General features: G+C 34.2%; 7 protein-coding genes across 9 annotated transcripts in view; 3 read left to right on the forward strand and 4 right to left on the reverse strand.

Annotated features, from left to right (window-relative positions):
- Positions 1-1,165: 1,165 nt before the first annotated feature.
- LOC130814493 (putative methyltransferase At1g22800, mitochondrial) lies at positions 1,166-9,846 on the forward strand. The gene is made up of 11 exons (XM_057680577.1): positions 1,166-1,529; positions 1,779-1,859; positions 3,374-3,452; positions 5,801-5,942; positions 6,140-6,209; positions 6,329-6,393; positions 6,481-6,559; positions 7,305-7,392; positions 7,599-7,663; positions 7,742-7,831; positions 9,046-9,846. Exons 1-11 carry the CDS (start codon positions 1,374-1,376, stop codon positions 9,160-9,162), a joined length of 1,032 nt encoding a protein of 343 aa, XP_057536560.1. The 5' UTR covers positions 1,166-1,373; the 3' UTR covers positions 9,163-9,846.
- A 706-nt stretch (positions 9,847-10,552) lies between these two features.
- On the forward strand, positions 10,553-14,665 carry LOC130814495 (urease accessory protein G). Its single transcript, XM_057680580.1, has 7 exons — positions 10,553-10,788; positions 10,913-11,104; positions 11,885-11,945; positions 12,411-12,612; positions 13,613-13,734; positions 13,823-13,927; positions 14,395-14,665. The coding sequence occupies exons 1-7, from the start codon at positions 10,697-10,699 to the stop codon at positions 14,476-14,478; spliced, it is 858 nt and encodes a 285-aa protein (XP_057536563.1). The 5' UTR covers positions 10,553-10,696; the 3' UTR covers positions 14,479-14,665.
- Positions 14,666-14,808: 143 nt separating this feature from the next.
- On the reverse strand, positions 14,809-18,235 carry LOC130814494 (malate dehydrogenase, chloroplastic-like). The gene is made up of 2 exons (XM_057680578.1): positions 18,097-18,235; positions 14,809-16,949 (listed from the first exon to the last, which is right to left on the reverse strand). Exon 2 carries the CDS (start codon positions 16,911-16,913, stop codon positions 15,669-15,671), a length of 1,245 nt encoding a protein of 414 aa, XP_057536561.1. The 5' UTR covers positions 16,914-16,949; positions 18,097-18,235; the 3' UTR covers positions 14,809-15,668.
- Positions 18,236-21,043: 2,808 nt separating this feature from the next.
- On the forward strand, positions 21,044-48,070 carry LOC130814496 (exocyst complex component SEC6). Its single transcript, XM_057680581.1, has 25 exons — positions 21,044-21,532; positions 24,702-24,740; positions 24,868-24,956; positions 26,052-26,142; positions 27,123-27,212; positions 27,297-27,376; positions 28,981-29,073; positions 29,900-29,926; positions 30,166-30,273; positions 31,776-31,902; positions 32,586-32,630; positions 34,055-34,110; positions 37,146-37,254; positions 41,485-41,625; positions 41,743-41,922; positions 43,119-43,202; positions 43,300-43,386; positions 43,715-43,759; positions 44,686-44,764; positions 45,359-45,428; positions 46,117-46,204; positions 46,296-46,385; positions 46,528-46,644; positions 46,937-46,999; positions 47,724-48,070. Exons 1-25 carry the CDS (start codon positions 21,404-21,406, stop codon positions 47,859-47,861), a joined length of 2,265 nt encoding a protein of 754 aa, XP_057536564.1. The 5' UTR covers positions 21,044-21,403; the 3' UTR covers positions 47,862-48,070.
- A 136-nt stretch (positions 48,071-48,206) lies between these two features.
- Positions 48,207-56,709, reverse strand: LOC130814497 (vacuolar protein-sorting-associated protein 37 homolog 1-like). 3 transcript variants are annotated; one of them, XM_057680583.1, is made up of 8 exons: positions 56,438-56,709; positions 54,133-54,351; positions 53,042-53,129; positions 51,054-51,093; positions 50,927-50,973; positions 50,646-50,766; positions 49,698-49,893; positions 48,207-48,900 (listed from the first exon to the last, which is right to left on the reverse strand). In XM_057680583.1, the coding sequence occupies exons 1-7, from the start codon at positions 56,449-56,451 to the stop codon at positions 49,727-49,729; spliced, it is 696 nt and encodes a 231-aa protein (XP_057536566.1). In that variant the 5' UTR covers positions 56,452-56,709; the 3' UTR covers positions 48,207-48,900; positions 49,698-49,726. The 3 variants fall into 3 exon arrangements, with proteins under 3 accessions (XP_057536566.1, XP_057536567.1, XP_057536565.1); XM_057680584.1 differs by having other exon boundaries at positions 48,207-48,912; XM_057680582.1 differs by lacking the exon at positions 48,207-48,900 and having other exon boundaries at positions 49,529-49,893.
- A 4,865-nt stretch (positions 56,710-61,574) lies between these two features.
- On the reverse strand, positions 61,575-68,825 carry LOC130814498 (DNA replication licensing factor MCM3 homolog 2). Its single transcript, XM_057680585.1, has 17 exons — positions 68,666-68,825; positions 68,467-68,582; positions 68,149-68,357; positions 66,939-67,069; positions 66,613-66,851; positions 66,277-66,513; positions 66,042-66,196; positions 65,754-65,962; positions 65,516-65,681; positions 65,229-65,428; positions 65,042-65,101; positions 64,863-64,955; positions 63,856-64,064; positions 62,749-62,820; positions 62,521-62,662; positions 62,304-62,392; positions 61,575-61,971 (listed from the first exon to the last, which is right to left on the reverse strand). Exons 1-16 carry the CDS (start codon positions 68,729-68,731, stop codon positions 62,336-62,338), a joined length of 2,361 nt encoding a protein of 786 aa, XP_057536568.1. The 5' UTR covers positions 68,732-68,825; the 3' UTR covers positions 61,575-61,971; positions 62,304-62,335.
- Positions 68,826-69,935: 1,110 nt separating this feature from the next.
- LOC130814499 (3-oxoacyl-[acyl-carrier-protein] synthase I, chloroplastic-like) overlaps positions 69,936-70,737 on the reverse strand; it is a 6,506-nt gene continuing 5,704 nt past the window's right edge. The window contains exon 7 of the mRNA XM_057680586.1: positions 69,936-70,328. Coding sequence (XP_057536569.1) covers positions 70,261-70,328 — 68 coding nt within the window. The 3' untranslated portion in view covers positions 69,936-70,260. The remainder of the gene's footprint in view (positions 70,329-70,737) is intronic.

Genomic DNA, 70,737 nt, shown 5'->3' on the forward strand with positions numbered 1-70,737 from the left:
GTTATACGCCTGTTTAAGCGACTCACTATTTCAAATGCCATCAGTATTGACCTTTTCCCCCGAAACCTAAACCCTAACTCTACCATCTTTGAATTTGGGGGAAAAAGTATGATTCGGATGAAAAATGATAGAGTTAGGGTTTATGTTTTGGGGAAAAAGGTTGGAACTAATAGCATTTGAAATGGTGAGTCGCATATATAGGCATACAACAACCTTAAAGCTTCAAAATTAACGTTTGTTAATGTTTTATGTGCAAAAAGATTACTGTAGAACTATTTGGTAAACCTAAGAGTTACTGCGTGAATTTTTTAAAAGTTTTAGTTACCATATGAAAAATATAAAGATGTTAGTGTTCATGGGAAAATGTAAAAAGAGAAGATGGACAAATAATGCATTTGGCCCTTTTACTTTGTAATATTTTTAATTTGACTAATATATTTATCACTTTCTTAAATTCTTATTCATATGACCACACATCTCTATCTTATCAATACAATTTAATTATCCTCACTAATTTCTTTGATATTATAATAATTGTATGATAATTACTATTTTATGGGGACAAACAGACTATTAATTTTCATATAAATGCAACAACTCATTCCAACCAAATATAGTAACTTAAATTTGGACATTAACGTAGCAAAAAAAATCATTTTTTAAAATAGTTATTTGTTTTTACTCATAAATTTCATTTAAATAATTTTTGAATTACACACTTAAAGCTTAGACTTTTCGTGAACTACAATCTTAATATATTTTCTATGAATTACAGCCACCAAAATATTAATGTACAACATTTAGGCCATTTCATTGAACTCTGATCCTTTTAATCTAAAATTCCGACCACTAACCTGAAAGCTGTATATATTAATATTTTAATAATTGTAATTCGAAAAAGTATCATTTTGATGAAAAACTAACATGAGCGGGATTCCCTTCTCACTTAGTGTCGTTTCTGATATTTTATGGGTTTTAAGGATAAATAAAAGAAATTACCCCTTTTTACATAGGATAGCTTTCGGTTTTTAGGAGGTATTTGGCAAAAAAAAAATTAAATAAGCGGTACGGTGTTCAATATCTTACACGTCAATATTATTGATTTGAGATATTAATCCTTTCTTGACTCTAGATCGTAGATAAATATCTTCTTTGCCGAAGGTTAGAAACGAATCCTAATGACAATTGCTCTAATTTACAGCCGAAGAGCAGAGACTCGGGCACGCGGTGAGCCGGTTATCATACCCTCATTTGAGTTCAATTTCCAACAGCCAAACTATACTTCCTACATTTCATTTCCTAATTTTTTTTTGAATTATCCTACTTTATATTTTATTTATTCCTAAATCAAATTAGCGTATTTTTGAAGAACAATGGGAGCATTAAATCCCGTTTTCCGCAATTATTGTTTATCAAACTGGATTCGAGCAACTTCTAAAGAGATCAGAAGCGCATTCTGCACCGGCAATGTTGACGGATTCACTACTTCTAAAGTCAAAATTTTCGATCGTGATTTCAAACGTATACAGGTTTATTTTCATCAACTTCTCTTTTAATTGATTCTGGGCTGGTTTATACTTCACTTTAATGATGTTAGATTACTCGATTATTATTTGTTTGCCATTTCAAAATACCTTGAATGGAAATGGGATATCTGTATTTTTTTCATAATTTTTAGCTCAAAATTCGTTTGATGAGGTTGTGAACGCATTATCCAAATGTGACATTTCCCATTTTTAGTATTGTTTTGTTGTTACAAATTTTTTCTTGAATTGCAGCGTGATCGAGCAGCATGGTTGGCACGCCCAGATGATTCATTTGTAAATTCTGTGGCTGAGAATCTTTTGGATCGCCTAGAGGTAAGCTTTTGGGGTGTGAAATGATCCCCTCAAACAAGCTTTTAAGTTTCAATTACTTTAAGATTTTGGTATCAATTGAATTACATGTTTATGTTTGAAATTGGTTAATAATTCAAGACACACTCAAATAGATTAGGATCTTGGATTAGTTTACTTTGACAAAGTCAATAAACCCTCAAATATTGAAGCTTATAAGCAAATCAGACAATCATTTTTATGATAGTATAAAAGTCCTCGGCAGGTACAAACGCCATTAAATGAGGGAATTTAAGAGATGCTCTCTGTATGGTCTCATTAGTTGCCTTCATTCACCATTGATTTTATGAGCTAAGGCATACTTGTAACTGAGCATCAAACCAGCTCTTGCATTTTATATTAGGCGTGAAAGTTTATAGGTCTAATTGAATCAAGGGACCGTATTTTACCATTTATTGTGTTGTGAGTTTGTGACAATGTGACAATTTCTCAATATTAATCATCAACGACCAAATACAAGTTAATTTCACCAGTTATAGCTGTTAAGATTGTAAGTGTTAGAATATGTTCGAAATGAGATAAAACTTAAGAACTTGATATTTACTCACACTTGGATTGTTATTGGACAAGGAATATTATGGCTTATGACATATGCATTGAATGTAAGCCGGTTCCTGGGTGGTAGATTTTTTCATGATTAGTTACTCAATTTTGTTAGATTGTAAGTGTTCGAACATTTTGATTAGTTACAATGGCAAATGCCACAAAGATTGATAAAGTATTGGGGATTTTGAAATTGTGTGAATAGGGTTAAAAAGGGGGAAAAATAAAAGATGTGTGGATTTTGAAATTGTGTGAGTTAAAGAACATGGGGAGACAATACACAAAGTAAAAGGGACGGATCAAATAAAAATGTTGCAAACTCATGGGGACAGAGAGAGTAACCAATTTCTTCATTAAGGGGTATTGATCCAACTGCCTTTGATCTTGGTAAAGCACATTTCTCTAATTGATATCTTTCTAAATATTTCTCAATCAGGGCTTTGATTTGCAGCTTGTTGTATTCTTTTATAAGTTAATTTGTACCTAATTTGCCCAATGCTAAATGCCACAAATGCCTCTCATAAAAAAAATGACACTTATGCCTGGAAGACTTATATATATTTCTCCTTTAAAAGTTCAAGAATTTTATGCTAGTATGGTAGTACCTAAACCAACTTTATCTATCATGTAAAGGAAACAGATCCTTGTTAAACTATCAGAGCTTAATTACTCTGGAGAATATGTTTGTTATGCAATTAGTTGCTTTAGTAAAGAGATTTTCCATGTTTAATTACTAGCTGATTGGAGTTATGGAACAAATAGTTTGACTAAGACTCTACAGTCTACACCTTCCTGATACCATTTAACTAGTGCTTGGGCTTCTGTTGCACTGTCTTTTACAAAATTCCCATGAGGGTGATGATACAGTGCATCTCAAATTTAATTTGTGAAGTTTTAGCGTGTAGAATCTTATACTTTCTTGTTTTACCTTGTAGGATTGTAAAAAAACATTTCCTACCGCATTATGTTTGGGAGGCTCCCTAAAGGCAATAAGGCGTTTGTTGCATGGGCGGGGTAAGTTTATTGTTTATATTCCTGGTTTGACATGATTCTCTAGACAGAACTACTGGAATTTTACCATTAGAGAAAGGGAATACTGAATATGTTGGGAAGAATGAATGTGCTTGATGTCTTATTTAAAAAGGGATTGGTGATTTTAGAATCAAATATTTTTGAAGCTAGAAGGGTTTCTGATCTCCCTTATGGACAGAAATTTGTCTGAAAAATTATACAGCTAGAACCAATGGTATCCACTTTCTCTTTCCAGAATCAGAAAAATGCTCTAGGAAATCCTTGATTAGTTCTAGGTGCTAAAGCCACGAATATCTCCCGATTCAATATTTTTTAGGCCTTGGGTGTAAGATTAAATAAAGGCTACAGCCTACAAGTTTATGTGGTCTCGTTGTTATGGTCACTGGTCAGTGATTAAGTAGTTACAACATGAAAGGAACTTGTTTACTTAGGGTCTAATTGACTTGACTCTGCTTCAGTTTGGTTAGTATTTTGTTGTTTTTGAAGTAAATTTAACAATTTGGGATGAAAGTTGTGCATATCCGTGAGGACAGTGGATCAGAGCCAATCCGTGATTGGTCTAGGATCTAATGATTTATTTGTAATTCTTGGAGTTTAATTGTCGGCGTGAACCGTGAAGGTGAAACAAATATGAGATGAACTTGGTGCCAGATATGCTGGTGTTCTTAATTGCGATTGGACTGATCAACTGGACTGGATATGAGTTTGTTTGAAATAATATATGCTACTGGGGTTATTTAAGGATGTAAATGCTTGATCAGTGGCAGATGTATATAGGGGCCTATGGGAACACGTTCCCCTAGGCATTTTTTTAAAAAAAAATTCAAAGTAGACTTTTCTATTGGTAAGAGTATAAGTGTAAAATTAAAAGTGAATTCTTTTAATGATAAATTCTCCCTCATTTTAGGTAATTTTGTCTTATTTGTTTATTTTGTCCCATTTTTTTATTAGGTGAGTTGATTTTTTTTGTTCCATTTTCTTTTATGATATTTTGTATTTAAAATTTTAGAAAGTCTTGTATCAGACCGTCTCACCGTGAGACTGAGGCGTGCCCATACAAGCAGCCTATTAGTAAAAAAACATATAAAAAAAACAATGAAAACTGAATTCCCACTTATACGATAAGCATTTTTTTTAAATACTTTAGGCTGACCCAATTGAGGTCGTCTCACGGTAAGACAATCTTATAAAGAACGTGCACTATAATAGATCAATCCACTATCTATTTACAGCATATACATTATTTTTAGAGTATATTTAACTTTTTCTCTAGCTACATTATTTTTAAATAAAGTGGAATGAATTTAATAAATAAGTTCATTGTTATTAGTTCAGGTAATGCAAATGATTAAGATAGATGTTAATTACTAGCATTCTTTTATTCGAAAATGGTACTTAATTGCGAGAAACTTTTTCAAGAATACACAATTTTGATAAATTTATTGTGATTCTACTTGTCATTTTTTCAAATTTTAAAAAATTAGTTGTTAATTTTACAAATAAAACTCTGCCGAAATTTCGTCCATTAGTTGGTGCCCTCTTGGACTCCAAACCCTGGATCCACCACTGTAGCTTGATTGACTTCAATCTTAGGGGAAAACAAATAAATAGGCATATGGAAGACAATTTGGTTGGACAAAACAGAAACTCAGTGATTACTGCCCATGAAATTAGTTTTCCAAGTAATAAACAACATTATTACATTTGAAAGAGTTTTGTAATGTAATAAAATAGATACATTGCAAAACATTTCATAATATATAGTGGCTCCCATGTATGAAGAATTAGGAAAGGGTTGTGTGTGCACATCTGACAGCGCCTAAGTCTTATTAATGTCAAAGTCATTACCATAATCTCGTAATTCAGTACAGTAGTTAAATAACGGTTACTTCCCAAGGAATATAGAATTTTACTACTCCCTCCCTTCCTCTCTAAGTTATTTTCTACTTTCAAATTTGACTAGCTGTTTTTGTGACTTTCAGTCATAGTTCCAAATCAAGACCTCATCATGTTGTATCAGCTAAGTCACAAAGTTTTTCAAAATGCGATATTACCCACATGGTGTAATGATTACCGTGTCTTTAAGTTGGTACAAGGTATATCTCATGGTTTTTGACCATGTAGGCCAGTACGAAAACCACATCACCATCATTACCACAATCACGCAGAATTCTTTTTAACAGATGGAATGGAACTTTAACTTGATTGGTCTTGTGCCCAGTTTAGGATTATTTTTTATGTATATGAACTGATTTTCTTGAATTACTGAGTTCTATTTCAAGATTTTAGATTATCTAGCATATTAACCATAAGATAACTTATTCTTCCAGGTGGCATTGAAAAGCTCATCATGATGGATACTTCTCTTGATATGGTCAGATCATGTAAAGATGCTGAGAAGGATATGCCTGACCAAAATGTTGAAACATCTTTTGTCATAGGTGATGAAGAGTTTCTACCAGTGAAAGAAAGGTGTGTGCACTACTGTCCTTTATGATTGTGATTTCTAAAATGACTCCATTTGTTTGAGGGGTTTAGAAAATGCCATTTGTACATCCTGAGATCCCAACATTTATAAAAGATGTACTAGAATTTTTGCCTGTTACTTTTCTATATGAGAAATTTGAGCGGCTGTTTACCTCATTTCATTTGTTTATTTGATTTTCAAGTTCATTAGATCTGGTCATCAGCTGTTTAGGACTGCACTGGACAAATGATCTTCCTGGAGCCATGATACAGGTATATGCTTTTTTGGCAACTGATTCATGTGTGTACTCCATATCTTGACATATGACTACAGCTTGATATGCGTTTCCTTATCTTTTTTTTTATTCTTATTTTGTTATGGTTCATTGCAGTGCAGGATGGCACTGAAGCCTGATGGACTCTTTTTAGCTGCTATTCTTGGTGGCGAAACATTGAAGTAATTTATTCATCCAACTCTAACTGTCGTAAAAATTCTAGCCCTTTGGGGAGTTGAGGTTTTGATTACCTTTCTATTCTACTTTAGAGAATTGAGGGTAGCTTGTACCTTAGCACAAATGGAACGTGAAGGTGGCATAAGCCCTCGATTATCTCCTCTGGCACAGGTAATTTGTTCTGTCTACTGCTCTGTGTACGTTTAGTTGGTAGTTTTGGTTTACAAGATAGAAGAAAAAAATAATAGTATGATATTTAGTGAATCCTGTACGACTTTGTGTTTAGGCACTTTCTCAAAAGGCCTTGAACTCTACTGTATGATATTTGTTTTTTGGAGAGTTGGAGTATGCAATTAAAAATTTCCAACCGAGAGATTTGCTTTTATGCATACTGTCAGGGCTTTTCCTCTGAGGTGTATCTTGTACTTGCATAGTTGCATCCACATATTAATCAGTGGATTGCTGGCCCTCTCTTGATATTTGTTATCCTTTTATTTGTTTGAAGTTGTATTCATAGTGCAAAAATAAGGTCGTATCGCATTGTATCGGCTGTATCATAAAGGCTTTCAAATTTACTAAACCTATATTTCATGGTTTATGCTTAGGCCGAAATGTGGTGATACAATAACCGCATTTAAGGCCATCTCAAGCGAAATTTCATGGTCTAGGCTGAAATTTGGCGATACAATAATCGTATCATCCCCGTTACCGTTTTACCGTGTACGTTACCACAGCTGCGACCGTTACTGTATTATTTACACCATGGTTGTAATCTTCTCGCTCTTGGTTCTGAAGATTTTCTCCAATATTTTATCTATTGTGGTTTCAGATTCTTTTTTCTAATGGTTATAACCATTTGATACAGCTGTTTTCTTTTTTATCTTTATTTCTGAGTTATTCATCATTTGTCCTTCAGGTCCGAGATGCCGGCAATCTTTTGACAAGGGCAGGCTTCACCCTTCCAGGTGTTGATGTTGATGAATACACTGTTAAGTATGAAAATGGTAAGTGTTTCAAATTAACTTTGGACATTCATTTTGTGATGGTATTAGATGCTTTTTGTCTTTCCAAGCTCTCATGCCTTGAACAAATTAACTGACTTGCTCACCATTTTCAATAGAATGCGATTCTGAGTTAGATCAATAGGACTGAGAAGGAGCACAATTTTCTGCCTAATTCCTTTTATGTGATAAATTGTCTGCTGATTTAGCTTTGCAGTTGATTGAACATCTTCGTGCAATGGGTGAAACTAATGCTCTTGTGCAGAGGAACAATGTGAGAAATTCTTGTTCTGTACTTTACTCTTATGCTTTAGTATTTAAATGAGAAACTGATGATATGCAATGATGACAGATTTTGAAGAAAGAGACGGCACTGGCAACGGCTGCTATCTATCAATCAATGTTTGGAGCAGAAGACGGCACTGTTCCGGCAACATTTCAGGTGAATTGGCTGTGATGCTCATTAAACTCCACCACGCTTGCTGGATATGTATGCATATCTATGTTTATATTCATAAAAATTAACCAAACCTTTTAACAGCCTTACAGCTTGCTTCATTTACAGATAGTTTGACCTTAGGATCTGATTTCATTGTAGGAACCCGTAAATACGTGTTATCTTTCAGCCCTTTGGTATTAGTAATATGTGGTGGCAAACTTACACCATTTATACATTTTTTGTAATCCTGTAAGGAAAATTTCATGCCAATTCCATGGTATTGGAGCTTTATTGCTACACCTGTAGTAGAGAATCCCACAATTTACTTCAGATATTCTAGAAGGAGGACTAAGGCCCAAGTGCGGTAAAAGAAACACATACGGAACTTTGTTTGGTAGTTAAAATAGTGTAAAAATGTGGGAATTGTAGTGGGAAAACAAAAAAGGGATGCCAGTTAGCTGCAAAGAATTATTGTATATAGAGAAGTGAGAATGAGTCATGCGAGAATCATACTACTATGCTTTTGTTTCGGAGAAGCCTGGCTTCTTGAATAGGCTACAAGTGAGAGAAATGCAAAAACTTTTGCCGTAAATTGATATTTGGTTTTTTAATTTGTCCTATTTACTTCATTAATTCCATTCCCACTCATAAACTACTCTTAAATCAATAGAAATTTATGAAGAGAAAGAGAGGTTTGGGGATATCAAAGCATTAAGATGGATATTGGTGTAGCATTCCTTCAAATTTGCATAGAATTCATTATCATTACCTCCCCTTTATCATCACTACGAACATGCTCAGGCTTTTCCTTGTTTACCCTACATTCAATGACGTATGCTTGGAGATCAAATATGTCTTATGAATCAAAGCTCTTGTGAACCCTCTGATTGTTAATGTATTCAATTGCATAGTCTTGTGGGAAAATGGGTATCTAATGTTTTCTTTTGAGAGCCTGGAGTACAGAAACCCAATTGGTGACCTTATTTTTGATGATGACAACAATACCTTTACCTAATGTGTTGTATGCCTTGATAGTCGATAGTTACGGATGAGTATTATAAAAGGGGTCAAAAACTGGCCAATATTATTGCTAAAGGTTTTTTACATGATAGTTTACTCATAAACTTGTGTATCTGATCAAACCTTGTGCGTACACAATACATGTAAAAGTAAATAAATATAAATATATAATACGCATCGTCGATAAAACAATGCAGGTGATATTTATGACCGGATGGAAAGAGCACCCATCTCAACAGAAGGCTAAACGGAGGGGATCTGCTACTGTATCTTTTCAAGACATTCACAATCAATTTGGCAGTCAACATCAGTAGTTATTTCGGCCCACATACATCTGCAACTGTTGCGCAACCAGTGGCAGAAGATTACTAGGGCAGGACCGTGGGGGGGGGGGGGTGTCATCATCCCCGAATTTTTTTTTTTTATAATAATAGTTGATTTAGTGATAAAGCTAATATTTTTATTACGAAGGTTCAAACTTTTTCCCTCTTGAATTTTATTTCCGAGTTTCACTAATGTGCATAGGAGATATTTCAAGTTTAGTTCTTAGTAATTGATGCCTTTTCATTACATCTTCATAGGATGATGAACCATGTCGTAATAGTGCTTTTTTAAAAAAAAAACAGCGATATATGCATTGTCTGTAACACTTTGTTTGGACAGTGGAAATCGAAGGAAAAAGAAAAGGAGAGTTTAGAAGTGTTGTAAATGTTAGACTCCAAGAGGAAGAAAAGAAGACGAAAAATAAAGAGAAAAACAAAGCATATAAGCAAGTACTCAAAAGAAATTTTGCAAGAATAATCCCTACTTGACTCCCTTCATCAAGGCAAGGCCAAGCCTTGGCACACTAGCTAATTGATTAAATTCATCATAAGTTTGCGTGATTTGACTCTTGCGTCGATAAAGATTCAATATTATTTTCTTTGTTTTATATCATTTAAAAGGAGGTGGATTTAAAATGAAGAAATTGAAAAATGAATGAGGCTATTCAGTGTACTTATTTAATGTTTAATATCTCTTATTATACATAACAAAATATTATAAAAAGTGGATATTAATAATCTTAGTGTTGAAATAAATCAAATAAAATCTCAATTGACTATTTTTAATTTATAAATTAACAAAAAAATACAAAGAATAATAATTAAATAGCATTAAAAAGTAATATGCAAATGGGAGTTATAAAAAGTAAATAGCATTAAAAAAATACGAAATTGTGCGACTGAACCGTGGTCCAACCGCGGTTTTTTCCGCGACTGAGCCCCGGTTGGCTTGAGGTTTTTTGTGCAACTGGGTTTTGTTTTTTTTAAATATTATTATTAATTTTATTTATATTATTATTGTTATTATTATTATTATTCTTGTTGTTATTATTATTATTATTATTATTATTATTATTATTGTGATTGTTATTATTATTATTATTATTATTATTGTGATTGTTATTATTATTATTATTATTATTAAATTTTCATTTTTGTTTAAATTATTATATTTAATTTATTGTTTTAAATATTATTATTATTATTATTATTATTATTATAAATAAGAAATTTTAAGGGGATGGTAAAGTTGTAAATTTTTTAAATTTAGGGGCAAATTCGTAATTTTATTTAAAGGGGTGATGATAAAATGAAAAAGGTGACGAAGTTTAAAAATTGGGTAGGCAAATATCCTATTTTCAGGGAATCGAGGAAGTAAAAAAAAAAAAAGATAAGAAAGCCAAATGAGTGTTGTCTAACTATCTACTATATAGGGAGTAGCTAAAGTCAAGTGTAGTGGATCAGTATAACCCTCGCCTCGCTCGCCTTCCTATCTTTCATTCTTTCAACAAAACGTTATCATAAAATGGATTCCCCGAATCAGCACCCTCATACTCATGATCATCACCATCACCATCACCATCACCATCACCATCATGATCATGATCACACCCATGAGTAATTTTTCTATCTGTTCAACTTAAAGACTGTAAATTTCTGCGTTTTAGTATTGAATTTGCAATTTTCAGTGTTAATTCAAACATAAGTTATTTGATTTTTGTGTTTTTGATTTTGAATTCAGGGTCAAAGAAGCAGCAAATACGTGGGTGGGCGCAGACGGAAAAGTATATCATAGTCATGATGGATTAGCACCACATACTCATGAACCAATTTACTCCCCAGGCTTTTTCAGCAGAAGGGCACGTCCTTTGATTTCTAGGGATTTTAAGGAAAGGGCTTTTACTGTTGGTATTGGGGGTCCTGTTGGTACTGGGTATCTCCTTTACTCTTTTTATTCTTTTCCTTCTGTTTTGCCTCTCACAATTCACAAATTCTTTGGGCTGACCCCATTTTGTTAGGACAATGGGGTATGGGGTGTTTGGCAACAATCGATAGCTTATAGCTGATAGCTAATTATAGGGGTTGATTTGATTAGCTGATTTTATTAACTGCTTTAACCAGCTAATTTTAAATATGCTATACCCAGCTTGTTCAAAAACTATCTAAATAAGCTGACATTGTCCAATAAGTTATGTTGGGATGAAGGCTATGACATTTTTTACTGGAAAAATAAAATGAAAAATTAGTCGGCATAATTTAACCTTTTACTTGATTTTTCAACAATAATTTTAACTTTTGATTAACTATGAATAATTCAACATTCCAACTATAAGGAGTGCTTGCTAAGAACGTAACAAGTTTTGCATAAAAAAGTAAATACAAAATTAAATTATTTTGTAAAAGAATTTGAAAAATTTTAGAAGAATCAAATAAGAAATAAAGTTTACTTTTAAGTTTTAACTTTTAATTTTTAATATTTTTTATTTTTGATTTTATATTATTTTCTTTCGCAATTAACCTGCAAAACTCGGTGATCATTTGGGCAAAAGTGATATTGAGTAAGTGACCCTAAAATTGGGATTATTTATGGTTAATTAAAAGTTGGATTATTGTAGGAAAATCAATAAAATGTTTGATTATTCATAATTTTTCCATAATAAAATTTGTTCTGTTGATCCTGCTTCTGATTATGTATTTGGTTAATGTTATGCAGGAAAACAGCTCTGATGCTGGCTTTGTGCAATGTTTTGAGAGACAAATATAGTCTTGCTGCTGTAAGCACAACTGTTCCTTTGAATCCCTCAATGACAAGAAGATATGTCTATGTTCTGATTTTTGTAAATATACCAAATACCGCTTGCATTCCTAATCATTGTTCTGGTGTTCAATTGAGTTTCCATCAAACATCTCCAATAATATTGCATTGCATATGAATTATTATGTTATAATTTCTAATCAATTTAGCAATTATCATTTTGGAATGGTTGAAACTTGAGAGATTGTTTACCTATTTTGCTCTTTGCCCCTTATTGAATTGGTAGAAGTTTTGCATTGAATTTGGTTCAATTCCAGTCATATTGTAGATTTTTGAATCTGCAGTTCACTCAAAATGATCCGAAAATAGCCCAAAACCGATCATAATTCGCTTTTTTTGATTCACGATTCGCAAGGTGATTAGTGAATTATGTGACAGTGGTCTGTACTACCTTTTAATGAGGAATCATCAATGGTTAATATAGGTGACTAATGACATTTTTACAAAAGAAGATGGGGAATTCTTAATAAAGCATGGTGCACTTCCAGAGGAAAGGATTCGTGCTGTGGAAACAGGCGGCTGTCCGCATGCCGCTATTCGTGAAGATATCAGTATAAATCTTGGTCCTCTTGAAGAGCTTTCAAATTTATTCAAAGCAGACATACTTCTTTGTGAATCAGGAGGAGGTAATTACTTCTCTTCTACACATTGATCATTTGATGTCTCATCTTGTTGATTGTCTGTCTTCACTAACATTGATCGTAGACATGTCACTTTTGTTGCAAAGTGTTGTGTGTAACCCTGAAATCGCATTATGTTGGTATTATCGTATTAGAAAAAAGAAGCATTATTGTGCTTGAATTAGATTTTGGAACATGTGAATAAACTTTCCCATATCACCCTAAAAGTTTAAGGTAGGAGGCAGTAAGACTAATGGGCCTGCCTAACAAACTTGGCAAATTGTTGTGAGAGTCTGAGAGGCAGTCTCTCCGAGTGATGCATTAGATATATGGGCTAAATAGCCCAATTAATAATAATTAAAGAGAAAATAAGAATGTGGACTTCTTGTTTTAAGGTCGACTCTTTGAGAGATGGTCTCTCGCAAGTCACAAGAGTAGATGAACAAACTTTGTTACAAGTTCTGGTTGTTTCTCTTGTGCTATATGTACTTCGCATGTCTGAAGTTTCTTGTATAGCCTTTTAAAACATGCATAGTTGTCCGTGGCTCTCTATATAATAACTCTCACGTTGTAGTTTCAGGCAATTAAGATCCTAAAATAAAAAAAGTTCATTTGTATAAGTTATTTGGTTTCATATCATAATGGATTATATTAAAATGATTCAATTAAATCGTGTGCACTTCTTATTTATCCGAAGTTGCAATTGATGTTTGCTATCAATGGTCCATCGGAAATAATCTCAATGTTATCACTAACAAGGGTAATCTTGTGTACATTTGACCCCCTAAACCCCACTAAGTGGGAGCCATTTTATGCCGTTGGGATAATGAAATGTTGTATAGGATCATTCTACAAAAATCATTACATATCAGGGCATCTTGCTGCTTTTACCGAAGGAACTAAAGGGAAAATTGGTTGGTAATAGTAGGTATGGTGAGGACTGATGAAAGACTTTTAAGTGTTCATAGATACTCGTATAGATTCTGATATAAATGTGTTTTTGCAGATAATTTAGCTGCCAACTTTAGCAGGGAACTTGCAGACTACATCATTTACATAATAGACGTATCCGGTGGAGATAAAATTCCACGCAAAGGAGGGCCAGGCATTACTCAAGCTGACCTTCTTGTATGTGTGGTTTATTTGCCCTAGTTATTCTAGCAATAATTCTTTTCGATTCAACCTTAGCCATGCATTCATGTTCATTCAATTGCAGGTTATAAACAAGACTGACATTGCTGCTGCAGTTGGAGCTGATTTGGGTATCATGGAGCGAGATGCTCTTCGCATGCGGGATGGAGGTCCATTTGTCTTTGCTCAGGTTTTGAACCAAGCCTTTTGGTTTTTTCTTGTTCCCACCTAACCTGTACCTTTATGACCCAAATGACTCGCTTACGCTCATGATGATATCATTTTTCGTCCTGCTTCTGTTGCCTTAAATTATTCGCACGTTTGATGGATCCTTAGTTTTTGGCTTATATTTTAAATGATATCATAGAAATGTGATAATTATTTGAATGAACGGGAGGGAAGATTGGTGTGTTTTACTTCCAAATCGTTCCAGTGTTGAAAGGATATTTTTTGCATAAAATGTGAACGAGTTCCTCCATCCAATTACCTTCCCTCCATTTTCTTCCTTTCCCCTATTGGTATCCAAATTAGGGACATCCAATACCTCCATTTCCCTTCCATGTTTCCTATAATCCTATTAAAACAATGCAAATATAAGCATTGTTATGGCTACGCGATTTAGTTTGAAACTGACAATGATGAAGTGTTGTTCGTCAGGTGAAGCATGGATTAGGCGTAGATGAAATAGTCAACCACATCTTGCACTCATGGGAAGCGGTTACAGGGCTAAAAAAGCGATAGTCCATCTGCTTTGGTTGAATATCTTTCCGTATAATCTAGATTTGAGGGACTCTTTTGTTGATCATGAAGTATATTAGGGCTTCTAAAACTTTTTGTTTTTGTTAATAGCAGCTAGGTCATTGAATAATAGTTATCAGTTATTGGAATCTTCTATATTATATGTTGTTCAAGCAGTTCCAACTTCCTACTTGTATTGCTTTCATTCTTATTTTGTTTTTCTGTATTTGTTCGGGGTGCAGTGATTTGAATGGTGGTAATCGGAAGCTATAGAGATTAGAGTGATTTAAAAGCATCTATAAGGGTTGTGGATATGGAATGAGAAACAACGAAGGAGAGTATATTTTGGATTATGCATAGAAAAAAATATGGTTAAACTTGGCAAATTAGTAGCCGTCTAACACAAACTTCTAACCTCGGTGTTTGTATGCAATCAAGCCCTCATTGGCCGAAGTTTTATTAAGTTGGATACGAAGGGGTAAGCCTTATAAATGAGTGTTTTAAGTTTATTAGCTTAACTTTTCACATAATTGAAAATACCGATCAAGATGTTAAGCATAAAGTTTAATAGAGGTGACTTACATGGAGAGTTACAATCATAATTTTTTGGTACTCCGTCCAATCGATATTGATATGATTGACTTTAAAAAGTTCTCATTTGAATAAATCGGTTATAGCAATCACTATGGGACATAGAGTAAGAAAGTTTTAAAGTCACATATATTGAAGAGAAAATAAAAGAAAATAACTTTGTGTTGGTTTTGTCATACACTCATGTATAAAAGATGGAAGGGTATAAGAATGTTTGGATGACCAATCAGCTATGAAATTAGGACTAAGCAAAATACAAATTATTCAAAACTCTGCCCAAGCCAGGGCTTTATGATTGAGAGAGAACTGCTCTGCTGAGTTTACATACATCAAACATAGCAAACAAAACACAGCAATCAGTGCATGAAGATGGATACTGCAAAATGAACATCAACCACAACATAACACACATTTTCTCGTAACACAGATCACAAGTTTCTCCACCGCCATCTCTAAAATAGCATTAACGCCTCATACTCAAGTTTATCCCCTACGAAAATTAAACTATAGGCTACAAAAATGAGAGCATCGATGAAATCTAACATTTGAACATCACATTGTTCTAAGCATTCTCATATCATTGATCAATTTTAAAAGACAACTTAAGCAGTGACGGGTTGTTTGTTGGCAAAAGCCATACCCTTCTCAATGCTGGCCTTTAGCTCTGGCTTGAGAGCTTCAAGACCATTGGACTCATAGTCGCTCAGGTCTTGCAGATCAGAATTGACAAAAGCTTCAATCCCCTGCTTTCCTAGCTTAACTCTCGATGCAAAAAAGGGAAGCTCAGTTAACTCTGACTGCACAAACGAGCACTCGTAGACATCTGAGTCTCCGTCAAGAGCACGTAGAGAAGACTCGACGAATCTAGCAGCAGCATATGCCATAGACAGTGTGGCAGAACCAGCCCCAGCTTTGGCTTCCACAACCTCTGTCCCAGCATTCTGAATTCTTACGGTTAGTTCTTCTACCTCTTCATCAGAAAAGCTCACGGACGGTCTTGTCTTAGATAACAATGGCAATATGGTTATACCAGCATGTCCACCGATCACCGGGACATCAACATCAATGAGTTTTAAATTCTTCTTTTGAGCAACAAATGTGTTAGCCCTAACAACGTCCAGAGTAGTTACACCAAAGAGTTTCTTAGGATTATAAACACCCTTTTGTTTCAGCACCTCTGCAGCAATAGGCACAGTTGAATTCACTGGATTGCTTATTATGTGAATAAAGGCATCTGGACAGTTGTCAGCAACAGCTTCGACCAAACTTTTCACTATACCAGCATTGATATTAAAGAGATCATCTCGAGTCATCCCTGGTTTTCTGGGAACTCCAGCCGGGATCACAACCACATCTACACCTTTCAGGGCATCTCCCAACTGCTCAGGGCCAGTAAAAGGTAACACCTCTGAGGGTGTATTACAGTGACTAATGTCAGCTGCAACTCCCTTGACATTAGCAATATCATAAAGATGGAGATTAGAAACTAGTGGGGACATCTTGACAAGGAGTGCCAATGGCTGACCGATTCCTCCTGCTGCTCCAAGGACAGCCACTTTGAAAGATGCTTCAACCTTAGGCTGTAGAGAGGTAACAGATTGAGTGTTTTCTCTCACGGCTCTTGTTTTGAAAGAATTACGCAGAGCAGCAACACCATCTTTTCCAAAGAAAGATGAATCTGATTCACAGCTTACAGATGCTGCTGCTTTGAGACCACTAAAATTCCCAAAATCAAAGGTGGATTTCATCTGCAGACCAGATGGCTTCATTTTTTGGACCATTCCTACCTTCACATTATAAGATGCAACTGAAGCAGATGCCATGTTTGTAGCTGCTGCTGTGGCCATTTTGTTATACCGAGTGACAAAGAAAATCAAATCAACCTACAAATATGAAGCAAGAGAGGATCAGCAACTATGATACACAAAGGTCTCTGTTGACAGTCGAACAGGTTTTAAAAGAACCAGCCTCATAAGTAAAAGGTGATGATGTCAAAATCCAAATAACTCGAGAACTATGTTTAATCAAGCAAGGGCATGAAATAAAACAAGTCATTACAACATGTTATTACCCCGATGCCCAATGGCTCCAGCCTACGTCGGGTTGGATGTACACAACCCCTGTTCACCAGGTCACCATCAATTATTTTTGAGACATTTTGCATCAATAAGCTCAATTACATCAAATGTTTAGATAACATATAACCCTGCCATCCCTCGGGCAGCCAATTCTCCACTATAAACTGAATAGTGTAAAACACCTCTCATTGAAAAAATCCAAACATTTGAATACCAAAATTTTGAAGCCCTAATCTCAACTACATTGGGTTAGCTACATGAATCCAAACAAATCAACGTACAAAATCATCGCTAATATAGATTATACTTTGACAAGACAATCAAAGTGAAGAAGCAAGACGAGTGCTAAGATGACATCTAGAACCAGCAACAATACCTCCCTTAATTATTATGTTTACTCATAGAGCTAATAAAATGAAACGTAATTTGACTACTTCAAATTTCAAACACTCCAATACAACATGGTTCAACCTAACTCATAAAAACTAGCAATCCAATTACAGAACCCTGGTTCAAATAAAAGATCGATCATGCTTAAGCTAAATTACTGAAGACACAAATTAGGATCCAAAAATAAACCATCAATCAATGGTAATCAATAAAACTCAAACCAAACCCCGGAAGAACAATTATACATTCACAAGTGATAGATGGTCAGTAGACGAACAAAATACATTACACTACTCAAGATCAAAATCAACATATTAAGATTTAACTCATAGACCATCAAACGATTTTGTTTAAACTTATTTGTAAATTTGTAAACAGCATGTCAGTCAGCAATCAGATCTTCAAACAGTGTAACAAGAAAGTACAAAACATTATGTGTTATAACAAAGTAAGGATTCCAGCAGAAGGATCTAACAACTAAAATGAAGAACATTGAGGAAAAAAAACAATTTGGAAAGGGAGAAGTCGAATACAAAGATGAAAAGGGAAGAGAAAAAAGTACCTGAAGGTGTAGAATGAGAACAAGAGTGACACGAACAGGTGATTGAAAGAGAAAGAAAAAGAAGGGGGTAGAAATAGGAGATTGAAAGCGTGCACAATATCGTCACGACCTACTACTATATTTGTTGCATTTCCTCGAATCTACCGACTCATACAGCGAGCCGGCTCATTTCTTATTCCTATAATCTCAGCCGTCCCTTTTTACTTTTTTTTTTTCTTCTTGTTTGTTAGTGTATGTGTAAACTATAGGAGTACATACATTTGGTATTTGGCTTTTATATTGTGATTGACTTTTGGTTTTTAGTTTTTGGCCTATTGATTAGTTAAATAGTAAAAAAAAGTGTTTGGTAAATAGTTTATAAACTTGCTGAAAAATTGGCTTTGAAGTCAAAATAAAAAAAACATTTCAATTAGCTTTTTTTATTGGCTTTTGGCTTGTTAACCCATTTTTCTCTAATAAATAGTTAACAATCAATACCTAAATTTATCAAATATCTTCATAACAGCTGGCTTTTTTAACTAGCTTAAAAGCTAACAAAAACAACAAATATTTTTCAGCTGGTCAAATAAGCCAATTAAAAAGGCCAATAGTCAACAGCTAACAACCAATTGTCAAATGCGCCCAACTGTGTACTCGTGTGTTCCACTGAGTTTGCATTATATTGGATTACGATGTATGAACTTTTAAATTTAAATAATGCAAAATAAGTGGAATGGAAGAATACAATGTAAGTTAACTGAATAAGTCAATTATTTCAAAAGCGTAGAGTATTTGTGTTGCGATTTAAGCTAGTTGGATAAGTTAGCTATTTAGGAAAATGTTTCGTAAAATTATATACTAATTGTTGATCGTTTATTAAAAAAAAAATCGGTCAAGTTGCCTTTTATTTTTGCTTGCTTTTGACCTACCAACAAGTCAACAATATTCTTTGAAAAAAAATGTCAACAATCAATGCAACACTAAACAACTCCAAATTTTATATCTTAGTTGTAATAAAATTACTACTTGATAAAGAACGTGATTAAAATATGTGGATGATGTTAATAGAATTAAAATGTGATGATGGAAATTAAAATGTAACAAATAGGAAAATATGACAAAATAAGTAAAAGCTAAATATTTTTGACCAATTAATTGAACTTTTCCAAAACGAGGGCTGAAAATGTTATTTTTGAGTTTGTCTTTTCAGTAGCTGGAGTGGCATCGTTTTCTTACAATAGATAAGGTTAACTAGTTTAAAAATTACTATGACTGCATTTAGTTATTTGCAAATTAATTCGCATACTCTATATAAAAAATTGTAAGAATTGTACATTGTTTAAAGATAAAAAAAATAAAAAAAAAAATAAATTTATTTTTTGTATCAATAATCAAACTCAATTTTCACTTGACCTAAATCACTTGTCACAATTACTAGTAGGACCAAATTAGTCTGCATCCTCCAAAGAAATAGGATGCCTTTTGTCTCTATGGTATGTATATTGTATGTGTATACGTTGTTTTATATTTTGCTTGTTTTCTTGTGATTGCCAAATTTGATCCTCTAACGTATCTTTTTGATTTTAATGAATTGTCAATTGGAGTGTGCTAAATTAAGTCCTAATTTTGCTTAACTTAAAATCTTATTTTGTTATTTATATAAATACAGTTGGTTTTGGATGAGACGGCCTCATAATGAGACCATCAATTTGGCCCGATCCAATTGGCACATGTAACAATCTGGTAATTTTTTTTCATTTTCTGGGCATTTTTTCAATTTTAATCTTAAAGGTATCAATTTTGACCTTAAAGGTATCAATTTTCAAAATTGATACCTTTAAGGTCAAAATTGATAAATGCCCAGAAAATTAAAATGTTATTACACGCGTGAATTGGGCGGGCCAAAATTGACGGTCTCATAATGAGACCGCCTCGTCCAAATTTTTGTGATATAATTAATTAATTAATTAACACCTCTAATATAGACATTAAACAAGCTTTGGGCTTATTTATACAAGCTTTATTAAATTCGATCTGGTAATTCGTTTTTTTGATTTTTGGTTTTATTTATAAAATTAAATCCAAACGTAAATATATTTGGTTTTTGATTTTTAATCAAAATTCAAATCTAATTTTTTTTCTAGACTGTCTCAGACTCTCAATGTCTCACAATGTTTAGTTTAATGTCTAGAGTAAATTATCTATATTAAAAAAATAATAATAATACATTAATTAATTAAATTAAACCTTCTCTGATTATGCAGTTTACAAAACAATATACTTAGTTTTAACAATCATTTTTTTTTTTTTTTATTATTTTGAATCAATGTATCTGACCATTAGTAAGAGGTTTCACTATGAGATTGTCCTAATAAAATATTAGTAATTTTTTAGAAAAAGAAATCATATTTCTATTTCAACTTAGACTTGTGCGATTTTAAATCGAAAAACTTCAAATCTATTATCGATAATAAAAGCTAAAAATGTAAAAAGAGAATTAACCCAAAGTAATTGTAATTAAGTGCGGATTTGTTTCATGTAATAATCTTCAAAATAAGTGTTATTGAGAATCCAATGTTATTTAAGTTGAAGTAAATATCACATTATTTTAAATTTTTTTTAGGAAATTTTATATGGTAATTTTGAACTTTCGGTTTTTTGACGTAATAGACAAACTTTTTATTAATCCACGTGGTGATCTTGACCTTCCAATTTTTTCACGTGGTAGAAAAGAAAAGTTTTTTTTTGTTAAACTTACGCTATTTTTATCTAACGTAGTGACATTTTATTTTAAAAAACAAACGTCGTAATCACCCTAACTGACCGCATATTTTGAAATGCAGTCGATATAAATAATTAATTAAACCAAAAACTTAATATTTTGTCAACGACATCAAATAATTAAAACGTTAAAGTCACGGCACATTTAAAAAAACATTCGTAGAAAACTCTAAAATTAAGATCACCACTTGAATTGTTTTTTTCTTTGGACTATCATCTAGTCATCCGCCCCTGAACCGACATAAAAAAAAAAACCGGTGTTGCTAGTCTGTTAGACGAGCCCTTTCCTTTCGTTCTTCTGGGTAAACAAGTCGCTACTTTTCTTGATCCAATTATTCTGCGTTCTCCCTCATTCTAATATCACTAATCGCGCCCTGATATCTTCCGATTCCTCAATCAAAATTCCAATACATATTCCACCTGAGTTTCGAGCAATCAGATCGCCATTGTTGCCTCCATTGAAGTTGAAGCTCACCTCAATTTTGAAGTTTGTGGTTACTTCCATTGATTATACATTTGTTTGAGTATTCAATTGAAGGAGATCAAAATGATGGTGGAAGACCTAGGCGTGGAAGCCAAAGAAGCAGCTGTGCGCGAGGTTGCTAAACTTTTGCCTGTTCCGGAGCTTCTGCAATCAATTTCTTCGATCAAAGCTGATTACATTTCCCGTCAGCAGGTTATTTCTTTTCTTGATTTAGAGTTTTGATTTCTTGGTTTAAGTGGAGTGGTTTCTTCTGGCTTCTGATTATTGAATTCTGGATTAATTGTTTTGTAGTTAGTGTTAGGGGGTTTTACTCGATTTAATGGGGATGAATAGCTTGAATTGTAAATTCGATCTCTATTTTTAGGTGATGGAATGAATATTTGCTCGTGCTTTGTACAAATGCGTATTTGTTATGATGAAACCAAACGTTTAATGCTTCAATTACCATTTTGCTAGTTTCCAAATGAATATCATGGTTCTTGTTAATCTAGTGTAATGAGTTGAGGGTTATTGGAGCTAGGAATTACAGCTAGGAATTACACTACTTAAGAATGACCCAGATAATTGAGTATTGAAAGTTACAGTTTGATGAGTAAATGCTTGCTCTTATTTTAGATAGTTTGAAAAGAGTAAATTGTGTGATATTGAAGTTCAGAAGGAGAGACTAATGATGTTAGAATGCTACAATGTCTTGGTAATGGTTTGGTCATAAGAATATGCCACTATGATTTTTACCAAATATTATGATTTCAATGTTTTGGTAATTATTACTTATTTTTACAATATATTTCTACTTTTAACTTCTTATATACAATCCTAAAAAACTGTATAGATAATTACCCATGATGCAAAAGCTTTTCTGAGTTGTAGGGATATACTTAGTTTGTCTATTTACTATTGCGGGTCATCTGCTGTCTTTCTCTACGTAGTTTGGGTTGAAATCAGAAAGTAAATGATGCAATACTTTGCAACATATCTCATATCAAGAATCTCCTTGGGTAGGGCTCTCTTCATAACATCTCTATCAATATACACTTCTTTGGAGGTTACTCTCTAATTTTAAGGAGATTGAAGCACTCTGAATTGATATATTTGTTTTGTTTTGGCTATTTTGAAATTGTACGATCTTCTTTGTTTTCACCGTTGCTCCTGGTCTCCTTGCTGTCCTATGTAGATTATCAATTTGGATTTTTATACTCATAGATGCTAATTTGACTTAGATCAGTTATATATGCATAGTACAATGCACTAGCTTGAGTCTTAGGCTGAGTATCCTTTCTCGAAAGTTGTGCAAAAAGCTTCACCTTTGGCATTGTGGTTATATTTGTATGGATTTCTCTACTTTTTAGGAATACTATTTGGGTAGTTTACATGAATGGCACGATGTGTCTCTACTCTAGGGATAACATTTTGAACACTTGTTAGCATAGATTTGCATAAGTGGTTGTAGTAATAGTCATGGTGTCGCACTCGCAGGTGTCAATAGATCATTTTTTCAATTTGCTCCATATTGTCTCACTGACTCACCCATACAAACCAAGGAGTAGTTTGGACTTACCAGTGTTACGTTGACCACTACTACCACCATTGTGCAAAAACAAAGCCACATCTGTTGTATTGGCCAAGTCATGAAGGTTTTAAAGTCATTATTGTTTCCAAGAACACAATTTGTTTCGGTATATGGGAATTGGGATGGTGGAACACAACCTAGAGTGACTTAGGAACGACTAGATACAAGAAACATTATGTATAAAATCTAAAGTTAATATCAAAAGAAAGTGAAATCGATTTTTGTGTTTCAAAATTTTCTTTTTTAAACAGATTCTTTTCAACTTGAAGGCTTTTTCTCGTGATTTCCTCCCTTTTCTCTCTTTGAATTTATAAATAGATTTCGAAAAAACTTTTACAATATCGGTTGAAAGTCTAGGAAGACACCATAAGCAATTTGGGACGTGTTTCACTAGTGATCTGGGTAGGCTCGGGGTCCCGGAACGGGGTTTCATTCCATGCTTTTAGTTCCTATGTTAACGAAATTGATAAAACCCACATCATAAAGGTGTTAAAAAACCTCACTTTAGACTGGTTTAAGGGATTATCTCATGGTTTTAGCCGATGTTTAGCTTAACGATGTGATAACCATATCAACTCAAAACCATACTATCTACCATACTCAACCACACGTAGCAACTTCCTCTCTCTCTAGAAACCCAAGTTCGCGAATTCACATTCTTGCCCTCGTTGGTGAAGGTGATTTCACATGTGGTAAAGACAGTTGACCTTTAGTTGTTTCTTTGGGAGTTTTTGGTTGATGGCTTGGTCTGGTGTGGTAGTTGGAGGATTTCAAAGGTGCATTGGTAGTGGTAGTATGAGGGTTTTGAGGGCGTGGGTGGGTCTTCGAGGATGGAGTTGTGAGTTTTAAAAGGTTAGGGGGAGGGTTGTTGATAGCTAATATTGGTGGTTTTCGAGGATAGAGTTTTTAGTTTTAAAAGGGTTAGGGGGAGGGTCGTTGCTAATAGCTAGTATTGGTGGTAACTTGTAAGAGGAATGACCATTGTTGGTAGGTGTTGGTATGTTGGTTGTCGGTCATGAGGAGATAAACCAATGGGGTGAGGGGTAGAGATTCAAAGAGCATTAAGTGAGGTTTTGTGCTGCTTAAGAATATTAAGAAAGTGGGGGAGAGCCATGAGTCACGAATTTTCAAACTTTATAAAAATTGGAAGCAACAAAAATGAGACTTACTAAAAGAAATACCAAGAGGTATGTGAAACAAACAAACAAAACACAAAAGAAGCACCCTTTTAAACCTTACTCAGTTTGAATAATGGACTATAATGGGGAAAACAACAATTACAAAGATTTATGGCATAAATTCAAATCAAATATAATAGTGACATTTGGCGGAACGACAAGTTTATACTGTTATATTCTGGCTGTTATATATTGGAAGTCCCTCTCTCAATTCCCTGATTTACTGGAAAAATTAACATTTACAACTCCACCACTTTGGTGAACGCAGGCTATTCTTTTTCATCAGGGTTATGGGTTAACTTACTTTCTTGTTTCGTCGAGATATTTTTCCTAATTTTTTTAAAGTTTTCAACTTTGGTGCTAAGTGTATTGATTTTAAAGCATGCAATTTCATGGAATCTGAGAAGCAAATCTATGCAATTGATGAGTGTGCATAATAAGTATTCTCACTGCAGAGATTTCATTTTGTAGATTTTAAGGCATTAGGCTACTGCAGTGGCAATGTTTATATACCTTAGATGTTCAATAAATAGTTTCTCATCTTGTTAGTTGCTTGTGTGATGTAGCTTTGGTAGTTCCTTGACACCTCTGCACAATTTTTCTAATTTTCCAGGCAAATGATGCTCAGCTCAGCACTATGGTTGCTGAACAGGTAATGTATTCAAGCGTATTTTAAGTTTCTATATTTATAAAATTTGTATATTAATATTGTTTGATATTTTGGCTGCAATTCTTCAACAAAACTGCTTAGATTCACCAATATAATGCCCTTCTTGCAGGTTGAACAAGCACAATCTGGACTTAAATCACTTTCCTTGTCTGAAAGAACAGTTAACCATCTTCGAGAAAACTTTGTTTCCATTGAGAAGTATGTCATTTGAGCATATTCTTAATTTCACCTTAGCCATTAAGCCTTTATTAGTTATGTGTCTTATCATTTGTTTAGGACCCTTTTTAGCTAAAACTTTCACTTTCTTTACAAATTGAAAGTTATGGTGCATTTCCATACATCAACTTAACATAATGCGCGTATTGAATCAAAGCAATCTGTTTTTTTAATATTTGTTACCTTTTTTTCCTGGGGGGGGGGGAGGGAGAGGCTTTGAAGTATGATGGCAAGAGTGTAAAGTATGCCTAGAGGTTGACATGTCATGCAGCTGTCGTCATTGATAAACTGTTGTACATTTACCTTGTCAAAAGTGTAGCTTTATTTCAAGTTTCTTTGTTAAGAATAGGTATAGTGTCTTAGGAGTTTGTGTTACAATAATAGTATGTTTGATTTTCAGTGATGGAGGGAGGGGGAGTTGACAGAAGGGCAGGACCATGGAAGAGAAATAATGAGGAGACTTAAGTGATCTTGCATTTCTTCTGAAATCTTTCAATAAAGAATTTGGTTTATAAAAGCTGAAATTAATGGATTCTTTGAATTTTCTTCCCTTTTCATTTTTTTTTCTATATCGAGCTGAAGAGGTGGAAAGTGTATTCTCCACTCTTTCCCTTTCTCTTCTCTCTTATAATTTTGGGAAATTCCATATGGGGACCCTAAGTTTTTGGCTTTTCCACATGGTAGACAAACGTTTTTTTTAACTTTTTCACTTGATAGGAAAAAGGTTAATGTTTTTGTTAAATTTACGTTATTATTAACGATCATGATAACTTTTTTTCATAAAAAGAGACGTCACGATCACCCTTACGGACATATTTTTCGAAAATTTGTTCGAAATGAGTACTTAATTTACAAAGAACTTAACCTTGTGTCCACTACATGGGAAACTTAACCTTTTGTCCACTACATGGGAAAGTTGAAAGCTCGAGGTCACCATGCGGATTAAATAAAAGGTTTGTCTACCACGTGAAAAAGTCGAATACTCAGGGTTATCATGTGGAATTTTCCTATAATTTTCTAGTCACATAGTAACGGCTTACTTAGTTTGACCCTAAATTGATTTATTTTTTATGTCAGACTATGCCAGGAATGTCAAACACTGATAGATAATCACGATCAGATAAAGCTACTTAGCAATGTGAGGAACAACTTAAACAAGACTCTAAAGGTAAGGTGGCCTTTGTGTTTCTGGCTACACATTTTTCTATTCTCTTTCTGAGCTCTGCGGAGAAAACAAATCAATCTAGGCTCCGTAAAGTCATTCTTGGATGCAATATGCTTGTTATTCATTTGTTTTCTATTTTGAGAGTGAATCTCAACACAAACCCTAGTGTGAGACATGCAGTTGTGAAGTTTTGAAATTTGTCAGAACCCAATCTTATGTGTAAGTCAGAAGAAAGTTGGTTGTTCTATCGTGAATTTCAATTTCGTTAAATGGGTTGAATTTTGTTAAACGGATTGAATTTGTGTTATTTTCTGGGGGACATGTTTTAACACATGATTACTCCAACTCAATGGAGGAGGCTTCGTAGTCTATGTTGATTGTAATTGGCTACTAGAGCTGGATATAGGTGCATTTGTTGATGTCAAGATTGGCCGATCTACAACACTTGAGCATGTTTTTGAGTTGAAGTGAAGGACCAAACATCCACTTCCATTTTGGAGTATTGGGTATTTGACAATGGAGTCCAAATTAGTAATAACATCACCCATAATTCTGTTTTCTTCATTGCTGGTCTTCAGTATTTCACTTATTGGGGAGACATATCTGCTGCATTTTATAAGCATATTAGCCATCATTTGTGGGTCTTTTGAGGAGTATCGGTGACATCCCCTTAAATAATGGTTGTATTGCTGACCATTTACAGAGGTTATAAAGCCTAGTTAATATGGGGATGTGTTGCTTTCACTATCAAAGGAAGTATTTGCCTTACATATGAGTAAATTACTGAATCTTCTGAACTGTATTCACCTTTATTTTGTCGTCAAGAGCTTAAAAATTTCCTTCATTTTGTTTTATATATTGATGGAGAGATTTGAAACCTTAGCTGAGCTCATTTTCTTTAGAGGACTTACTTTACTCTATCCAATGCTGTTGGCATTATTTTCTTTCTCTTAAAACTTTCTTATATACATCAATATCTGCAGGATATTGAGGGATTGATGTCCATATCTGTTGAAGCAGCTGCGGCACGAGAATCACTAAGTGATGATAAAGAGCTTATCAACACATACGAGGCAGATAGAATATTACCATACTTGTTAAATTCTTTGGTCCTCTACCCTTTTTCCTCTGTATACTTAGCTAAGTACTTTTGACAGAGATTGACAGCTCTTGATGGAAAAAGGCGATTTGCATTAGCTGCTGTTGCATCTCACAAAGAAGAGGTTGGAAGAATAAAGTAAGAATTTTTTTCTGTTGGTCGTTACATTTTAATTGGTGGTTTAAGAGAAAAAGGATTTTTAATTATTACAAGCACAATTTCTGGTTGAATAAATGTTTATTGTATGTTCATGGTCTGGGTAATCGGCCAAATCTTAGTAGTCTTGATACATTTTTTTTTGTAGGTAGGCTAAAGAATTTATACATGGAAGGGGGAGAGTGAATTAATCTTTCGGTGGTGAGAATTAAACCTATTATAAGGATGAAAGGGAAAACACTCAACCACTAGGCCAACTCATGATTTTCATAGTCTTGATATATTGAGTAGACCTAACTCCAAGAACTAAGAAGTTACTAGGATTGATTAATGTACTTAAAATAGTTCCTTAGATCAATTCCAATGGCTTTTTATTCTCTAAAATGCAAAAAATATTGCTGGTTAGAAAATCATTCCACTACACTCATGGGTAAAAAAAAAAAAACCATCCTATGGTTTTTTCATGTATTAATGTGGGGCCATGTAGAGAACCAATTTTTTTAGCTGGGGTTCAACCAACACAAGTTGTGTTGGCTGAGCGGCTGGATCCTAACCAAACCTGCACAATAGGGCCCACTGTTGTAAGCTCTCGTCAGTTGTTAGCCAACACAAGTAGGACTATTGCCAAAAATTAAATGGTGCAAAGTACATGGGACAAACCTAAATAAAAATAGGTACAATTTTGATATGGACAGTCATAGAGGGAGTATTATTCATTATTAGTTATTATTGCTATTGATTGTTATTATCTTTATTATTGTTATATAGATATTATTATTATTGTCACGACATCCTTTGTGGAAAGGTGCAATAGATTTTTGTATTTTCAATACTCAAAAATCACAAGGAAATCAAATAGTGTTGTCAGTACTTTGGAAGGTTTTTTCAATCAAAGGAATTTGTCAAAATATTTAGAAATTTTATTTGACTCCAAAAGATGATGAAGCTTTCCATACAATGGCCATATTTTTATTAAAATATAGTATATATCTTTTGATTAGTATTCATCAATAGGGTGTTCAACCCCAATGTTTTAAGATTAAGGTCTGACATTGTTGTTTTGACCTTCATTTAATCAAAAAAATTAAAATAATACTATGTATTGAAGTAGGAGAGAGAAATAGTAGTGATGTTTTAGTTGGGGTATAGTAAAAAGTAGAAGAGAGAAGGTGGATAGTGATAGTTTATTTGATTATGAGCGGAATAAGGATGATTGTTTTTTTTGACCATGGGCCATGGGGTCATCAATATTATGAGAAGTAGAATTTGATATTTTTGACCACCATCGTGGTTTCTCTTAAGATATGATCTCTAGATGTATAATGATTTGGCTTATTTGAATTTTGTATCAAGTAAAGACGCGGCCACTGTTTTTGGGTTAAAGGATTTGGCATTGTTGGGATTAAGGCTTTGGCATTGTTGTTGCAAAGAAGTGATGAGCCCTGATTTTAGTCATTATGGGCCTTGAATTTAGAATGATGACACTGAATACTTTTCATGGCATAAATCATGCTAATGATGCATGTATTTCTGCTTTCCACTATCATGTGATGCTGCAAACACTTACAATAATGATTGCCACTCAGAGAATATTTCGAAGATGTGGACCGAACATGGGAGACATTCGACAAGACTTTATGGGGTCACATTGGCAACTTCTATAAACTTTCCAAGGAGAGGTATGTGTTTTGTATGGTTAGTTGTATCTAGGATGCTACTTACATTTGTAGATGTTTCTGTAAATATTATGAGATTGAAATTGTCCTGTGCAACTTCTTTGCCATGTTCATCAACTAGAATATACATGCACTGATCTATGATTGCTTATATAATGACAAAATGAAAAAGAGTAAGGAACTGGAAAATTGAAGAATCTTCCTTTGGTTGACAACTAAAAGCATCCGATGTTACTCTATATTCTTTCATTTCCTGTTTAAAAGCACCAAGTGTGAATTTAATTAATGAGAAATCTGGTACATGACTCATGAAGGTCGCTTGGCTCCTAAACTGGCCAGGAAAGTGAATGTGCACTACTTAGTGAATATTGTTTATAAATGTGAATGTATGATCATTTAGTGGCAATAATACCGTGTACACTTATACTTTGATGAGTGACATTCTTTCAGATCTGATCATTGTGCCATACTGCAAACATAGGATTCATGTTACTTGGTGCTTATTCAATTTCCCAAATTTAAGATTTGCCGGTTATTGAGATTTTATAATTTACAGGAACTAACATATTTGTTTTATGATTTGAACTAGACATGTCTGAATATTAAGTGATGATATTCATAAGAATTATTAATAAGAATGGCATGTTGGCTTTGAAACTGAAAGCCCGTTGTTTTTAGAAATGCGAGTACATTGTTTTAGTTCGTGTAAAGTTATCAATTGGTCCTCATGTTTAATGACTTTGTTTTAGCAATCTTACAATTATATTCATTTTTTTTCTAAAACTTTTATGTGGTGGTGCTAATTGATATCCGATGATCGACTTTGCAGTCCACAAACCCTTGTTCGTGCATTAAGGTACACACATTTGACTTATTCAACAATTTTTATTTTCTTTTATATTTATATTATTTAACACTATCGTTGAAATTTTCTCTAAGTTATTGATTTAATAAATTAAGTATTCTATCTTTTTAGTTTGCATTGTATATTTGAACAAGCTGTCCTTGTATTTACAGGGTTGTTGAATTTTCTGTCAAATTATTGATTCAAGAAATATCTTTGAGTGCATTGTTCAATTATCCTTGAATTTACAGGGTTGTTGAAATGCAAGAGATTTTTGATCAACAACTTGCTGAGGAAGCAGCTGAAGCTGTGGGAGATGGAGCAATGGCTTCAATTGGAAATGCTCGTCGAACCACCAAGTAACACCTCCTTGACAAATTATTACATTTGTTTTTGTGCTCTTCTGCTATTCACTCTTTCTCCTTTTCGTTGTTGAATTTAGTGCAATGAACTGGTATCATGGATAATTGGCTTACGTAAGGGTAATTTAGGTAATTGTCATGTTAGGGAAGACTTGGGGAATAATTTAGTATTAAGAGGTAGTTTTATTATAAATAAGGGAATCAGGGATTCATAAATATCCAGAAAATTATCAAACATATTGTAAGTGAGTTTTATACTCAATTGGGAGAATTGCCTGAATTATCTTTTCTTATTTACGTTTAGGGTTGTAATCATCCTTTTACCATCAATTTTATAAATTAATTTTAGTTTATCCTTTTTATATATTATTTCCAGATTAATTGTTCAACTAAATTGACAGTTCATAGTAATTAGTTTCCTGGAAGTTAGTTGCAAAATTCGAAGGCTCCTTTTTTATTTGTTATAAATATTGATGGGATTTAATGGAATGTATGAATGCTGATGGAATTTAGCAATCTGATTAGGGAAAATTTAGTTTGGAATCAAGATTATAGTTTTAAGTAGATCCATGAGGAAGCTCTTTTTTGAGAAAGAAGATAGGTGATTAAGAATTGGTTTACAAGCACATCAAGAGGGTGCCATCTCTTGCTCACTTGGGGAGCTTTTGGTATATACGTATCGTAGCAGCAATCAATTGCAAGTCTCCCGACCCGGCTTCAGTCGTAGGAATCATGCATGTGTGAATCACAAACTGAGGAAAGCTAATGCACACCCATAAGTAGTCTGTTCCAATTGTACAGATTTCTAGAGAAGAAATAGAGCATAAGCTGTTGGTGTAACAAGGTTTTCCCCTTAAAAATATGTCAAATACTATACTTTGATGTCCTCTCCAAATAGGTTTTTGGTTCTCTTCTCCTTCATATCAGCTTTTCGTTCACTTTTTTTGTGGTTATTACTTCATGACAAGTTGAATTGAGGAGGCAAAACATGGAATAGTACATGTCAGAAATCCTATTTTCGTCAAGTTTGTACAAACTGTATTCACCAGCTAGACTATAGTCTTTGCCTCTTTGGTGCATAAAATTACACAACTTGTAGTTCGTCATCGCCGCATGTGAATTATGATGCAAGGATGCCGTTTTGTTATGATTTTGTGTTTATATACTCATGTCAACCATGCTATTCACAAGAAGTATAGTGGTAGGCTGATGAGCCCTTTCTTTTGTGCATTAAATTTATGGTAGAAAAGACACTCCCTTCTAGTATTTTTTCAAGTTGAATTTGTAGTCTTGTACCATTGGGCAGTACTTGTAAGTCATAACTAGTCTCCATCTTTGGCCAATGAAAGGCTCTTTAAAATTATTATGATAAGTGATGGTGTTTGTATGATAGTGTTATCTTAATTCTTGAAGCACAGACTATTTCTTTCTGAGTTACTTTTTCTCTATGGGGAACTCAACTTGTGGGTTCACCTCATTATTGCATTTGGCGTGATTAGGGATGGAAAAAGAATTAATACGACAGCATCTATCAAGCTGAAAGTTCAGGGAAAAGGCTACAAGGACAAATGCTATGATCAAATAAGAAAGACAGTAGAGGAACGGTTTAATAGGCTTCTTACAGAGGTTAGCTTCTTGATCTTTATTTTCAGTGAATTGGCCAGACGGTATTGTTTGATAAATTGGCTAAATTTTAGACCATATGCAGTTCTTCCCTGTTCCCTACCTCCCCTTGACTTAAAGGAAATGGGAGTTGTCCAAGATGCAAGTAAGATGAAACCCATAAAAAATGAGAGCTGATGAACATACCCACTATGTAATCATGTCGTGTAATTTATAGACTGGTGTTGTGGTCCATGATGCTGGACATAAACTATGTTGCATTGTTAAAACCATTCTTCAGATTGAATATCTGATTGCCACATACATCAATTAAATCATCAAAATAAAATGAATCAGAAAAAGGATGTGAAGATGAAAAATATAAAGTCTCTATTTGCAAAAGTCTGGGTCAGTCAAAGTAAGTCAGTTTAGTAAAGGTGAACCCACAAAATATAAAGTCTCATCTATCAACAAAAAGCAGATGAGAACACGGCTCAAGCTAAAAATAAAATGTTTTGGTAATAAAAATTTCGAATCTTCTCCTGTGCGTTTGTTCTCATGATACTTCTCAGTTAAATGCTTCTTTTTTCTCAACAAGAGCTATGGATTAGTTCAATTTGCTAAGTGTAATATGCTTGTGGTAAGTAGCACAAGTTAATAAATTTTGTTTTTCTAGTTATGCTTTCTAACTACTGTTAATGCACCAGCTTGTTCATGAGGATCATAAAGCTGCACTGGAGGAAGCTCGGGTGGTACGTTAATGATCCCTTCGGCCCTTTTTTTGATGTTTCTTCACCTACGAATTATTGATGTTAATCCAATCTCAACCAAATCATACTTATTCAGTATGACATACAATAGGAAGGTAGCTCATGAGGATTGTATCTCTTTGTTTTTTCCAACTTTCATAATGATTTTGGGCTGAATTCATATTTTCCTGGTTTTGAGCTGATGATAGGTGCATCCCTCTTGTATAAAGATTCATGATGATTTTGGATAAGTTGGTCAATCTCCTCTTTCTTATTGCAAGGTTAAGGTTTCATTCATCTGACCCCTATCTTGCCTAGGCGGTCTTAGTTGCATTTGGGTAATGGAATGCTATTGTAGTTATTGATTGATTTTTGACGAGATAGGTTCATCACTCTTGTATTGGAAATGATGCAGAATAAAATTTCAACTAACCAACAATCTGAAGGCATGATTGGGAAAACAGGAACTTTATAAAGCAGAAACTAGATATTTATTTAAACTTCATTTATCTAGATTCATTGTCGACTTGTTTTGATGATATCAAGAGTAGCATTTACCTCATAGTTATCAGCAAAACTGCCATTGCCATGACAAGAGAATGTGGAAAGTACATAGAATACACATTTATTATAAAGTTTTTTCTTAGGAGTAATACATGATTTTTTGAAAGTTGGATCAAGTCACAATTATGCCAAGGATGAGGTTGGGATATTTTGAGTTATCAATGTGTAATATGTGCCTCCTATGTTAGCTGAACTCTTCAATTTCTCTTTAAGTACCCTTGTCCAGTCCTTGACAATTGACATGGGTATGAAAGCTTCAACACTTCAAATAGGACGAAGTCAACACTTTTTTTCAGTAAAATAATCAAAGTTTCACAATCAATAGCTGTCCATGTTCAAAACGAGTACTTGATTCTCACTAACATGATCTGCCTTAATGTTTCTTACTATTTTTTCAAAATCTCTAGAGATCATATGATTAGAGAGAAAAACTGAACTGAATATAAGGCCTCTAAATTGCTGTCTTATGCCTGAATTGTATGGGTCAAGACTTCAAAGTTTTATGGTTTCTAAGATAAGATTGAGTGTGTAGATCATTATTTGGCATTCCATGCAACGTATTCACTTGGAAGAAACTAAAGCCGTTCTTATACGAAATACTATTAGGATGCAAGTCCTTCAAATCTTTACATAATTTGTGTCCATTATATTTATTTTCCCTAAGAAGCAATTTCCCCAAAATCAATCAATGTATCAACATGTAGGAGTTGTTTTCAAAAGAATTTTGTGGGATATAGTTTATTATTATATCAGTGAAGGCAGTGGACCTAATAGATCAAAGCATTAAACTTGGTTGAATGATTAGTTACAAAATAGAATGCTTTTTATTTGCTTGAACTTAACTTTTCTTTTGTGACTTCTAGATTGGAGAAGAGCTTGGAGATATCTATGACTTTGTGGCTCCTTGTTTTCCTCCAAGGTTTGTGCTGCTTCAGATTTTCACTGCTTTCTCTCTGATTTGGTTTGACACAATTATCTTTCACAACTCTGTCTCTTGATTTTAGCTTGTATTTTTGCTCCCATGATTTCATGGTGTGACTCTAAGTTTAATTCACTTTGTTGTTAGAACACTCTAGCGCTTCCCTTTTGCTTTTGTAGATCAGTACTACAATTCTAATCCAACCCCTTCTACCCTAAACGCTTCCAAGCTTTGATAGGATTAGCGTAAGGATCCACTACTTTCTTTTGGTTCATTTTGAAACCTTCATTATATTTGTCTTATAAGTTTTTTGTTCTTTTTGACAAGTAAAGATCATTATCCTATTCTCCCGAGTTCAATTGTTTATACCTCTTTGTACCTCATATACCACTTGCTTTTTCTTGAACTCTTGTCTTTGGATTCTTTTTAATTTGCTATGTTTTTCTCACTCCTAAGTTTTCCAAAAATCATATAGCATTATTTTTCTTTATTGCTACCTTTACCTTCTCATTCCACCGTGTTGTGTCCCTTTTAACAGTTATACCAACCTTTGCTTCTCATACAATGTACAGTTTTTCATCTTTGTGTGAGTTGAATATGCATTCTCCTTGCTTACTCAATTAACTGCTTTAACAACTCCATCAAATAATTTTTTAGCATTCGCTTCTTTTGGGTTCCACCATTTGATTCCTTCATGTCCTGAATTTTTTTGTATTTTATTGTTTTTTTGATGTACACGAACTTATTCTTATGCAACTTTCAGTAAATACAAACATGGAAGACCCGATGTTTATGTTGATTGTTGAGTGATTACACATCACCCAGTATGACCTTACATTGTAGGCAATTTCTCATATAATTTCTCTCATTTAATAAGCAATCAATTTGGTAGCATTCCCTCTCCGATGAGTCATAAACTGGTCACGTTTTCTATACAGTGATATTAAAAAAAATTTATGCCTCTAAAAATCTAAAGAAAAGTCTGCTTTCTCATTTTTCCGTCAGTATTTGAAACCTCTTAGAGACTCTCAAAGCCACTTTGGTTTTCCCAAAATGAACATTCGTTTCATTGCCAATATATAACTTTTTTATTCTTTGGGATGTTTTGCGTTACACAATCTAACTCTTCTCAAACTATTCTTTTATGGACTTTCCTCCCTCTTGAGGTGTATTTGCATCGATGACATTCAATGTCTCTCTTCCATACACAATCTAGCGGATAATTCTATCATTTATTGTACACACTTCTTTTTTGGCTAGCCACTCATCAATCATTATACCAACATTATATCTCGCATCTTGTCCTTAAGAGAAGCTTATCATTTCAGAAATGTGGCATAATTATCAATTTGAGAAATGTGCAACTTATCCTTTGAAAAATGCGGCATTGTGCAAGGTCTTACTCTTGCATAATTATCAATTCACCTAAGGGAAGTGCAACTTGTCGTTGGGCGTATGGGACTCCCTCACGTTAATTTGGACTTGACTTACTGTAGTTTTCTTGAACCTAATACAACTCTCTTCATCAATTCGAAGCTTAGATTCGACAATGAATGTAGATACTACTACTTACGATGCCTCCTATTCCCGTTTGGTCTCTTCCTCTAACGCTCTTCCCTCTTTTTTGGTGAAAAGATTATTTTGAAAAGCTAATGGTACTACCAAAATCAAAGCTTTCATTTTGTTGGTAGCCAAAAGGAAATTGAATAATATGGAGAATCTTCAAAAAAGAATTAAAGAAAGCCAAATAAGGCATTGAATCCAAATAGTTGTATTATGTGTTGGAGGAAGGAAAGGCTATCGATCACCTTTTCTTGCACTGCAATTTTACGCGAGACTTATGGACTTGGCTTTTTAAATTTGGAGGTGAATTATGGATCGCTTAGGAAAAAATAGATAAAGCCTTCTATGTTCTATTGTGGTCTAGGGTATAAGGGAGACCTTAAGTCTTTATAGAGGTGCGGAAATCTTGCAATCTTATGGTCAATTTGTCTAGAAGGAAAGAAAAGAACTTTTTGTGATTGATTTCTACCTTTGTATATCATTTGGAACAAGGGGAAATTCCTAGCCACTCTCTGTGTTAATGGCCTTTTTGAACATTATTCTTTTAGTGATTTATGCAAAGTTGATTGGATTGTCTTGTAGTAGCTTGTGTTTGGTGTTTTTGGGAATCTCTAATCTCTATTGTTGTACCTTTTTTGCTTCATTAATATAATTTTTCTTATCAAAAAAATATAGAAGCACTCACGCGAAATTTATGTAACAAAATAGATTTTGTAAACAATTCATGAAAAGTATACGTCATGTCCACTTCAAATGCAATGAAAAGTTTCAGGGTTATGGATTATAAACAACCTACACTTTTTGCAAAATAGTATGTTCATTTAAGTTCTTCACGAGATTCTAGGCCATATCTAATAGAAAAAGTAGTCGAGCGCCCATGGTAATTTGATAGCTTACTTTTTAATCACGCATTTTATCACCTGTGGAGTTTACATTCTAAATGCTAATAAATCATGAGGAATGGGCTCACTTCATGACCTGTTACTGTATTGATGGAGTTCACTTCATTTCCAATTGGGAGAAGTTCGACATATTTATTGTACTATTTATAGGAATGTCTGGTTTTGAGAACAAATCAATCAATACCTTTTGCAACAAATAACTAAAAAGAGTGCCAAAGGGAAAACACCCATAATCTTATGTTTTTGTGATTGATTAATATCAACTTCAATTAGTGATGGGGGTGTTTGGCTATGGCCATTTTGTAAAAATTGCTCTTTAGATTTAAAGGCACACCTTGATCACATAATATCTCACCAGTCACTCTCTATGGGTCATATCTTGTTGGATATCTTGATTACTCTGGAATATGGACCCAAAGTATTTGAAACATCAACTTGGAGCGATTGTTTTCTCTAATAACTTTATAGTGTTTCTACTAATTTCATTTGTGATAAGGTGAAACTTCATGTACTTCATCTTGATTTATGCAATCTTTAATCTCCTCCCTCTTATGTTTATTTTCTTTGCAGATATGAAATATTTCAACTTATGGTAAATTTGTACACAGAGCGATTTGTTCAGATGCTTAGGTTGCTAAGCGACAAGGCAAATGAACTTACAAACATAGAGATATTGAAGGTAACATTTTACAACCGTTAAATACGATATAAGCATAATACTCTGTATAATTCCAAAGTAAATTACTTTTGTGGTGTAGAAACTGTAACACCTCAGCCCTCGGACTACCGGTGACTACTCATGGAGACTGTAGACCGGCCCCACAGACCAACACGAGCCTTTCTAGCGCACTTTGGCCTCACTCGTGCACACCCGGGAAAACTTCCCAAGAAGTCACCCATCCTAAGATTGCTCCCCACCAAGCACGCTTAATTATGGAGTTCTTAGTAAATAGGCTCCCATGAAAAGAAGATGCGCCTTGTTGATATGACGAGTCTATCAATCCTTTTTTCAAGTTATAAATCCGGGGTATCACACTCACCCCCATTTAGGAATACAACGTCCTCGTTGGACCATAGTTTCAGGATCTTTTTTCCCGCTAGGTGCACTAAACACACAATCAGCCAAGGTCGCAGGGTTGCTTTGATACCATTTGTAACACCTCGGCCCCTCGTACCACCGGTGACTACTCATGGAGACTGTAGACTGGCCCCACAGATCAACACGAGCTTTTCCAGCGCACTTTGGCCTCACTCGTGCGCACACGGGAAAACTTCCTAAGTCACCCATCCTAAGATTGCTCCCCACCAAGCACGCTTAACTGTGGAGTTCTTAGCAAATGGGCTCCCATGAAAAGAAGATATGAGTAGTCTATCAATCCTTTTTTCAAGTTAAATCCGGGGTATCACAGAACAAACAATGATTAGTTTAAATAGTACTACTAGTGAGTGGGTGAAGCGTATAAAACAACAATGCCAAAGTCTTTCCCTACAATATGGGTTCAATAATAATAATAATAATAAGGGAACCATGTGGTAGCCCTGGGGTTTTGGGTTTTCCACTTGGTAACCAAAACTTTTAAAAAATCCACGCGGTAACCCCGATGAAACAACTCAAACTTAACGTAAACAGTATAATAATACTGTCCACAACACAGCGGAAGACTTATAGTGGTCTGGATTGAATCTGACCTGTGATTCGATGATCACAGCAAACTAATATCAGAGTTATTTAAAGCTTTTTACCTAACTAAGTAAATACTATTTACAAAATATTATGAAATTATTACAATTTAATTTACAAATAACTAATTTACAAAATGTATTTCCAAAAGAAGTCCTCGCCTCGCCCGTAACACATAATACATATAGGCATCCTTTCCACCACAAAGCTAACTTTAAAATGGATTTATCCCCCGTAAGGAATAGGCCCCATCATAGACTCAACAATTGAATTATTGAGTAATCCAACCAATTACTATATTTTATATACAAGTCGTTAACAAACATCTTCAAATAAATTCTTTATTTGCTCAACTGGTAACTCTTTATAAAAGATTAATTTATTAAAACCCAAACTCTTTTAAAAGATTGTTTGGTATCGACATAAATACGACTATGAATGAATCAAAATACAGCTATAACTTTACAAGTTAATAGCGAAAATCAAAATGCGGCTATTACTTTACAAGTCAATAGCAAAACAATACGACAAATGAAACATATGGTTTCATTTGCGAAATAAACAAAACTTTATATACCAAACGTATTTAATCAAATCTCATATTAAAACAATGATATAACGACACTTAAAAATGTGGGAATATATGGACCTTCAGGAAGTAGGCTTGATCAAAATCCTGAGAACACGGGTGATCGTCATCACCGAAAATACGGTTCTTGCAAGAACGAAACGGAATCAAGCTATAGGATTTCACAATATTGAGGTTATAAATATCCGTTGCCAATTCCCAAAAACGGGCATTTTTCAATGTCGAACATTTCAATATAAAATGAATCAATAAATCACTTGATTTTCTTTGAAATCAATAACCATAAATCATTTTTATAGTACAATATATTTAAAAGCTCATATTTATAAAGCTGTGAACATACAAAACATAATTTTGATCAAGGACTAGAAAGCAAAGTCAAAATCCAAAATTTCGAACACCAAAAATCAAATTAAAAAACCAAAGAATTTAATTGGTGCATTTGAACAAACACCTTGTGTACATCAACTTATAACACCAAAAGATAACAATCCAAGCTCCCTTTTTCATCACCATTAATAATACTCAACAAACTCATACTATCCATTATTACCCAATAAAAAAACATAAAATAATCTTAAATACTTGATTAAAGAAATACCCAATTGAAATCCCAATTTGAACTATTAATCTCATGATTGGTTATTTTCGATTTTCATGACAGTCTGTTAGTATTTTGGTCATAACTCTCTCACACGAACTCATTTGGGGGTGATTCAAGTGGCTACGCGACCCTGACTCAGAGCTCTACAATTCTTATGAAGACACTAAATCCAAGCTTATTGTTGATTTTTATGAGAGCCTGTTAGTATTTTGGATATAACTCCTCCATACGAACTCATTTTAGGGCGATTCAAGTGGCTACGCAACTGCGACTCGAAGCGCTACAAATCTTATGAAGACACCAGAACCCAAAAACAATCACAACTGACTCAAAAATGGCCAAAACAGAACGCTCAGTTTCTGTCAATATCCAAAATACTAAATTTATACTAGAACCCAAATACCCCAAAGAACCAATACTAATCAACACCAAAGACAACGCAATTACTAATTGAATTCATATACTCATCTTAAATTTAAGTTGCTTAAATTTGAATCAAAGACCCAAATTGAATCCACAAATACTAAACTACTTTAAAACATTCAAATATCAATTTAAGGCCCTATTAGCCATTAAATTAATATACAAGTATGAATTCAAGAACACATAAAGAAAACTTACTCCTACACAAGAGATGGAGATGGTGATAATTAGATGTGTCTTCCTTCTTCTACAATAGCTACAATCATCAAAACACTTTAATTAGATTCTAGTTTCATAAAATTTGAGTGAAAATTTTCTGAAATTGAGATTGAGGGTTTTCAATTAAAAACCTTTTACTTAGATTTACTTAGACCATTAATTTGAGAAGATGAAGGTTGGTAAAATTTCAGACTTTTGTTTCACTTTATGAAGAAATAAAGGTGGATTTTGATCTCAGCTTTGTGTTTCTTTGAGAAGCTATGAAGAAGGTGATAATGGTATGAAGGAAAGAGTAGAGGAAGTACTCTTACATATTATATAACTTAGGGAAAGGGGTTTTATTTTGGTGAGTAAGATTGAGAGGTGTGAGTCATAGGCCATAGTGGCAAAACGTGGGTGATTTGCTTCCTACTCATACTTATCACAGTATGAGGTGGATAATATACCCATATTTTTCATCGTATAATTTATTTTGTCCCCAAAAATAATAAATCTAATATCTAAAAAATCGTAGTAAAATTTTACTTTTAAAATGACAAACTCATTTTACTTATTAAAATAGTAATTTTTAGCAAAGAAGTTTTTATAACTGTTTCACCGAGGTTTACCAAATTGTTTCACCGTGACCTTTTTGCACATAAAACGTTAGCAAACGTTAGTTTCGAAGCTTTAAGGCTGTTGTACGCCTATTTATGCGACTCACCATTTCAGATGCCATCAGTTTCAACCTTTTTCCCCAAAACATAAACCCTAACTCTACCATCTTTCATCCAAATTATATTATTCCCCCAAATCCAAAGATGGTAAAGTTAGGGTTTATGTTTTGGGGGAAAAGGTTGAAACTGATGGCATTTTAAATGGTGAGTCGCATAAATAGACGTACAGCAGCCTTAAAGCTTCGAAATTAATGTTTGCTAACGTTTTATTTACAAAAGGTCACGGTTGAACAATTTGGTAAACCTTAGGGTTTCCGCGTGGATTTTTTAACAGTTTTGGTTACCACGTGGAAAACCCAAAACTTCAGGGTTACCACGTGGAATTTCCCTAATAATAATAATAATAATATCATTATTATTATTGATGATGTTAATAATGATTATTAATAATATTATTAATTATAAAATCAAATTGGTATAATATTAATATTAATAATAAAACATAATAATAATTATTATTATTATATTACATTTAATTATAATACATTTAAATATTATAACCAGAACAATGACAATTACATTTCATAATAACAATGACATTAACAATAACAACTGAACAACTAAATTGAAACTTAAACTGAAGAGTTGTATTAAATTGAATCAATTAGTGGTGAAGGAGAACATGACCTTTTTCACCATCATATAATGATGAATGATGGTGAGTTGCTTATGACCAGGTAACCAGTTGGGTGGTAGACTATCAACAAAATCTGATTGACCTTGGAGTGGATGATTCTTTAGCTCAAGTTTGCTCGGAAAGTGGTGCTATGGATCCTTTGATGAATGCTTATGTTGAAAGAATGCAAGCTACAACACGAGTAAGATCATATATTCTAGTTTCTGCTGTCATTGTTTGTTTATCTATATATTTCCATCTTTTATATTGGTTCTCCTAGTCGGTGATCTTTTATCTTATTTTTCATAATCTTCCCTAGAAATGGTACTTAAATATCTTGGAGAATGACAAGACACAACCCCCAAAGAGGACAGAAGAGGGTAAACTGTACACACCTGCTGCTGTCGATCTGTTCAGAATTCTTGGAGAACAAGTTCAAATTGTCCGTGATAATAGCACGGATGTCATGCTGTATAGGATTGCATTGGCTATCATACAGGCAAGTTCAAACATAATAAAGTGGGCTATGAGAAAATGCTATATGCTGTCTAATCAATAATATTTTTAGTTTTGCACTTGATTATCTTCCACTTAAGCTTCAAGATGGGGTACTTATGGATTAGTATCATAGTGCAAAAATGAGGTAACGATTGCTATAGCCGTACTAATGAAAGTGATATGGTTATCTTAAATTAAGCTACAAGATAAAAATGGTGGTAGGTTCGTATAAAGGTGAGCTCCTGATTATTTTTGCACCTTTGAATTCTCTTGTAGATGTCCATTTCACTCATATATTTGTCACTAGAAAAGTTAGCATGTATTCTTTTTTTCATTAAGATTGTTGATAATTTGGTGGTATACCATAGTCCAAAAATGCGGGTTCGGTTGCAATTGAGATAAAGGTCACATTTATGCAATAAAGGGGGTGATATGCTTGTCATACCCCTAAATATTGATTGAAAACATAAGATGTCCCTTGAATTGGCTTAAAACACGTTTTTTTTACACCTTTGCAATGCTGATAGCATTGATTTGGTAGATTCAAAATTTTGTACTAGGTCAATACGATACCATATGGCCTTCTTTCTGCACTATGTGGAAGCACTACAAAACAAAGGTATATTTTTGTACCATAAAGCACAAAACATGTTAAGGTTTGTATGAAATGAAAAATTAAGTCAATAGCTTCCTTAATGTCACCCCATGCGTAATCTTGATGCAATGCAAACAAGGTGGTAGTCATGATAAATTACCACATTTTACATTGGGTGCAATTTGATGTTGACTCCACTATAACAAGGTCATTTATCCCCCGCCGCACTCACATAATCACACACTTGAAGCTGTGTATTTCTAAAATTTATAATCATAAACAAATACTTTAAGATTATTTTCTTATTCATTGGAGAGAAATTTGACTTTTATGCATGAATGCCCTGTTAGGTTATATCTGGTTTTCATCGAACATATCTTGCATTTATTTCTGTAGTTTGAGTTGGAAGAGAAGTGCATAACTGCTATCTTCTGTGTGATTGTGTGCTTCTAGCATAATAGAAAATGGCTCTCTTCTTGAGGTACCTCAGGACTCAAGTTTTAGATCTAAGAATGGATTGCAAGTATTCATTATTATCCTATTCAATGATTTCTTTTGATCGTATTTCCTTGTCATTTGACATGTCTTTTTGGTTTCTTTAGGTAATGAATGATTTTCAAGCAGCTGAAAGGAAGAGACTTGAAGAACCTGCATCAGAAATTGGATTAGAACCCTTGTGTGCTATGGTTTGTGAACTAACAATGCATGTGTGTTGTTTCTTGATATTATCTCTAGGAATTTTTTAATGTATGTTTTACTTTACTATAAATATTGCTAAAACAGATTAATAATAATCTTCGCTGTTATGATCTTGCCATGGAGCTCAGCAACAGCACTCTAGAAGCTTTACCACAAAATTATGCTGAACAGGTAATTCCTTTATGTTATTACTTTCTGTATTTACCGTCTCCAGGATTATCGACTGTACTTGGGTCCTCATGCATTTTACTAGGTGCAGAGAACTGGCACTGAATGAGCATGTCTAAGATTGATAAACGCTTATTGAGCTTCCATGTCTTGGATCTCTTTATTATTGGCGTATCAAATAGATGTTTGACGTATCAAATAAATGGATTTTGAATTCAAATTCTTTGATGAAAACACAATTCTGCACAAAATATGCACTATCAAGATATGTGGACTATGCTTCTTTTTGGCATCAGGTTTTAATTTGCCTTTCTTTGTTTGTAATGGATAGGTCAATTTTGAAGATACTTGCAAAGGTTTTCTGGAGGTTGCGAAGGTGACTTGGAATATTTTGCTGTTTCTTCTTTACTCATCACCCTCTTAGTCTATTGTGGTTGTTTGATGCGTGTAAAATTATACTCCGAAGCACCATATAACTCAAAAGGTTCACATATTTGAGTCATATGGTGGTTTATCATAGGGACAAAGGAAATATTTTTCAATAGCTATATGAAAGGACATTTGTCTTTCCATAAATTAGGAAGTAAAATTCTTTATAATCCAATGAACGAGGTGTTTTGTTCAAGTCTTTTGAGAGTAGGGTTGGGTAAATTCTTTAGTTGTTTTGTATAGAGTATCCTTTTTTGCTTGTCCTCCCTTCAGAGAGGATTATTTCACATGCTATTAAGAGGTGACAAAAAGGATATAAATGAGGAGGGCCAACTTTGGGAAAAATTCAAAAAATAATAAAGTTATGCCACTAATCTGAGTTCTTGGTCCCCTTATACCAAGACCAGGTCTTTGGCTCTTGCCTCTGTAGCTTAAAGCCAAAGATAGAGGGTTGAGCTCTAGCTTGTGTATATTTCATTTAAAAATAAGTATGTCCTATATCACAATTCACTTGTTAATTCATTTATGGGTTGGAGGGTCAAGCATAAGCGTGTGCTAACAAGATCTTCTGCTCGCAGAAATACTGATAGTAGACATTGTTCTACAATAACTCTGTCTTTTCTCTAGGGGTTTTTTGATAGGGGTTTAGCTGTTTTTTCATCTATCTTGTTTGACTTGTTCTTACCCGTGTCTTCAATATCCTTGTGTATCGTGAATCGTAAATTCAAAAAGTGAATTAGGTGACGATATATGTTACATTGTTTTTACCCAAAGATAATCAAAGCACACATTTAAGAAATTCTCTAACTGTGAAATTACACATTTTGTCATTCATAAGTGATATGGATACTTAGCTCTGCTTCTGTGTGACAGGAAGGTGTGCATCAAACTGTTACTGTTATCTTTGAAGATCCAGGAGTGCAAGAGTTGCTGGTCAAGCTCTATCAAAAAGGTAATACGTAGCCACAATCATAGTTTTTTGAATGGTCATCATAATATAGGTGCCGTACCTTTTTTTCCTTACCTAAGATTTTTTATTTTTTCATGTAGTTTCTCGTTCTATTCCTATAGAATTTTTACCTTCTATAAAAACTTTGTATATCATAATAGAGTTTGAAGTGATGCTTTACAACTAGTTGATTTTCATATCTCCTTTTTTGAATAATTTATTTGGGCACTTTGTTGTCTTTGCTGCAGCAAGCTAGCTGATTGCATATTAAATACAATACTTTGCATGAAAAGAATAGTTGAACCTTATTTTTTTACTTCCTATGTGTATTGTCTCATATGCTTGTGTGGATTAATTCATCACTACCCTTTGTAGTTTAGATCTTGGATTTTGCCTCATTACATGCTGCTCAATATATTATGCAACTGAGGTGTTCTACCAGGTTAAACTATGATTATGATTAATAAATAATGATCATTTATGATGATAACTAATAATTAGTAAAATTATGAGTTATAATTATGATTAATGAACTATGAGGTGATTAAGTAACAAATTTTATTCTGTGCTGAATTTGTGGTTCACTCTGTATTTTAGAATGGAGCGAAGGGCAGGTGACAGAGTACCTGGTTGCCACATTCGGGGATTACTTCACCGACATAAAAATGTCAGTATATAGTTTTTGTTTTTAGTACATTTTTTGGTGTTCATTTGCAACACCGTTGTGCTCAACAAATATTAATTTGCATGAAGCATGATTCGTCTATCCTTGAGCTTAAAGAAGCGTGGTACGGAAAATTCATAGAACACAGTAAACCTATTAATTGAACCTACTGCCTCTTGCATGAGAATTTGAACAAGAAAATATGGAAACAACTATTAGCTTCTTGCTGTATGCCAAAACAAATATCCTCTGTTGAGGCTAGGGTTGAGGCAATTTAAATCACTTGTCCTTGATTGCATATTCTACCTACTTCAAAACTTAGGACAATCCATTTTGATTCATTTTATTTTTTGAGATGAAAGCTGCATATGACATTACTTTTACAATTCCCAAGAAAAAATCATTCCCAGTGCGGTCCTAGTCTCCTAGATATTACTAGCAATTGATCCCTTCTGAGGAACTAAAGTTTTTTGATCTCACTGAATCAGTAAAATAGCTAGATATTGAAGAAACGTAAAGTCATAATTGATATCCTTGGCAACTAATTTTATTATTTTATTTCTTCCTATTGGTGTTCATCTCCGCGCTACTGTTTCAAGCCAAAATGACTTATCATTGGTCTTATCAAGTTTAAGTGTATTGAGCCAAATTTCATTTGATTGAACTCCTAATGAATATTGCCTTTGTACAGGTATATTGAGGAAAGATCATTCAGGAGATTTGTTGAGGCCTGCCTAGAGGAGACTGTGGTGGTCTATGTGGATCACCTTTTGATTCAGGTTGTCTTAGGGTTGTGTTACCATCAAGCATAAACACTCTCACTTTGCTTCCTTTTCTCAATGTTTCCTTGCTATTGTCATGTCTTTGCAGAAACACTACATAAAGGAAGAAACTATTGAGAGGATGAGATTGGATGAAGAAGTATTGATGGATTTCTTCAGGGAATACATCAGTGTTTCCGTAAGTTTACACTTCAAATTATAATTATGCCCCAATTCAAATTAATAAGCAATTTGCCTCACTCCTCAAAAGAGGTGGCACTTTTGGTGGTATCTATACCGAACAAGTTTTTTTACTTGGCATGTATTGATGAATACTGCAGAAGGTGGAAAACAGAGTTAGAATACTCGGTGATTTGCGGGAGCTTGCTTCAGCTGAGAGTCTTGACACGTTCACACTTGTCTACACGAATATATTGGAACATCAACCCGACTGTCCAGTAAGTTTTTATTGATTTAATTGCCCAACCTCCACTTCCATAACTGGGGAAGACCACTCTTGGGCTCTGTTGTCTATATCTTATTTACTCTAATCTTAGAAAACTTGTGTTCCAGTAAGTTCTAGTTAATGGTTCCAAACTTTAATTCATAACTACAATATAAGATCTAATAAGTTCAAATAGGCTATAAAATCACTACCATAGTTTTGGTGTCCTCAATAATCTTTTTATGTTCAAAAGGCTATTCATCATTTCTTTGTGCTCTGTGAAATTATGATTTTTTTCCATGCAGCCTGATGTTGTAGAAAAGCTTGTGGGCTTGCGAGAAGGCATACCAAAAAAGGATGCTAAAGAGGTAAATTGTCTTTCTACTTCCCTGGTGAACATTAATTTAGATGGGAAACAAATGCCAATTTTTTTGAGACCTATAAATTCTGGTTAGGCATGTAGGCCTGCATTTTTTAGTGTTAAAAGGACACTTTGCAGTCAGTTCTTTTCTATGTGAAGCTGTAGTCTACTGAGGGCCAATTGAAAACAACTTTTTGTTATCACTTACAAGTATTTGCATACATCCTACCCCCTCAAACCCGCCTAGTTGGGAGCCACATAACGGCATTGGGGTAAAAAGTTACAGAAGGTCCTTTTCTAATATCAAAGAATTCCATCACGTTGATTGATGACATCTATATTTGTAAGCTTCTATCATTAGAATCTACTATATTGAGAGAATTTTGCGGTAAAGGTCAGAATTTCATGAAATTGGTTCAGTTAAAGAAGCCTCTCTCACTTCAACATTCTAAGGTTGCAACCTTTTTTTTATAGCACCCGGTTAGCCTGCATAAGAACTTTGGTATGTTTCAGTCTCAGAAATGAAATGAACAGAAAATTCCCGAATACTTTGAGCTAGTTATTTTTCTGTTAATGTGTCTACTTTTTTCTTAATAAAGCTGAAATAACCTGACCCAGAGACAGACTGCTTAACACTACACAATAACAACCGAATATGCTCCGAACAAAATTGCTTGTGCTCAACCGCTACGCTTGGACTAATGTTACTAATCTTTGCTCCTTTTCCCCAGGTTGTGCAAGAGTGCAAAGAAATCTATGGTAACTCATTTGTTGGTGGAATTCCTCCTAAAGCTGGATTTGTGTTCCCCAGAGTGAAGTGCCTGCAAGCATCGTCAAAGGGAGGATCCATATGGCGCAAACTTACCTAGGAATAATTTGCATGGAATGTTGATTTGTTTGTTGATATAAGCATCTATTATTCTAGATCATTTAGCTTTTTTTTATAGTGATTATTCATTTGTTTATCTGTGTGATGGCTCTTTTTTCCTTACCTCTATGATAAGACTGCAATATACTCTATTCAACATCTATTTTACCAAGTTTATTATTATATGAAAAAGAAAAACAAGTTATCGCCTTTTTTTGACTGTATTCTTTTATTTGTAAAATTAGGTCGTTTATGAGCGACACAAGATTTACCGAAAATTTGAAATGAATAAAATAAATTATCAACAAAATGGACGAAATAAGATAAGTTTCAACTTATTTTCAAAAGTAAGCGTGCAATTCTCAAACATGTGGTTTGAGGCTGTTCGCAGTTAGTAACTGCGAACAAGTCAAAAAAAACAAACTAGTTGTTTCCAGTTACTAACTGCGAATAGCTTTGACTTTTGTTTTGACCTGTAACTGCAAATAGCTACTTCACTTTTTTTGGACCTGTGCGTATTTGTGGAGCATGTTGTTTGCAGTTACAGCTAAAAAAAATAAAAGTTGTTTCCAGTTACTAACGGGGAATAGCTAGTTCGTTTTTTTTTTTTGACTTGTTCGCAGTTAGTAACTGCGAACAGCCCCAAACCACAAGTTTGAAAATTACACGCTTACTTTTGGAAATAAGTTGAAACTTATCTTATTTCGTTTATTTTGTTGTTAATTTGTCTTAATCATTTCAAATTTTCAGATTTACCTTATCTATCCTTGTAACATTTTGACTTTTTTTCTTTTACTGCTGACTTGTTGTAAATGCATTGCTGTTAGTGACCAACATTATACGTCAAATTACTTTTCAATCTAAAAGCTTATTTTTGATTCACCAAAAGAGACATTTTAAGAATTTTATTTGAACTCTTCAATCAAATCCATGTTAAAGTACAATTTGATATTGTTAATTGAAGTAGTTAGCATAACATTTGTATCCAGAGTTATATAACTCGTACCTCTTTCTCCCTTGGTCTTCCAATCTCGTATTCCCTATCATAGAAACTATAAAATGTTTATTCATTGAAGTAAGACAAATTCAATAAGATTTCACATAACTATATCTTTGTTAAAAGATTATTTAATAAACAAGTTCAAACCAACACTCGTGAATAGTGCAAACTTATAGTTTACGCACATTCAATTATTTGATTGTATAAGATCATTAAATTATGAATATGTCTTGTCATTTTATTTTTTACTGATGCAATTATTTTCAAATGGATTAGTTTGTGTAGAATTAATTTTGACGGCTTAAAACCATATCAGTTATTCTTTACAATCAGTGTAGTAATTTCCTGTTTACTCTTATACATATACATTAGATAGCCCTTTGATATGAACTTAATCTTTCTAATCTGATATGACGGGTAAAAACTTAAGACCCTAATTCACATCATGTGTCAGCCTTAGATGGCCCTTTTCGCCCGGAAAACTCCAATTCTTGTTACATGAAAATCTTCACTTCCTAGGAAGTTTTATGAGCCACAAAATGGGGAAAATGACTTGTGATGAAACCCTTAGATAATAGAAAGTTAACCTTCCCATTGCAGACCAAAACAACTGTCTTGACTTCCCAGGTAACTCAAACTCCTCGAGTTTAGCAAATTAATAAGCATAATTTAGCAAGTGCAATGAACCACCATTAAATACAATCAGTTTACATCTTTCAGGCAGAACCAATTATGACAAAATTTACATTGAACATCTAACACCCATCACCGGCCCAAAAATAGTAACCATCCCAAAATCTCATCAAAAAATACACAGCAGAAAGCTAATCAATTTACCAGAAACATTTTCTGAAGACAAACTAGAGTCATCCCAATGAAGATGATGTCTTGGCTGCCAGATGAGTGAGTGATTGACGGTGGTAAATAGAACGTAATTTCTTATATTTCTGGATAAACGCCCCCAGCTCAATCTCCCTGTCAAGGAACTGGCGATGAAGCGCCTCGGAATCCTGATCTGTTTGGTTTATTGCCTCTGTCAAGCAAAATCATGTGATTGTTAAACCCAAGCAAAGAGATTAGGAAAAGATTGACAAGGGAGCTTGTGTCGCTTGACTCCAAATTGGTTTTACTTAAAAAACAATAAAAATAAAAGTCAACAACAAAAGGAGAAAATAACTACAACAATTAGTCATCAAGCTGTCAGTATTGGCATTCTAGTCAACTCAATGGATAGAGGATATTCCCCAGTTCCAGTAGTAGCTGGGAACACTTGTTAGTTGTTACCCTCAGTAGATTAGGATCACTCAAATGCTGGTGCCCATAAGAGGTTCAAACCCAAAACAATTTGAATCTCACAACAAGGAAGGGTGGTAACAGGAAAGTGAATAAAATAAATCCCCCAAACAAATATGGAGGAAAATGTGTGATCAAATGCATCCTCTCAAAGTCCTAATATGGATCTATAACCAACTTCATCTTCAATCAAAAACCTTTACCCTCCAAAGTCCAAAACCCTAAGCTCAAAGGTAGTGTATGGTGAGGAAGAAACACTAGCAGCAATTTTCCAAAACTAGCACATATGAAAATATCTGAACTTTGCACTCCTAAAGATCAAGTCAAAAATCACAATTGTTCATAAAGAGCTGCCAAAAGTAAATTGGAGCAGAATGAAAACCTGACACAGAAAACAGATAATTCTGCAGCTCACTTTCCAAAGTAATTTCTTCTTACTTTGTAAGACAATAAGAGAACTAAGGCGTTCATAATTTCATGCTCACTGTGTACCTTGCAATTGCTGAAGAAGTGATGCTGGAGAATAGCACTTCATGATCTCCTCTTTCCGTCTCTCCAAACCATTCAATTTCTCCTGAGCATCAGCTAATTCACTTGTGCGAATGATCCTGCACTGTAATTATATAAACAGCAAATACAAGGTATCAATAACTTGTCACCCTTTACCGTTCAAAGAAAAATAAAGAAAAAATAATGTCACCCTTTCAAGGTATATGCTTCAACCAGCATATCAAATGACATCCGCTTTTCTAGTAAGCAGATATGACACTCACCTGATTCCTGAGCTCTATTATCTGTGGTTCCTTCTCTAAATTCTCTCCTGCAAACAAGAAATGCGAGATGGAGTTATGACTCAGCCTTCACAGGATTCATTACAGAAATAAAAGAGAGAAAACTCACTTGCAAGCTGAAGAGTTGCCTTTCGCAATTCATCTCTCACCTGACCATAGCATACCAAAAAAACATCATAGCCCGAAAGAAATATCTCTAACTAATAGGTTTACCGTCTACATACAGACAATTACACAACATACACGTCCAGGACAAACCTTTACCAACCGGGATTTGGGAAGTAATATAGTAAAGATGTCCATAAAAACCTTCACCCAACCTCGCCATTCTCTTATCTATGGATTTCAAAATAAATCTCCAAGTCCCCAACTTCTTCCTCGAAAATTCAAAATTGTTTATTGGTGCCTTTTAAATTCATCTGAATGCTATCATACACATGCCTAGACATTCCGGCGTTTCTTACATTTTCATACTTAACCCACCACCAATAATCGATAATGATAGAGTGTAGGTCACGTTTTTGTATCATACTATCAATAATCGAAACAAACTCTTTCAATGAGTATTCTATCATAGTATCATACAAAAGAATTCAGTCCATTTACACAATGCAACTTTGGTGACAGTTACTATTTCTTGCCATACTCATATTTCAGATTGAGCTTCTACTTACCAGTGATTCTTTGGTTGAAAGTGTCTCATTTACCTAAGAAATATTTACTATCCCACCATTTAACCTTCTAACAATTTGCAAAACATAATTTAACATGTACTAATACCAACCCATCTTCTTGTGCGTCAATTATACTTTTAGCAATCTTCTCTAGCAGTATTCCTCATCTACATTCTTTCAATTGTTGAAGAAGATTGCATCAAATTCAGAGAATTGTTAAATCAAGATTCAAGACTGCATTACGGACACAGCGAAGTTTCTAAATGCATACTAGAGCATGTTGAAAAGGGCACAAAACATCTAGTAGCAGCAAGAAGAATAAAACCAACACTAGCTATAAGCACAAAAGCACAGTAGGTTCTACTAATACAATTGGAACAAAAAGAAAGACTAAAAAGCAAAAAGATAGAACCTTGTACCACAAACCCAACAATAAGATAAAGTTGGAAGTAGGAGTTAACAGAAAGATGTTTATTAGTAGAAAATTCAAATTTAAAACTGGCCTAAAATTTGAATTGGGCTGCCTTGGTATTTCTAAGAAAATGAACCAAATTCTGCAGAATAGTTCAAAGGCCAATGTTGAAGTCTGAACATACTCATCCATCCCCAAGGTTGCTACATTTTCCAATTCGGTCTGTCCTATTGATTTTTCTACATTTTCTTTTATGAAAATGTCGCCACCACTTTCATAGCTAATTCGCACATTTCATCTCTTGTAAAACGATCCATACAATTTAAATTTTCTATCTTATATCCCAACAATAAAAACACAAATTAAATTTGTGGGCAAACCAAATTGTAGCAAGCTGAGGACTGAGGTTGGCAGAAGAGTATCTTTTACCCAAATCTATAAATATATCAAATTATTTTTTATATAATCATTTTAGCTGCAAAAACCTGACAAAATAATGGTCCCAAGAAGAGAAAAATAGGGTTTAGGCTATTCTCAGGCCCAGCAAAGCCTTGGCCATGACTCAATAAATTCAGCTTTGGTTCGACCCAATGATTTGTTGCTACGGGGCATTTTTCCCATTGTGCACATGATTTCTACTAATTTACATAATGTTACGACACATGTCATCATAATACCACTTCCTTCTCATTTCAACAGCAACATTTGCTTTTTCACCAGTTTTAGTTTACTTTGAACCTAAGACAAACCTTTTTTGTCAAGCAAAGAAAAATCTAGAAGCTACAGAAATCAGACTTTAGATTAAGACAATGCCAAGACTAATTTTACATTGGTAAAACAATTGTATCCTTAACCCCACATGTGCAAGAAAAAATTAGTCTAATCAATTTATACTAATGTATTAGAGGTGGATTGTGGCTTGAAGTGTGCAAATTCTAAAATAAAGGCACAAAAATTGCAAAAGCAAGCAAATAATAGTTCATTTCAGTACAAAATCAGCTGAATACTCACATTATTTTGAGTCTTTATTTGATCAAGAGAGAGAAAGTAACGATTGTAGGCCTCCTTGTCATTTAAAAGCTTTCGTAACTCATCAACACTAAATCATTGAAAAAACATAGAATAGTTACGTTTGACCCAAATGGGTCATCAATTATTTCAAACAAAGTAGGCTGATTTAGCATCACCACCAGGGCACCAACCCAGCCAAACTAAATTTAAAATTCCATTGTGACGCAATTTCAAACCATTATGAGTCAGACCTAATTGGGAAAAAATTCAAACCCCAACCAATATGATTGACATCCAATTCAAATATTCCACTTTTCTATCTCAATTTTTTATTTTCCCCTCAGGCTAGTAATTTTGCAAATAGTATAGCATTGCCACTGCAATTCTTTCAATCAATAGTTCTGGGTAAATTATAAGACATATAACTAGGGTAATGTTTATTAATCAAACGTGACATGTCAATAAGAGTGCCAAACTTCCATAACCAATAAATGAAAAAAAAAAAAAAAAAGATGATAAACAAATAAAATTAATGAAACAAAATCAATGGCACAACGTTAAATGTGGAGGTACATTGTATTGGGAGTGGCAATGAATCTAAAATTTATTTTAAAAAAAGAACTCTCACTGATTTTAATTGCATCACTTCGATCAAGTAAGTTTATTGAAGATCAAATATAGACAATCAAATTCTTTATGAATATATAACTAAAAACTAAGTTCTAAATAAATTAAATTATGTTCATATAATTTCATTTGAGTTCAGTTGGCCTAGAAAATTTAACATGGGAAGTCTTCAGCAATGCTCTGATCATACACAGTTGCTACAAAAAAATTTCTACCTAAGCTTAATATTTAAGCTGCATGTATTGGCTTATTTTTGCTAAATGAAACTTGTTTCTTACAATGCAGATCGTAAAATTGACATGTAACTATTCCTTGAAAGGTATAAATAAAAACATAGCTTAACTTCTTAGTTCCTATTCAACAAATAGAATTGATGATGGAGGAACATATAGCCAAAATGAACAAATTTATGCATGATACAAATGACAAATCATCAGATAATGATTTCAGTACATGAGGCTAACCTCTTGTCTCTAAGTGTTGAAATAATTTCAGCAGCTTCAGAAGGCGAGACATGCAAACCAGAGTCTGGTCTGTCAGATGGCTTTTGTGGATTGAAATTGTTAGATAAATTGCTACCAGTTTCTGAGAGTCGAGAAGAACTTGGAGAATCAACTACAGAGGAAGGATATGATGATTGTGCATATTCAGGACGGGATTGTGATCCCTGGTCTTGAGATCCCCTGTTTGAAGACATCACAAAAGAACCAATAGTAAACTAAGGTCAGGCGGTAATTTCAGGAGCAGCAAGATACTCTACATAGATACTACATCTAACTGTAAAAGCTTGAAATTTGTAAGTCTAAAATTGGTGTTAGTTTTCATGTTATACAAGATTAATTACAATTTGCATAACGCAAATATACACTATCAAGAAGAAAATTAGTTCCTTTCATGAGTCTCGATATTTATTCGCTGAAACTAATATAATAATGACAAACAAAACTGACAAAAAGGTCAACGACATCTTCCTAAAAAGCTGATAACTCGAACACATGACAAGACTAGATTTAACTAGATAGTATATTTATGGTGATCTAAGCATAGTGAAATATCGCTCAAATTATTGTATCGCGACCGTATTGTAAAAGATTGTGAGCTTATATTAACTAAAATACAGCCCCAGACAGCCGTAATACCATCTGAGCACGACCAATCCCAAATAAAATCGCATTTGAACCTCATCTCATGTGGAACCAATGTGAGGAATTGCATATGACATTACTAATAAGCTCTCTTGAAAATACTTTAAAAAAATAATTCGAAGGAAGACACCAAGGTAGCTTTCTCCACTCTTACATTTGACACTGAAAATGCTATATTCTTCCTTTCTTGTACGAACATGAGCTTACAAATCTCTAATTTTTGTGTAAGACAAGGAAAGATTTAACAATTCTCTTCTTTCTTTTTGATCTAGAGTAATGGACATGGTAGAGGGTTTTTATTATAGTGCAAAACCAAACTGCGACACATTGCGTTGATCTCATGATGAAGGTTTTCAAAAAACAACGAACCAATATTTCTCGCGTTGTAGAGCTGTAAAAAAAACCTAGGACATTTCAAGGCACATCTTATGCCTTTGGGCAATATTTGACGTTAAAATAACCGTATTACTCTCGTTGTCGCATCAACATTCACTACTGCGATCACAACAGTTACAACATTTTTGCATTGCAGTTACTATACTTAAAAAATTACAAATCCCTCCGTTCTTTTTTGATCTTCCACGTTACTATAACGGGTAGTTTCAAAAGTTCTTCCACTTTAGAATACTTTCTAATTTTAGAAAGCCCCTTAAAACCCCCTTTTCTTTTAATGAACCCTTTTCTTTTAATGAACCCTTTTCTTTTATTTATAATTATTTTCTCTCTCATACTTTCAATACAATCATTACTTCACACTACTATTTAATTAAAATAATAACCACTACAATCTCATACTTCCAATACAATCATTACTTCACACTACTATTTAATTAAAATAATACTCACTACAACTCAAAGATTCTATCTTAAATAATATGTGTGAAAAACCAAAGTGGAAGATCAAAAAAGAACGGAGGGAGTATATCAAACAAGGTTTTGGGTACCAGGGAATTATGAATTAATGCTAATAAACTGATACTAGTAGTAATATAATAAAAATAAAAATGAAGGAGAATTAGAAATCCCTAAGCTGCTCTATCACAATCAAATAAACACTGACCTCCGTCCAATGAAACATTATATGGATCATAAACTAAAATCTTAGAGGATGAATCAACCATAAATTAATCAGCATAAATCATCATCAACTAAAACGGATCCCTTGATCAAAGAGTCCAAAAGGTTAGTCCTACTTTAAACCTTGCATTATTTTTCAAAATGTAAAAGAACTACACAACTGTATATTGGAATGAGCCTTTTTCAACTGAATACCGTCTATCGTGCACATTTGGGTGAATTAAAATCCATCTTACCAAACGAAAGTTGTTAACTAGGGTAATTTACATCGATCATCAATTATGACCATATATCTTACAATTCGGTCTTTCACACAAGTGCAAACCTCTTCAGCAGATACTATTAATCAACCAATCAAGGAAAAAAAATAGCAATCGTTTCATCCATCAAACAATCAAATCATCCAATGACTTGAAACAGGGATAAATAAACCGAAAGGAAATGATATAAAGCAATAAACGACAATAACAATGGTGGAATAATAGTAATTAAATACACAAAATGAAGAATTAAAGTGATTAAAAACAAAATCAGAAGAAACACGTACCAGAATTTGAACATGGAGAAGTAATTGATTGATAAAACGAATAAATTAAAGCCCTAAGTAGCGAAATCGAAAAGTGAAGAGAGAGGAAGCTAGATAGAGAGTGATGGATGATGGATTTTTCTGCGTTCCCGCTGAAATATGTGCCTTGAATCTTGATAGTGATACTACTAATGATACGCGTGGCTCAAATCAAAAGGCACTCTCCTAACTTCTTCCCTCTTTCCTTGTTGATTAAGTGTATACACGCTTCAAACTTCATCCCAAGTTTAATGTCAACTCTACACTTATTTTTTTTATACTCCCAAGTATGATACATTTTTATTATTATTATTTCCTTTTATGTAGTCTACATTCTAGAAGAGTATATAACTATTACTCTATTAGTAGCAAATTCTCTATGTGGTAATCTATAGAAAATATTAAATTATTTTCAAGAAAATTAAATTTTATAGGCCATTAAATTATTTTTAAAAAAAATAAAATATTATTAAGCCGTCTGTTGAGCCTGTGAGTAGTCGCATGTCTGTAACCATCTCAAAAGAAATTGACCACTAAGAACTTGGAGTGTCTTGTATAATATATTCAGGTGAAATTTTGAAATAAATAAGATTTTTTAATAATTTTATTCAAAAAATAAGTTTTGGCCAAACTTTATTCCCAAAATAAACGTCTTTGGTCCCAAAGCTAGGATTGGTATGTAATCGTTGTTACTAACAGCGAGTATAAAGAAATGGTCAAAATTTTAGTCAAGGCTTATGACGTTGTTACTAACAGCGACTTAATGTTTTGACTGGTCAACTGGTCAAGTCGCTGTTAGTAACAGCGATCAAATGCATCCCTAAATACAGCAGTTTCTTCCTCCTTTCTCATTTCACCCGACTTTGTATCAGCGTAATCTCCCTCTTCTTTCCACCATTAAAATCAACTTCAATCCTTCAATTAATCTCATCAAATTCCAAGTTTCTACTACAAATTAGTTCTTTCATCTTCCTACATTCACTTAAGGTACTAGGCTTTTGTATTTTTTTTCTTTTTTCGAAAAATTAGATTTCACAAATTCTTAATCAACTTTCACATAAATGCAAGTTCATAAACTTGCAATTTACTACTTCTTGTTGATCTACAGCTTATTGAGGTACCTTTTTATTATAAATTTTTTAATTCTTGTTATTTTTTAAATGTATATCATTTATAGTGGTCATATAATATCAAACTCTATGAATATGTCAAATGTACTTGTTATTTGCCATGACCTTCATAATGAGGTTGTTTATTCATGAATTTAATGTAAAAAATGTTTGAGTTTAATGTAGAGAATGTTTGAATGCAAATCCTAAAGTTGAGATTAATGTAGAGAATGTTTGAATGCAAACCCTAAATTTAATCAATGTTGTTATATATGTACATATTTATGAACTTGATGGTGATGTTGATTTTGTACGTATTGTTGTAGAAATGGCTTCATTTTATGTGACTGTTGTATGTTTTTGGAATGATTCAATACGATCAAGTAGTAGCAATGTTAAGTATGTTGGGAGAAGACGTAAACTGTTTGCATGCAACTCAAACATGGACTTGAATGAATTTAAACATCTTATATGCTTTAAGATTAGCATTGACACTACAAGAAATACTGTTAATGTAAGTTTTAAATACAATATGAGTGGAGAATTGTTAGCTCTTCCGGTTGAGGATGAGGAGGCTATAGATGCAATGTGGGAGTATTCAAAGTCTACCTCTATTCCTTCTTTAGAGTTATATGTAGAAGAGGTACCCCTAGGGAATCAAGATGTCAATGTTGTAGAAACAAATACATTCCTGAATGTAACTTCTTCTGCTCCTTCTCATACGCCTTTCCCTACCCAAGAAACCCAAAATCTCATTATGTCATCTTCCTCTTCTTCTAATGAACCCAATCAACTTCAAATTCAAGTCTCAAATGATGATACTTTTAACTTAGAAGATACAAATGAGCCTTGGGATGATGTTAATAGTGAGAGTAATGAATTCGTTGAAGCTCCTTCTGAGGACGATATGGGTATTGACGAGGAGACTCTAGCTAATGACATGACCTTAGGCAACACTCTAACAATCGTTGCTCCTACACCTTATGCACTAGTTCCCCCTTTAAATGAACACGTTGAGGACAACTCTTGGAGATCTTAGGCATGTGATACAACCTACACCGATGAAGGAGAGTTTCAAAAGTGTATGATGTTTGATAACAAGGATGCCTTGTTGGACGCTGTTAGATTTTATCATATTCGTATGAACGTTGAGTACCGAACTGAGACTTCAAATCAAACCGTGCTCACCTTGAAGTGTAAGAGAGGGTGTGCTTAGAGGCTAAGGGCTAGAAAGAGCTCCTATTCACCATCCTGGGAGATTGTTACATATAAAGGGAAGCATGGGGGTTGTGTATTAAGTACAGAAAATGTGTCAGCTGGACACATTCATTTGACATCTTCCGTGATTAACAATGTTATTAGAAATTGTGTTGCTGAAGACCCATCAATTAAGGTCTCTGTGGTGCGACAAATGGTGAAAGAACAATTTGGTGTCGAAGTGACCTATAAGCAGGCATGGTGTGCTAAACAACAAGCCCTTCTCTCCCTTTATGGGACATGGGAAGATTGTTATCCTCTCCTTCCACGCTTCTTGAAAACAATGCAAGTTTCTAACCCCGGGACTGTAGTTGAGTGGTTCTTTAAGGAAGATAATGATGTTGGTGTGTACGTCCATCCTAGTATTAGAACTTTCCAACGTGTGTTTTGGGCTTTTAAACCTAGTATTGAGGGGTTCAAGTATTGCAAACCCCTTATTGCCATTGACGGAACACACTTGTATGGTAAGTATCGCCATACATTATTAACTGCGATTGCTCAAGATGGGAACAAGGGAATCTTCCTGCTGAGGCATACGCTGCATTGCCTCAGCACTCAGAGATATTGTTAGGGGTGTGGAGAGCCTCTGTACCTTTGATATGCTTCGACATAGTCGAAGTGCATCTCCCTGAGCGCGTACTGCACCAATTTGGGATGGTACAGGGCATCCCGCCGCCTTGTGACACAGTGGCGGATCTCCATCACAGCTCACGCAAGGGACGGGAGCCCAAGAACTGGTTGGAGATCAAATGGCGTCATATAGCTCGTTGGGATCACAGGCTAGAGCTGCTGGCCCAAGGTGCGTCGATCGAGGCTGTAGGCGCACCTACTTCGGCGGATTACATGTTGTGGTTCCTCTCCATCACTCGTCGATGGATGACATCACGAGGTATCATCGCGGCCGCCCAGTACGCTCCCGCAGCACCGACGATGACACAATTTGTAAGTATTCTTCAATGTTGATTATTATCCATAGAACTTACATGTTATACATTTCATTAATACTTCAGGCTTAATGCAGGCACAGGGTATTACAGCTGTAGTCAGCTCCACCCAGGAGGTGCTTGTACGGGAGATTGCCTAAGGCATACTCCTAGGGACATAGTTTCAGCACTTCATTCCAGAAGTCGTTGTGCCTGACACCACTATGGACGAGCAGGGGTCATCTCCTCATCATGCCGACGTTCATCTTGAGGAGGTGGACTTAACGTGCCCCGACTATGGTTCCGGGTCCTCACAGGGTGCTGGATCATCCCAGTATCAATCACCTCCCCTACCCGAGCGTCGTGCGACGGCCTCTTACTATCGTAGGAGGCGTCGTAAATCGTCACAGTTAGACAGGGTATAGGAGGATTATTAGCATTAGTATACTGTTTGTATATATTGAACATTAGTAACATTTTGTATATAATGGACATTTGTACATATTGAATATTTGTAACATTTGGACTTTTGTGTATAATTTGTAATATATATGTAGATGTATATATTTTTGTCGTATTATCACATGTTTATTATGAATGAAATGATGTTAATTACTCAGAGTTTTCGGCGATGAATCATCCCGCCAAGAATTAAGTATGAATTTAATCAAAATCAAACAGACAATCATATTCAAATAGGGAAAATGCTCTCGAAAATTCAAAACAATTTTATTTATGTTCAACGAATCCATATCAAATTACATAGTTCATTCGTTAAGTTAAACCACCGCCGCTAACTAAGATTGCTTCTTCAACTTTCTCATAATCTTTTCAGTCTCTTCTTTCCTATGTTCCATATCATCTATTTGTCTCTTGAGATTTAATACCTCATCTTTAAGCTCTTGTTTTTCTTTTTCAAGCCATTTGGTACCCTTCGGAGCAACCCACTTAAAGTACGTGCATCTGAATCCTTCATCCAAGTAGAAAGGACAAGCAACAAATCACAACCAGGATCGACGTCGCTCCAATCTGTATCAATCTCAACTTCATAACCACAATCACAAAGCTCTTCAATAGAATGCTCCTGTGACATCTACGGAACACATATGATATGGTAACAAAAGTAAACATTCAAAAATAATATTAACATTTATAAATTGAGAATAATACTAACATAATACTTTATGTTACCTTCAAAATCGATTAACTAGAACAAGAATAATGGAGTTTGGATACAATGAACTAGGGAAATGATAGAGTTATTTATAGAACATAACAACGGCTATTTTCAACTTCATAACGGCTATTTTTCAATTTTACAACGGCTAGTTTAAATCATACAAAAAAATCAATAAAAGTCAAAATTTTAGTCAAGCCTGAAGTCACTGTTAGTAACAGCAACATTAAGGTTTGACCAGTCAACCTTTAAGTCGCTGTTACTAATAGCGACTTAAGATTTGACTAAAATTTTGACCATTTCTTTTAATTCGTTGTTAATAAGAGCGAGAATACACCAAACCTAGCTTTGGAGCCAAGGACGCTTATTTTGAAAATAAAATTTAAACAAAGCTTATTTTTTGAATAAAGTTGTTAAACAACCTTATTTTTTTCAAATTTCAATATTCAGGTGGAGTTATTGAAGGCCTGATCATAAGATCATACCTTGTGGACCATTCTCACTAACTTTTGTTCATAAAAGATACGTATATGTTTTAAATTTATGACAAATATAATTATATTAAAAATATTCTTTTATCGATACGGAGTTTAAAATATCTCTTATTTTCCAATTCATTTACTGTGAAAATTTCCGCCAATATAGAAAAGTAGTATCCACAAACTGTCAATTTGAAGTCTTATATTCCTTGCATTAGCATTTAGTTGTAGCAAAACATTGCATGAAGAGTTAAGTAACAAAACTCATTCCAACCAAATCTAATTCTAATACAACACAACTTTCTAAAACAGAGGAACAATTTAACTACAATGTGACCCTCAATAAAACTTAAACTAGCTAAATTTTACAATACTTTAAAAAAGTCACAAACCAAATTAAATTGACAATAAGCTTTTTAAGTTGCTTTAACGAAAGCAATGGAAGAGACTGCAATGAACACTTTGTTATCAGTTTCAATCCACCTGCCCGCCTCATAATGTAATCATTATGTAACATACAGGATACAGCTTGTTCGGTTGACCCAATGTGATAATTCAATGGTTCAACCTCCTGCAGTTCAGGAAATAAACATTAAATCAATATAACATGAAAAACAGAAGGATATTACAATGACCGTTCAAATGCAAAACCTCCTCTTATGCAATGATCACCCGCCCCAAAGAACTTGGAGGGGATGAAGGGGGTAGATTTACTTCATTCATATATTAGATTACAAGGGAAGGGAATTGAAGGGGAGAAAAATGAATTGATCACTTCATACACTGTGAGAAATATATCTCTTCAGCAATAGACAGATTTGTTCCTCCCTCCATTTCCTCTTACTTTCCTTCGGTTTTTTAGTACAAACATTGTCGATAAGATCATAATGTCAATTTCTTTACCTAAAGCCTTGACATTTTCCTGTCAGAAAGCTCTACATCATGTGCACCGCATCATCAACAATCATCAGTCTATTATTTGTTTGTAGTCTCTGCAAATGTACATAAAGCACAGATTAATTCATCAAATCGCAATGCTGCCACCTACTATGCTAAAAACCAACAGTGAAAAGCGGGAGCTAATCAAAGAAATCAGATCCTATCTCTTGCAAATTAGTACCTCCAAAAGAAACATTATTTCCGCCCTTGAGTAGCTAGTGGCTGCCTCTGCATTGATTACCCTGTCAATATCTACAATGGATATCACATCCAAATGGTTTGCTCGCATGTGCTGACCCAGTATAGAATCAAATGCTTCAACTCTGTAATTTTACAAGACAATAAGTGAGCATGCTAGCATTCGATATCAGAAAATCATTGAATAATTAGGAAAAAGCCAGTTTGATACCTCTCTGGCACAATGTTAATTTCTGATTGGTCTGCAGGAGGCTCATCTACATCCATAGCTTCAGTTGCTCCGCTGAGTTAAAAAAATGACTATCATTACCACAAGGGCAGGCTACCAGAGGTATTTTGAGTGAAAAACTGAGGGAATTTGGTAGAGGCAACAGTTCACTGAACATAAAATGCATAGCTAGGCTGGTATTTTAAACTCTTGATACTTGTTTATACATAAGTAAAGATGAACATTGTAAGAGACAATAAGCATACCAAGGCTCCTTTTGAGAAATTGGCATCCATTCCTTATCAATTTACTTACTATAGACAAACAATCAGGACCAACATTACTTTAATGCCTCCACGAAGGCCTCTTAAGACAACATGGTGCAGGGTAAGTTTTACTCATAGTCAGTTAGCTCTCTAACTCAGACATTTATTGTTTGTTAGTTTTGTTAAGAAAAAACTCAAATATGCTGATTCGGTCGATCATTATCCTAAAGCAAACATGTAATTTCACAACACAGACAATGGTAGAAGGCTATAGGACCATACGTTGGTAACTACTACATTTATCCACATGGTTTCCTTGGTATATTAAAGAGCAGAGCCAAGCCTGTGAAAGAGCAAAACAAACTGACTAAAGAAAGTAGCTGATATACTTCAACTCTGAGAGTTTAAGGATACTCTCATCAGCACTGAAGACAAGAACTTACAGATCATACACCCCAGAAGAGGAAAGATAGATAAGGAAGTGCTGGTAAGATGACAAAGAAATCAGGTCATTATTGCATAGCAATTTGTTGTGTCCACAAATTATGCTAGAGAATTTCAAATCAATTTGTTCAATATTAAAGAATACATGTTTCCAACCCCATAGTATGTCAACCTAGATTAATTTTGTTTCATCAACTTAAGGTAATTCGAACAAGTGAAATTTGTAAACTACACCTATGTTTTACTGCAATATAATGTCTTCACAAATTTTTTGATGTCAATCACTTACTGAAATGAACAATACCAAGTTTTCAACTTAATCTAATTTTTATCTCTGATATTTAAAATATCAGGGAAATTGTTGCTCATTGCGTTAAGAACATGGGTGCTTGTGGCATACCTTTCTGCGGCAGCTTCATCCCGTTGGCCAGACCTATTGCGACGATTGCGTGGAACCTGTTCATTGTTGTTAGCATCATGGTCAGCTTTTCGTTTTCTTTCTGACTCATTCTCCCTTTCTTGCTCACGCTCTTCCATGTCAGTCAACTCTCTGTGGTAGATGGCAAAGTTTAAAACTTTAAGAGCAGCTTCAACATCAGATTTCAGAACCTGTTAAAACCATTTAACTTAGTTCTATTAAATCAAAGAAAAAAGGTTCTTCACACATGAACTAAATTGACAGAAAAATATATATAATTCTACTGTTAAAAATTTAAAAAAAATTAACAAATTCATTGTATTGTCAAAATTCTGAACCGCACAGTGAAGGTGATTCTGTCATTAAATCCAACTAAAACTTTCCTTGGCTCACTAAGACAACTTCCCATTTTAAATTACAACAGCAAGACTTCATACATGTACCCAAACATAGCCTTATTTGTGAAACATTAGAACAAAGGCTATTGAGGGACTCATGTCAATATTATATAGGAAACAAGTTTTACATATAAATTTACCAACAGAAATGACAATATGCCTACACGCAAGCTAATACAAGTCACTTGAACAACCTCATTTTGGTTATCACTCTTTAGAGTTTATTAAAAACCAAATGTTCATTAAGTTTCCAAATGAGATAGCTTGCATCACATACAATAAAATAATTAACATGTATATTAAACACATGTAAACTCAGCTTACACCTACACTTTTGCCTTTAAATTTAAAGCATATGGCAATGTTTGTGTCTGCCTGCTAATGTCAAAACTGATTAATTCAATAGGAACTTTAGCAATTGGCAGTTGAAGGAAACCTAGAAAGCTGATAACTTCAAAGTTGTATGTTCCTTAGCATCAAGTAACTGTTTCGAAAATGATATGAGATCCCCAACAAGCTACCTATGCCATGGGGGATATTTGACCATAACACTAAGGAAATACCAATCTACTAGCTTAACGGAAACGTTACCGTTCTGCTCAGTTTTAGCTTTGCATGTGCAGTAGAAAGCCGTATGATTGTTTCCAATGTTCTGGCAGTAATAGGCAGAGTTCCACCGCTACCCTACAAGAAAGTGGGGTATAATTGTCAGCCAACTAATATAACCAGGAATATCGGTTTCCCAATTCCCACCATAGCTTGAACTTCACCTTTGCATTCGAGTTAAAGTTTCTAAGCTCTGCATATGCATTTGCAATTTGCTCAGATGCCTGCACATAACAACCTTTAGAATAAGCAACAAAACCCAAATCTCATTATGCTATAAGTATAACCTGAATAACAAAAAAACATTAGTTAGTAAAAACCTATAAAGATTATAGAATGAATTTTGGCTACCTCATCACTCAGCTCTGGTTGAACTCTGTGCTTAGCATAGTGAATGTACTTCTTCAGAAAACTAATTGTTAGAGTTTCCTGCTTCCTACCCCTCTGTGGCTTCTTTCCATGCAGCATCCTGTTAAATTTAACAAAGACAGATGAACCAGCATCTGCCTCCTCTTCTCCCCCGTATTGTGAACCATCAAGTGTTCCATCACCTATATTTCAGGATAGTTAGTTATGCCTTTATCAAATGGATATCTACAGAATTAAAAAAAAAAAAAATCCAATAAAAGAGTAGCTACCTCCATCCAGTGCAGAGCGGTAACGGTGCATACGCAAGACATGCTCAGAAATGCAACTATCAATGTCTGGATCCATTTGATCCAACACAATAAATAGCAAATCAAAACGAGAAAGTAAAGAGTCTGGCAAACCAATGTTCTTTGTTGGAGTCAATGATCGATCGTACTGTCAAAAGACAAAATTTAGAAACAAAGGTTGAATACAGAAGGTAAGATAACACATAACAGTTCATCTTACAGTTCCATATATGGGATTTGCTGCAGCAACAACACTGCAACGGGCATTGAGAGATGCATGGATACCAGCTTTAGCAATGGTCACTGTCTGCTGTTCCATAACTTCATGTATAGCTACACGGTCCTGGTCATTCATCTTGTCAAACTCATCAATGCATATAACACCACGATCAGCAAGAACCATTGCACCAGCTTCTAGCCTTCGTTCTCCTAATACAGCAAAGACTCTGACTCAGAAATCGAAACAAAAAACAGGCTCCAATAGTGTAAAATTTTCAAGAGCAATCACCTGTTTCCTGGTCAGAAGTCACAGCTGCAGTCAAACCAACACCTGAAGAACCTCGACCAGTTGTTGAAATAGCCAAAGGAGCAATGTTCATGATTGCTCTTAGCAGTTGGGACTTGGCGACAGAAGGATCACCAACCATCATCATGTTTATGTCACTGGAAAAGCAATGTTATTAATGGAAAAAAGAAAAAAGTGAAAAAAACAAATTTAGAAGCTGGAGTTTTCAAAAACTAACCCTCTCAAATGTGTTCCATTTTTTAAGTTCTTCTCAGTCCCACCAAGCATTAGTAGAATGACTGCCTTCTTGATCCACGAATGGCCATAAATAGATGGTGCAAGGGAAGTAGCTAGCAGATCAAATATATCTTGTCTATCAGCTATCTTCTTGATGTTCTTCAAATCTTCAGTGGAATAAATTGGCGCATTTGCTTCCTTATTCAACAGGGTCACATTGTTAGCAATGAGAATTGTCCTGGGAACATAATATTTAGGTCAATACCTTCTAAGAAAATAGTTGTATATTCTAATGTAAAGGAGAAATAGTTTAGGTGCCATTTTAATTTGACCAAACCTGAAAACTCCGTTGACACTTCCCTTATTTTTTCCAGGAAGAGCTTTGTAAATCCCAACTATTGCAACACGATCCCCGGGTTTGCATGAATCAACAAGGTCATCCTCAACGATTACATCTATAGTCCTTGGCAGCTGACCGGGGGCAGATTTTTCTGGCACTTCTTGCATTGATAAGGTTTGGTGATCTTTGTATTTACACATCCCATATTCAGTCACCAGAAGGTTTCCATTCTCGTCCTAACAATGCATCTTAATTTGTTAAAATTATTCATCACTTGTATGATACTTCTAGAAAAGAGCACTAGTGAAGAACATTGAACTTACCCTGGTAGGATAGACAGAACCAGTAGGTAAGCCTGTAGTGGATGTGATGTCTCGATACTCTCTAGAGGTAAACTTGCCAGTAATGGGGCAAAAATGTACACTTTTTATCACCTTGGGCCTCACAAGAGAACCTGCAAGTCAGAACCTAAAGTTACTTGTTTCAAATGTTATTAATCGCATCATTATTTTTAGAAACAAAATGCTGCCAAACACACTTTTAGAAAATGAGAGATGGTTGTGGTTCAAACTTCCCCGCAGTTAGATATTAAAATTTTCAGTGGAGCACATTCTCTCGACAAAGCAAACAGTATATAACCCATGATATCCAGAACACACTTCATTCCATATTATATTGGAATATCACAAATACTAGAGCAATGAACACAATGGTGCAGCCACCTTGTAAATTTAGTGTCATTGATTTAACCCCACTAATTTTTATAATTATATTTTGACACCACTAAATATATTTCCTAGGCAACAGCTAATATTAACATAGCATCGTTACTTCTTCAAGCCATACACTAAACCTATCCACATTACCCCAATCACAAACAATTTATGCCCCAAAAAACGTATAACTGTATTGATAGCGGAGTATAACATCCTCCACTTTACTTACCACCACTTGACAAAAGATGCTCACAATATCTATCATCAGCATTATAATCGTACTAGTTAACTCACCTAAAACCATGCAAGAAACTTGCCCAATATTAAAAAATTTCTCCCAAAATCCCTGCCTAATATAAATATGAAAAACTAAATGCAATAACCAATATTGATCTGAAAAATTGATGACAGAACAGTTTGATATTTTAACTGATTTTTTTAAAATTGTGGTTATGCTAGATTTAAGTGGTGAAAATTGAGCCCTTATCACGATGGTGAAAGAAAAGCCTCAACCACTAAGGTAACCCGGCATTCTCGTAAACCATATTTCCTCTGAATATGCCTCCGAAATAAATCCAATAAGAAGTGTTTCTCTTGTTCTACACATGCATTTCAGAATTTCTCACAAAAAAGAGCAATACATATTACATAATTGATAATACCACCCAAAAAATATTCGAGTACCCCAAGTACCAATTAATCAGCTTTATAACAAGGGTAACATTCCAGGAAACAAAAATCTGATTTGCAACGAGAAAACCACAAAGAAGACGAGAAATTAAAGTAGTTAATGGAAGAAAATAAAGGGAGAAATTACATTTGGTGATGATGCCTTCAACGCAAACCATGGAACCAATGAACTGAGAAAGAAGATCTCTAGGAGTAACCCTTCTAGATACAAAAGGGCCATCAAATCCAACCACAACTTGCTCTCCTTCCTTTAAAAACTTAGGATCAATACTACGAGTAACTTCCGTCACCGCATCACAGAATGGTTGAATATACTCAGTCGGATTCCTCAACAACCTAACAAAAAACCCGAATTCAGAATCACTCCCAAAAAAAAACTAATTCATTTTCAATTTCAACTCGACAGTTCAATAAAAGTACAACTTAATTAGACAATAGTATAAACCTGCGAGCTAAATCAGAGTTATAATCATGAAGATCGGAAATGTTGACGATTACACGACGTCGTTGCTTATTCAGTATCATTTTTCGAATGGTGTCCATGTAGATTCCATGACCAACCTGAAAAGGCAATAAGAATTATTTTAGGGTTCAACAAGTAAAAAAAAGGGGGAAAGAAATTGAATTTTAGGGTGAAAGAGTACATCGTGGTCTAAGAAATCGAGGAAAGTTCGCTTGTGAGCTGCGAAAGCTTCTTCGCTGATATCCATGGCTGAGATTTGAGTGTATTTCTGCAGCGATTGGGAGAAGAAATTTGGGGAATGAAGAGAGAGAATATGGGTTTTGATTATTTAGGTTTTTAGGGTGAACAGGCGGGGTTTTCAGATTAGGGGTTTTTAGTTTTGGCGGGAAAGGGGGCTAAATGTCTTCTTTATTTGGCGGGAACATGGTTCTCCTATATTTAGGAAAAATAATTAATTTTACAATCCTCGTATTTACTTTTTCAGTAAATAAAAATCTCAGAATAATGTATAAAACTCTATCTTTCATATCATTTAGTCATTTAACAAACTATTTTTATGAACGATTTTTGTTAAATCTTTAAGTTTGTATAGCTATATCTTAACTTATTATTAAGACATAATGTAACTATATTACGGGATGATCACAAGAATTAAATATTAACAAGTAATGTAATTAAAAAAGTATTTAGATGAATAAATAATAATTTTACAAAGGTAGAATTTTTATATATTACTCAAAATATGAGATTTTTATTATTAAATAGAGTAAATATGTGATTTTTTTATTTTTCTTTATACTAAATTTTTGGGGATATCGAAAGGGGGGAAAAGGAGTTGTGAGGGGCTGAGGGCCAGAGGATCATGAGAGTTGACATTATAATTTGTTGACAAATCTTGCTGAAAAGCATAAAAAATTACTTAAGTTAGCAGAACATATATTAGTACATTACTCAATGCTTCCATCAAGTTAGACGAGTTTTCTTCATTTAAATTTTGTATATTTCACTAAAGCGCAACCACAAGGAAGATCTTAAACATGCTTAGTGCCTAAGTCCGCTACATGACTATATAAAATGAAGTTATTAGAAATATTAAACACACAACATCAAAAGCATTAGACAATAGAGTTTGTCTAAGTTTGAAAGTAAGTATTTAATTTTAAAAATCATTTTATATTCAATTCTCACTCAACTATTTCCTTTCTCTTGATTTATCATAATCATAAGATAAAAATAAAAAAAAACATTGAGAGCATACAATTATTTCTTTTGTTATTGTATTTGGGTTCGGCTATAAAGAGAGGATTATCACATTTGTTGCAATCTTTAATTTCATGTTCGTCCCTTTGAAATTATTGACTACACTATATTCAAAATATTGTTATTTTGATTAGTGTAATGTAGCAAATTTAAAAGAACATAAATATATATCATCGACAAGGACATGGATCTCCAAGAAACAACTTTCCTAATGATCTAATTAAACAATCAACCTTAGAAATTACTTTAACATGCCGCCAACTGTTAGGTTCACTAGCTCAACTGAAAATATAGATAAAAGATGTATGTCTATTTCTCTACGCTACATATTTTACTTATTATCTTTTGATCAAAAGACAGGAGAATGCAGATCGCAGAAATGTTTTGCGATCCCCTGCTTCCTTCCAAAATTCATCATGGTTAAAGAAGTATGGGAAGAATACAATTGTCTGAAAGTTACAAAGCACACATATTCTAAACTCCTTGACGACCGCAAAATCTTCATCACGCAACCAATCAAGGTTTGAAGGCGGAGAATACTACCACCGAATTGTGACCACCAAATCCAAAAGAATTTGAAATTGCTGCAAGATGATGACATGAGTTCATTAGTAATGTCGTGGTATAAATAACTCTGGTAACGAGAAATCAATTTGTCAATGGTACATGAGCTGAAAAATCCTTATTATCGTCACGAGTTAAATGATCCCCTTTGTGTGAACGGAGTTGTCACATTAACAATTTTATCTATAGCAACGCCTTACCCAGAAAATTGTCACATTAACAATTTTTAACAAAAAGGTTTTCAAATGAGTCCTATATAAGTAAGCATCGACATATATATAGTTGCTACACTATGGAATGTTTCCGGACCAACTACGAACTGCTAGTCTGCTACACTATGTTTGGATAGAAAGAAAGGGGAGGGAATAGAGGTGTTCATTCGGGCTATCGGGTTAATTTCAGATCAGGTGTTTCGGGTCGGTTTAAAAT

The sequence above is a fragment of the Amaranthus tricolor genome, chromosome 6 (assembly GCF_026212465.1).
Source record: "Amaranthus tricolor cultivar Red isolate AtriRed21 chromosome 6, ASM2621246v1, whole genome shotgun sequence".
In the NCBI taxonomy this organism is placed as follows: Eukaryota; Viridiplantae; Streptophyta; class Magnoliopsida; order Caryophyllales; family Amaranthaceae; genus Amaranthus; species Amaranthus tricolor.

What these genes read in the sequence shown, in the direction of transcription:
- LOC130814493 (XM_057680577.1), top strand. Translation starts at nt 1,374, where the DNA reads ATGGGAGCATTAAATCCCGTTTTCCGCAATTATTGTTTATCAAACTGG. An exon ending in CTTGGTGGCGAAACATTGAA is followed by an intron (nt 6,394 to 6,480) that starts GTAATTTATTCA and finishes ATTCTACTTTAG; the next exon opens with AGAATTGAGGGTAGCTTGTA. An exon ending in GATTATCTCCTCTGGCACAG is followed by an intron (nt 6,560 to 7,304) that starts GTAATTTGTTCT and finishes TTTGTCCTTCAG; the next exon opens with GTCCGAGATGCCGGCAATCT.
- LOC130814495 (XM_057680580.1), top strand. Translation starts at nt 10,697, where the DNA reads ATGGATTCCCCGAATCAGCACCCTCATACTCATGATCATCACCATCAC. An exon ending in GGGGGTCCTGTTGGTACTGG is followed by an intron (nt 11,105 to 11,884) that starts GTATCTCCTTTA and finishes AATGTTATGCAG; the next exon opens with GAAAACAGCTCTGATGCTGG. An exon ending in TTACTCAAGCTGACCTTCTT is followed by an intron (nt 13,735 to 13,822) that starts GTATGTGTGGTT and finishes ATTCAATTGCAG; the next exon opens with GTTATAAACAAGACTGACAT.
- LOC130814494 (XM_057680578.1), bottom strand. Translation starts at nt 16,913, where the DNA reads ATGGCCACAGCAGCAGCTACAAACATGGCATCTGCTTCAGTTGCATCT.
- LOC130814496 (XM_057680581.1), top strand. Translation starts at nt 21,404, where the DNA reads ATGATGGTGGAAGACCTAGGCGTGGAAGCCAAAGAAGCAGCTGTGCGC. An exon ending in TTGCATTGGCTATCATACAG is followed by an intron (nt 41,923 to 43,118) that starts GCAAGTTCAAAC and finishes TGGTTTCTTTAG; the next exon opens with GTAATGAATGATTTTCAAGC. An exon ending in TAGAACCCTTGTGTGCTATG is followed by an intron (nt 43,203 to 43,299) that starts GTTTGTGAACTA and finishes TTGCTAAAACAG; the next exon opens with ATTAATAATAATCTTCGCTG.
- LOC130814497 (XM_057680583.1), bottom strand. An exon ending in TCAACACTTAGAGACAAGAG is followed by an intron (nt 53,130 to 54,132) that starts GTTAGCCTCATG and finishes TCAATGATTTAG; the next exon opens with TGTTGATGAGTTACGAAAGC. An exon ending in GGCAACTCTTCAGCTTGCAA is followed by an intron (nt 50,974 to 51,053) that starts GTGAGTTTTCTC and finishes TCTTGTTTGCAG; the next exon opens with GAGAGAATTTAGAGAAGGAA.
- LOC130814498 (XM_057680585.1), bottom strand. Translation starts at nt 68,731, where the DNA reads ATGGATATCAGCGAAGAAGCTTTCGCAGCTCACAAGCGAACTTTCCTC. An exon ending in AACTCTGATTTAGCTCGCAG is followed by an intron (nt 68,358 to 68,466) that starts GTTTATACTATT and finishes GTTTTTTGTTAG; the next exon opens with GTTGTTGAGGAATCCGACTG. An exon ending in TGAAGGCATCATCACCAAAT is followed by an intron (nt 67,070 to 68,148) that starts GTAATTTCTCCC and finishes TCTGACTTGCAG; the next exon opens with GTTCTCTTGTGAGGCCCAAG.